Source organism: Euprymna scolopes, chromosome 17 (genome assembly GCF_053919585.1).
Source record: "Euprymna scolopes isolate OS-2025 chromosome 17, ASM5391958v1, whole genome shotgun sequence".
Taxonomy (NCBI): Eukaryota; Metazoa; Mollusca; class Cephalopoda; order Sepiida; family Sepiolidae; genus Euprymna; species Euprymna scolopes.
Genome location: NC_136498.1, coordinates 124,313,003 through 124,385,091, shown reverse-complemented (window position 1 = coordinate 124,385,091; position 72,089 = coordinate 124,313,003). Strand labels below are relative to the sequence as shown.

At 35.6% G+C, this 72,089-nt stretch overlaps 1 protein-coding gene and 1 long non-coding RNA gene across 2 annotated transcripts; both read right to left on the bottom strand.

The window, feature by feature from the left end:
- Positions 1 to 22,502: 22,502 nt before the first annotated feature.
- On the bottom strand, positions 22,503 to 51,631 carry LOC145296958 (guanine nucleotide exchange factor C9orf72-like). Its single transcript, XM_080143181.1, has 8 exons — positions 50,918 to 51,631; positions 49,998 to 50,099; positions 46,675 to 46,803; positions 45,218 to 45,340; positions 41,525 to 41,718; positions 38,967 to 39,027; positions 35,291 to 35,415; positions 22,503 to 22,747 (listed from the first exon to the last, which is right to left on the bottom strand). The coding sequence occupies exons 1-8, from the start codon at positions 51,485 to 51,487 to the stop codon at positions 22,567 to 22,569; spliced, it is 1,485 nt and encodes a 494-aa protein (XP_079999307.1). The 5' UTR covers positions 51,488 to 51,631; the 3' UTR covers positions 22,503 to 22,566.
- A 696-nt stretch (positions 51,632 to 52,327) lies between these two features.
- Positions 52,328 to 60,484, bottom strand: LOC145296959 (uncharacterized). Its single transcript, XR_013870085.1, has 2 exons — positions 60,362 to 60,484; positions 52,328 to 52,423 (listed from the first exon to the last, which is right to left on the bottom strand). It is a non-coding gene; the product is annotated as an uncharacterized LOC145296959 (long non-coding RNA).
- Between the last annotated feature and the right edge of the window lie 11,605 nt (positions 60,485 to 72,089).

Sequence of the window (72,089 nt, the reverse complement as noted above, 5' to 3'; positions counted from 1 at the left end):
TGAATAGCAAAATAAATTACTTAAAACGTGTTATATCTTTCTCTATTCTCTTTCTTCCCCCCTCTCTCTCTCTCTCTCTCTCTATATATATATATATATATATATATATATATATATATATATTTATATATATATATATTTATATATATATATATAGAGAGAGAGAGAGATATAGATATAGATATATAATTTTAAAAAAAGAGGATAGGTGAGGTCCTACCCAATTGATTACATAAATCTCTTAATATTCTATTTTCTCAAGCAGTTATAATATTGCTAACCTGAATAAATACCTATACAATAGTAAATCTGAACCAAACGGGCAATAAAAAGTTAGGCGAACCTCAAAATAATGTATGCATGTAGATGTGGATGTGTGTATATGTATATGTTCTGTATATATATATATATATATATATATATATATATATTATGTGTATATAAGCAGATAATGGAATTAAAAAAGATAAGTACTACAATATATAAACCTTTCTATTCCGTTTGTATAGCCTAAATGTTCTGAATTTGTTGTTAGATATTGTTATATATCTGTATAAACCTCGAGGGAGTAGTTGTTTGATCTGAGGATAGACGTATGGACTTCAATGTGCATTCACTATCAGTTTTTTATGTAGTAAAAAAACGTACAACTTGCGAAAAATAACAAGCAGGTGAGGGGGTGTAGCGTGAGTCCCCGTTATATATGCCCCCAATATGTATCCTGACTATTCAGCATCTACGTTGATTTGATGCTGAATTGGAGATTTTGCTGTGAAAGCTGCTAAATTTATGGAGAATGTTCATACTACAGGCTCCATGGCCAGTGACGCTGCCGCTAAACAACGAATGACTATAATTCATTTCACACCATATTAAATACAGTTAAAAATGTCTTTGGTGTTTATTAACTGTATTTATTTTAATCTAGGTTAGAAATAATGATCCATTGTTTTTGAAAAGTTTGTGAAAGATGAAGGTTTTGTGCTTTCTCTTTGTTGTTCGAAAACAGTCGTTACTATATTCATCGTTGTGGAATATTTCCGGGAGTGTCGAGTTTTAGCCAATGGCGTGTTTTTGTTGACAAATATGGCAGTTGTTAGCTGGCACACTGCGACAATATTTTTTTTTTTTTTTTTACACAGTCATCACCACTTATCAAGGCCCGGAAGCCACTCAGGGATAAGGGTTATTGCAAGTACATTACGTTAGTGTGGAGATTTGATGAAGTGTTTACTTAAGGGGGCGGTTCATTAGGAATTTGTTAACGTTGGATTTGAAGACATCCAAGTTGTAGTCAGGTGGGAAGCAGGCAGACGGAACAGAGTTCCACAGGCATGCAGTTCTAAGAAAGAAGCTTCGTTCATGGAATCCACGTTTTGATTTAGGCACAGATAAAGAGTGGGGGAAATTTTTCACAGTGGATTCAGCTAGATGGGTGTTTTTCGTGAAAGATTGGCGAGGGGGGACCAGAGATTGGAGTTCAGACGAGCACCTGCCATGGAAACACACATGGATAAAACAAGGATAGGCTCGCAACGTCTTTTCTGTGGGAGAGAGGTTGCAGGGTAGAGAAAAGGGCATCCCCCACTAAGCCACAAAGTCTATTTTGTACTCTGTCAAGGCAGGATAGGCTGTTTTTAGCAGCTCCTGCCCAGATATGGCAACAGTATTCCCTTCTATATAACAAATAAGTGTTACTAAAAGGCAAGAGAAGTTACTTTCATACGTAGCTGGATAGCGTTTTTTTACTTATTTATTCAGTTAGAAAAACAAATAGTGTCGAGCGTTACACGAAAACAAGAAAAATGGTCACGATGTATCTCTTAGATGTTTGAAGCTATATTAATTTATTTTTATTTCGGACTATTAGTCTCATCTTTATTAGTTGTTGTTTTTCATCTTTTTTTATTGGATTGTTTATTCACAACGTTTCGGCCAACTAATTCCTCTGGCCTTCGTCAGGTGGTAACCGCGACGGATAGGAACTTTGAATCTCCTAACTGCATTCTCAGCCATCACTGCCATCCGTAGTTGTTGTCGTCTCACCACATTTTTGGCCAATTAACCTCTGGCACGCTTTGGGTGGGATTGAAACCGCTATCTTCAGACAATGCTAATCTGGAACCGTAGAGATTCAACGTCTCTATCAACTGCGCCACAGGCCCCGAAGATGAAAAGATGAAAAACAACAACTAATAAAGATGAGACTAATAGTCCGAAATAAAAATAAAAATTAACATATAATGCTCATCTCAAAAATGAATTCCAATTAAGGAATAATATATATATGTTTGAAGCTGTTACAAGGAGTTAAAACATAAAACAAAATAGTGATAGAAACCACGACCCTCTGTAAACAAAAAAAGGCTGATGAACTACAGTCATGTAACCTGCTGACGTCATTGGATTTGGTCTATAGAATCTGGTCACATATCTCAAGAAATAACCGGAAGTAGATAACATCTAATGACAAAACTGTTTGCAGAGATTTAACAGAGAAGCCAACAAACGGAAAGAAAAGGGTCAAGACCGCAAATATATAACAAATGAATGTTACAAAAAGCAAGATAAATTACTCTTTTAACAACCTGGATATGTTGTATTATAGGGAGGTGGTTTACTAAAAATGGATATGTTGTATTATAGAGAGGTGGTGTACTAAAAAAAAGGCTATGTTGTATTATAGAGAGGTGGTGCACTAAAAAAAAGTATGTTGTATTATAGAGAGGTGGGGTACAAACAAAAAAGTGTGTTGTATTATAGAGAGGTGGTGTACTAAAAAAAAAATATGTTGTATTATAGAGAGGTGGTGTACTAAAAAAAAGTATGTTGTATTATAGAGAGGTGGTGTACTAAAAAAAGGCTATGTTGTATAATAGAGAGGTTGTGTACTAAAAAAAGGCTATGTTGTATTATAGAGAGGTTGTGTACTAAAAAAAGGCTATGTTGTATTATAGAGAGGTGGTGTACTAAAAAAAGGCTATGTTGTATTATAGAGAGGTGGTGTACTAAAAAAAGGCTATGTTGTATTATAGAGAGGTGGTGTACTAAAAAAAGGCTATGTTGTATTATAGAGAGGTGGTGTACTAAAAAAAAGTATGTTGTATTATAGAGAGGTGGTGTACTAAAAAAAGGCTATGTTGTATAATAGAGAGGTTGTGTACTAAAAAAAGGCTATGTTGTATTATAGAGAGGTTGTGTACTAAAAAAAGGCTATGTTGTATTATAGAGAGGTGGTGTACTAAAAAAAGGCTATGTTGTATTATAGAGAGGTGGTGTACTAAAAAAAAGTATGTTGTATTATAGAGAGGTGGTGTACTAAAAAAAGGCTATGTTGTATTATAGAGAGGTGGTGTACTAAAAAAAGGCTATGTTGTATTATAGAGAGGTGGTGTACTAAAAAAAAGGCTATGTTGTATTATAGAGAGGTGGTGTACTAAAAAAAGGCTGTGTTGTATTATAGAGAGGTGGTGTACTAAAAAAAGGCTATGTTGTATTATAGAGAGGTGGTGTACTAAAAAAAGGCTATGTTGTATTATAGAGAGGTGGTGTACTAAAAAAAAGGCTATGTTGTATTATAAAGAGGTGGTGTACTAAAAAAAGGCTGTGTTGTATTATAGAGAGGTGGTGTACTAAAAAAAGGCTATGTTGTATTATAGAGAGGTGGTGTACTAAAAAAAAGGCTATGTTGTATTATAGAGAGGTGGTGTACTAACAAAAAAGTGTGTTGTATTATAGAGAGGTGGTGTACTAAAAAAAAAAGGGTATGTTGTATTATAGAGAGGTGGTGTACTAAAAAAAAGGCTATGTTGTATTATAGAGAGGTGGTGTACTAAAAAATGGATATGTTGTATTATAGAGAGGTGGTGTACTAAAAAAAAAGGCTATGTTGTATTATAGAGAGGTGGTGTACTAAAAAAAAGTGATGTTGTATTATAGAGAGGTAGTGTACTAAAAAATGGATATGTTGTATTATAGAGAAGTGGTGTACTAAAAAAAGGCTATGTTGTATTATAGAGAGGTGGTGTACTAAAAAAGGCTATGTTGTATTATAGAGAGGTCGTGTACTAAAAAAGGGTATGTTGTATTATAGAGAGGTGGTGCACTAAAAAAAGGTATGTTGTATTATAGAGAGGTGGTGTACTAAAAAAGGCTATGTTGTATTATAGAGAGGTCGTGTACTAAAAAAGGGTATGTTGTATTATAGAGATGTGGTGCACTAAAAAAAGGTATGTTGTATTATAGAGAGGTGTTGTACTAAAAAAAGGTATGTTGTATTATGGAGAGGTGGTGTACTAAAAAAAGGGGATGTTGTATTATAGAAAGGTGGTGTACTAAAAAAAGGTATGTTGTATTATAGAGAGGTTGTGTACTAAAAAATGGGAATGTTGTATTATAGAGAGGTGGTGTACTAAAAAAAAGGGTATGTTGTATGATAAAGAGGTGGTGTACTAAAAAAAGGCTGTGTTGTATTATAGAGAGGTGGTGTACTTAAAAATGGATGTGTTGTATTATAGAGAGGTTGTGTACTAAAAAATGGATATGTTGTATTATAGAGAGGTGGTGTACTAAAAAAAAGGCTATGTTGTATTATAGAGAGGTGGTGTACTAAAAAAACGGGTATGTTGTATTATAGAGAGGTTGTGTACTAAAAAAAGGGTATGTTGTATTATAGAGAGGTGGTGTACTAAAAAAAGGCTGTGTTGTATTATAGAGAGGTTGTGTACTAAAAAAGGGTATGTTGTATTATAGAGAGGTGGTGTACTAAAAAAAACGGGTATGTTGTATTATAGAGAGGTTGTGTACTAAAAAAAAGGGTATGTTGTATGATAAAAAGGTGGTGTACTAAAAAAGGGTATGTTGCATTATAGAGAGGTGGTGTACTAAAAAAGGCTAAGTTGTATTAAAGAGAGGTGGTGTGCTAAAAATAGGGTATGTTGTATTATAGAGAGGTGGTGTACTAAAAAAGGGTATGTTGTATTATAGAGAGGTGGTGCACTAAAAAAAAAGTATGTGGTATTATAGAGAGGAGAGGTGGTGTACTAAAAAAGGCTATGTTGTATTATAGAGAGGTGGTGTACTAAAAAAAAGTATGTTGTATTATAGAGAGGTGGTGTACTAACAAAAAAGTGTGTTGTATTATAGAGAGGTGGTGTACTAAAAAAAGGTATGTTGTATTATAGAGAGGTGGTGTACTAAAAAATGGATATATCTTGTATTATAGAGAGGTGTTGTACGAAAAAAAGGTATGTTGTATTATGGAGAGGTGGTGTACTAAAAAAAGGGGATGTTGTATTATAGAGAGGTGGTGTACTAAAAAAAAGGCTATGTTGTATTATAGAGAGGTGGTGTACTAAAAAAAGGCTATGTTGTATTATAGAGAGGTGGTGTACTAAAAAAAGGCTATGTTGTATTATAGAGAGGTTGTGTACTAAAAAAAAAGGTATGTTGTATGATAAAGAGGTGGTGTACTAAAAAAGGGTATGTTGTATTATAGAGAGGTGGTGTACTAAAAAAAAGGCTATGTTGTATTATAGAGAGGTGGTGTACTAAAAAAGGCTATGTTGTATTATAGAGAGGTGGTGTACTAAAAAAAAAGGCTATGTTGTATTAAAGAGAGGTGGTGTGCTAAAAAAAGGCTATGTTATATTATAGAGAGGTGTTGTACTAAGAAAAAAGGCTATGTTGTATTATAGAAAGGTGGTGTGCTAAAAATAGGGTATGTTGTATTATAGAGAGGTGGTGTACTAAAAAAAGGGTATGTTGTATTATAGAGAGGTGGTGTACTAAAAATAGGGTATGTTGTATTATGGAGAGGTGGTGTACTAAAAAAAGGCTATGGTGTATTATAGAGAGGTGGTGTACTAAAAAAAAGGCTATGTTGTATTATGGAGAGGTGGTGTACTAAAAAAAAGGCTATGTTGTATTATAGAGAGGAGAGGTGGTGTACTAAAAAAAGGCTATGTTGTATTATAGAGAGGTGGTGCACTAAAAAAAAGGTATGTTGAATTATAGAGAGGTGGTGTACTAACAAAAAAGTGTGTTGTATTATAGAGAGGTGGTGTACTAAAAAAAGGTATGTTGTATTATGGAGAGGTGGTGTACTAAACAAAGTATGTTGTATTATAGAGAGGTGGTGTACTAAAAAAAGGGGATGTTGTATTATAGAGAGGTGGTGTACTAAAAAATGGATATGTTGTATTATAAAGAGGGTTGTGTACTAAAAAAAGGCTGTGTTGTATTATAAAGAGGTGGTGTACTAAAAAAAGGGTATGTTGAATTATAGAGAGTTGGTGTACTAAAAAAGGGTATGTTGTATTATAGAGAGGTGGTGTACTAAAAAAAGGCTATGTTGTATTATAGAGAGGTGGTGTACTAAAAAAAGGCTATGTTGTATTATAAAGAGGTTGTGTACTAAAAAAGGGTATGTTGTATTATAGAGAGGTGGTGTACTAAAAAAGGCTTTGTTGTATTATAGAGAGGTGGTGTACTAAAAAAAGGCTGTGTTGTATTATAGAGAGGTGGTGTACTAAAAAATGGGAATGTTGTATTATAGAGAGGTGGTGTACTAAAAAAGGCTATGTTGTATTATAAAGAGGTGGTGTACTAAAAAAAGGCTATGTTGTATTATAGAGAGGTGGTCTACTAAAAAAGGCTATGTTGTATTATAGAGAGGTGGGGCACTAAAAAAGGTATGTTGTATTATAGAGAGGTGGTGTACTAAAAAAAAGGCTATGTTGTATTATAGAGAGGTGGCGTACTAAAAAAAAGGGTATGTTGTATTATAGAGAGGTGGTGTACTAAAAAAAGGGTATGTTCTATTATAGAGAGGTGGTGTACTAAAAAAAGGCTGTGTTGTATTATAGAGAGGTGGTGTACTAAAAAAACGGGTATGTTGTATTATAGAGAGGTTGTGTACTAAAAAAAGGGTATGTTGTATGATAAAGAGGTGGTGTACTAAAAAAAGGCTGTGTTGTATTATAGAGAGGTTGTGTACTAAAAAAGGGTATGTTGTATTATAGAGAGGTGGTGTACTAAAAAAAGGCTATGTTGTATTATAAAGAGGGTTGTGTACTAAAAAAAGGCTGTGTTGTATTATAAAGAGGTGGTGTACTAAAAAAAGGGTATGTTGAATTATAGAGAGTTGGTGTACTAAAAAAGGGTATGTTGTATTATAGAGAGGTGGTGTACTAAAAAAAGGCTATGTTGTATTATAGAGAGGTGGTGTACTAAAAAAAGGCTATGTTGTATTATAAAGAGGTTGTGTACTAAAAAAGGGTATGTTGTATTATGGAGAGGTGGTGTGCTAAAAAAAGGCTATGTTGTATTATAGAGAGGTGGTGTACTAAAAAAGGGCTATGTTGTATTATGGAGAGGTGGTGTGCTAAAAAAAGGCTATGTTGTATTATAGAGAGGTGGTGTACTAAAAAAAAAAGGGTACGTTGTATTATGACGTAATAAAAAGGGGGGGCCTGTCGTGTAATTATGTATCATAGTACCATATGTCGATATGTGTACTTGGGACAAAAGGTTTATCCTGATATGTATACATGTCACTAAATGTCTGTTGTTGGTGATTCTTCACTATTTGAACCCAAGAATTAAGTTGTTTCTGTTTACTTATGATATATTCATATCTAATTGTTCATATGTGATGTGTGTGTGTGTGTGTGTGCGTGCGATACATGTATTTTGGACATACCTTTATGCGTCAGTAATCTTGTCCACCTGGACTTCATCTTGTTCTTGGAGGGGGAGGCTGAAACCTGTTTGGACGAATATTCAATCACTTCTAAGAACGCTGATTGGTTTTATATTGTTTTTATTCACTTTTCTGGTGTCGATCGCGAAAGAATGGAAAGTGAATATCCTTGCTTGCATGGTTAATTATAGCTCTCCATTCTGAGATACGTCAGCCTTCTCCTCAATGAATGGGGGGGGGCGACCTGTTAGATCATCCGCTTTGCTCAACGTTCAAATTCCAACTCCAATGTTATATCCAGCTAACCTGATCACGTGGTAACATACACGTAGATCCGATCAGCTGATCAGATACTTCCGGTAAACTTGTCTATGACATGATTTGATTATATTTTGACAGTTTCTATCAACATTCTTCATATTCATCTCTTGTTTATCTCTCCAGTTAGATAGATAGATAGATAGATAGATAGATAGATCGAGATGGGTAGATACAGAAACAGAAAGGTAGCCAGATCGAGAGATACATCGATAATATATATATAGATAAACAGATAGATCAACAGACAGATTAATAACTAACAAATGCTTTCTTGTGTCCGACCTATTACATAACATAAGTTTTATGTGTTTTATTGGAAGCTAAAGTTTTTATTCGGTTCAAAAAAAGAATTAAAGTCGAGTTGCTAAGGTTAACAGGCAATCAAGATGTGTTTGGAGCATCAAAAATGGTTCAAAATTTGAAATTTTTAAAAATAAAAACGAAACATTGATAGAAAGCCACCCAATAAATGTCAGGAAATGTTACAGTGACAATTATTGGGTAGATTTCTATCAGAGTTTTTTTTTTTTCTTCGAATTTTGAACCATTTTTGATGCACTGAAGAAAGTGTGTTTTCGTCAACCATTACATTTGGATTCAAAGTAAAATTTATTTATTATATATTTGTTCTTTTAACCATTTGTTTTCTTTTTTGAATCTATGTGGATTGTAAAACAAACTCGAATTTTGTAAATGTTTTAATATTTAATGAGAGAAATATTTTTGCACTAATAATTTTGTTTATATTAACATTATTTGTTGGAATTTAATTTGTTTTTATTTTTGTTAATTTATCGTGTTTGTTTGTTTTTTTTAGAAATTTATCGTCTGTTTTCATTTTTAAAATTATTTATTGTTCATTTTGACTTTTTTTTCTAATGTTAATGGTTTTGATTTTTTTTAAATATATATATTGTTGTTCGTTTTGATATATATATATATATATATATATATATATATTCTTAACTTTACTGTTTGCTATCAGATCATTCAGGAGAATGCGACTAGTAACATGTAAACCAGTACCACCTGTCCATGGTCGGATTTTTGGCGACTAAACCAGCACCTCTCATCAAGCAAGCTTGATGAGGAGGGTGGCTTGATACCCAGCAGGACTAAAAACAACCTATTTAAGGGCAGATTAGCACCAAGTGCCAACGGCCATTTAGCAAACTCCTCCAAGTATGGGTTAAATACCCTCGCCAACCCACAGGCCAAGCGAGGCAAGTATGGCAAACCCCCGGGACTATGACATACAAGAATAAGAAACAGCCATCAATTCCCAGCAGTTCTCGAGCCACCATTTCCAGCAGCAAGCGGCACAACAACAGAACACAAGGTGCTAAAAATCTCTGGATTTGAACAGGCTGCCATTGGAAATTGAACATTGGAATGTACAACACGAGTTCACTGTCTACTGATGTTAGAGTTACTGAATTAGAGGATGAAGTACAGAAGATCAAATTTGATGTTATAGGAATGTGTGAAACCAGACGCAAGTGGGAAGGATGTCTCATCCTTTACAACAGCGAACACTACTTATACTATAAGGGTGGGAACACCTCCTACAATGGGGTCGGTTTTGTTGTCAACAGGTATACTGCAGAAAACATCACAAACTTCAATGGTGTTTGAGACTAAGTGGCACAGATCACCATCAGGATCAACAAGGGATACCTCATTAATGTCATCCAGGTTTACCTTTTAACAACAGGCCATACTGATGAAGAGGTGAAGATGGTCTATGAAGATGTCGATAAACTTCTTTTTACCAGCAAAGCCAGTCACACCATCCTAATGGTGGATTTCAATGCCAAGGTTGGAATAGGAAATACATTTGAATCAAGTACTGGTCCATACAGTTATGGAACAAGGAACAGCAGAGGTGACACCCTTGTTAACTTTGCGGAACACCACCAGTTAAAGATAATGAACATGTTCTTCAAGAAAAAAAACAAACAGACGCTGGACTTGGATATCCCCTAATGGCATCACAAAGAATGAAATTGATATCTTCCTTACCCACAGGCCACACACTGTGACTAATGTTTCTGCCAAACACAGGGAGTGACCACCAAATGATCAGAATGTCTCTTACCATAGACACCAAGCTAGAGAGGGCAAAGCATATAAAGCAACACAAAATAAACAAACATCCAGGGTCTAGCCGACAAGTCACCACCGTTCCAGCTTCTACTATCCAACAGATTTGAGGCGCTAGCAACATCAGAAGATCCAAATGCTGACTACAACAAAGTGATATCAGAGATCAGCCGGGCCGCACAGCAAACAGCTGGTCAATACAAATCACAGAAACCAGACAAACTGTCTACAATCACAAAACAGCTTAGAGGAAACGACAACAAATGAAAAGAGGTCGTACAAATGTACAGCATATCGAGTATATTGAGATATGCAAGACTCTGAGACACAGAATGGCAAAAGAGATTTCAAACTTCATTGAACAACAAATATTACAAGCCCTTGAAGTAAACAAAGATATTAAGTCCATCAAAAAAAGGCAGCATCTTGGCAGAAACAGCAACATCACCTATCTCAAAGACGACGGTGGCACTCTCATCCATGACCTAGACAAAATTGTTTCAAGATGCAAAAAGTTCTATGCTAACTTCTACGCCACGAGACAACCAGGACACACTCCAACTCTTCATGCACTAAACAAATCTGAGGAACATCCTCCCATCGAAAGTGATATTATTGTTGATGGAAAGACCATTGAGGAAGTTGAAAGCTACAACTACTTGGGAAAGAAAATTCCAAAAGATGGAGATCTCCTCCCTGAGATAAAGAGAAGGATAACATTGGGATGGGCAGCTTTTGGGAAAGTGGAGCAAGGGAAGATCTTCAATAAATATATACGACCTGTGATGATCTGCAGTACTAAAACGTGGGCCCTGACAACTCACTAAAGTGAAATTTTGGCAGTGGCACAAACGAAGATGTTAGACATCACTTTACAAGACAGAAAGACAAACATCTGGATCTGCCAACAAACAAGAGTTATTGACATCAATACTTCCATCAAAACATACAAACACAGATGGACAGGGCACATAGCCAGACAACACGACAACAGACGATCCATCAGGACAACGGAATTCATACCTCGTGAATATAAGAGGCCACAGGGAAGAACAAGAACGAGTGGAAAGACGACCTGATATAACACATGGGTCCCACATGGCAGTGGATAGCTTGGAACAGAGATAAATGGCTAAAGTCCAGAAGGAAGATCCTCATTGAGTGATGAAACCCTTGTTGATATTGATATTTGTTCGTTTTGATCAAAAAGAAATATTTATAGTTGTTCGTTTTGATTTTTAAAAATATTTGTTTAATTTTAAGTTGAATTTTTGTTTTATACTTGTTTCGGGTTTTTTTGGGGGGGGGACGGGGGGGGTTGTTTATTGCCTAAATTCATATTTCACGTTTTGCAACATTTGTTCGTCTTTTGCTTCAAACATACGTAATTTTAATTAATTTTACTTTTAACGCATAAACACACAACTTTTCAGTTTTTAATTTTCTTTTTAATATTGGATGAGTTTCAATCATAGTAACGTCTGTATTTTTGAGATGAGGTGTTTTCATTGATTGAGATTATCGGACTGACTTCCTCATCTTGGTTGTTATAGTCACAACGTTTCGGCCGTTTTGCCCTTCGGCCTTCATCAGGTGTTTTGTATCGACCTGGGGAGCAGTTTGTTAGGAGTCTCGAACCCAACCCTTCATTATTGTTACAGGGGTACCATGTTCGGACTCCAGCTAGGCTCTCGGACATAGTTACTGATTCTCTGTTTTGAATGTTCTGGTGAAGGCCGGAGGGCAAAACGTCCGAAACGTTGTGACTATAACAACCAAGATGAGGAAGTCAGTCCGATAATCTCAATCAAGAGTTTCAATCATGTTCCTTATTTTTCTCTTTTTAATGCAAGTTTTCTAAGTGACTATTCGACAGATCTTTCTTTTTAAGACCTCAGCTATGACGTCAGTTTTTTTTAGCTCAATGGCCTTAATGGTATATTACAAAGGTTGTGTACAAACTCAACCAATAAATGCTATATATACATAGGGTGAATATCATTTTGTTTTATTTTTAATTCATTGTCGAGACTTCAAACATCTAAGAGATTCATTGTAGCCATTTTTCTTATTCTCGACTTTACTTGTTTTTCTAGTCTAATAAACGTTTTAAAATAAGTAAACACTAAAAACTTAACCAACTAGATAGGAAAGTAATTTCTCTGGCTTTTCATAATATTTATAGTAATAGTTATTTGTAATATTTATAGTAATAGTTATTTGTAATATTTATAGTAATTTGTAGTTAGTAATAGTTATTTGTAGTTAATAATAGTTATTTGTAGTTATATATTGTTTGTTTTTTACCACTTTTCTTTAATTTTCTTTTTTTTTTTCTTTTTTTTTTTTACACAGGCATCACCACTTATCAAGGTCAAGAGGCCATTCGAGGATAAGGGTTAAAGAGTGTACAGTAGAAATTGGACAATATAGTAACCGTTAGTAATGGAAATTCGGTAAATTTGTTAACTTATATGGAACGGCTCATCGAATACTTGTTTACGTTAGACTTGAACACAACCATATTGTAGTCAGCCAGAAAGCAGGAAAACGGAAGACAATTTCATAGGCGTGCAGTTCTAAAAAAGAAGCTTTGCTCATGGAATCTACATTTAGGTTTAGGTTTAGGCACAGATAAAGAGTGGGGGGAACTAGTGATAGTGTTTTCTGCTAGACGAGTGTTTCTTGTGAAAGTTTGGCGAGGGGGGATCATAGAATGGAGTTCATCCGAGCACTTGCCATGAAAATAACGATAAAGCAGAGACAAACTTGCAACATCTCTTCTGTGAGAAAGAGGTTGCAGGGAAGAGAAAAGGACATTCCCTACGAGGCTACGAAGTCTATTTTGAACTCTATCAAGGCAAGATAAGTATTTTCTAGCAGCTCCTGTCCAGATGTGACAACAGTACTCCATCCTTAGACGTACCTGGCTCTTATATAGATTGAGAATTGGGTGCTACTGCACTTACTGATCCACGCTGTTTTTTAAATCGTATTTCCAAGTTTAATTAAAGTTTTGTTTTTTATTCAATTGTAAGGTTAAAGTATAGAATAGATACAAAACACCTTCCCCTCCCCCTGTTAAGAATGGCTTTTTAAATAATAACGTTATTATTTCAGCACGGATCAATAAATGCACTAGTATCGAGAATTGCATCAGCAGTGAGATATCTACTGGATCGATAGAAGGATCCCACCATCCTCCCAGCAGCCTTGGCAACAGATTTAATGTATGTGTTCCATTTAAGATTAGGAGTAAAGGTCAAGCCAAGAAGCTTGTCAAAACACGAGGCCTCCCCAAGACGAGAGCCATTCATTTCAATTGATGCCCGATGAGGATCAGAGCGTTGATGATGTAAAGATAAAATCTCTGTGAATTGTGATAAAACAAACCTGTTTCTGAAGTTGCCGAAGTAGTTTACGAAAAAGAAACAAGTTAAATTAAAATACGTCCCGAAAATTGACGAAACAATTCACGAAAAATATGTCATTTCACTTTACACAAGATTGTTTCGTTGCTTTTTCATGTAAACAAACACAGAAAATATGTATTTATAGTATGAACCTAAGCTATGTTCATGTTCCATTCTTTCTCCTCTAGGATCCTCCGACCACTCCGTCGTATCAGTTAAGATAAAAATGAAATGTAATAAGTCCCCAGACGTACCCCTCCACCATACTGTATACCGATACTCCATGGCTGACTGGGATAGCTTCCATACATTTATATCTGATCTACCTCTGCATTCCATGTTTAAAAAGGATGTGTCCTCTATAGTATCAGACCTGACCGAATGGTTAATTGTAGGCATAGACCGATTCATACCATCTAAAAAATTCCAACAAAAACCTACCAGCCAGCCATGGTTCTTCCCAGAATGTGCTGCTGCCATCGCGCACAGAAATCACTTTTTCTATAGCTACCAACGTAATAGATGCACTGAGACTAAAGCTGCTTTCAGGAACGCCAGCAACCACTGTAAAAGAGTAATAAAAAATGCAAGAAAGCTATATGCCCAGTCTGTTAAATCCAAAGTAGCTGACCAGTGGCTTGGTTCCCACCAGTTTTGGCAAATAACAAATAGGATCCTGAACAGAAGTGTGCATTCTATCTCAACCATTATTAACAGACCAGAGGTCTTCTCGTCAGCTTCAGACAAGGCCAGACTATTTGCCAAGAACTAATTCTACCCTATGCGACGAAGGACATCAACTCCCCATATTTCCTCCTACAACACAGAACACGCCAGGTAACATACAAATATCTGTGCATGAAGTCGCCAAGCTAATCAAGAACCTTGATTCCAGTAAAGCTACTGGCCCTGACGGCATCCCAATTATAGTGTTAAAAAAGCTTCAACCAGAACTTGCTCCCATACTTACAAAACTCTTTAAACGTTGCCTTAAGGAGAAGTTCTTTCCGACTCCCTGGAAAACCTCATCAGTATGCTCTGTATTTAAGAATTCAGGTGATAAGTCATCTCCCTCTCAGTACAGACCAATAAGTCTCCTGTGTGTCATGAGTAAGTTGCTGGAATCCATATAAAATATAGAAATAGTCAACCACCTCAGCAGAAATAACCTTCTTAGTGACACGCAATATGGTTTACGTTCTGCAAGATCTACCACAGATGTGCTAACGGTTATATCACACAGGATTAGTGAATCTCTTGACAAAGGCTTCCTTTCCAGGGCAATTGCTCGACATATCAAAGGCCTTCGACAAGGTATGGCATAAAGGCCTACTTCACAAGATCTCCAGCTACGGTATAACTGGAAATATTCTCTCTATCATTAAATCATTTCTCTCTGATAGGCTCATAAGAGTAGTGGTTGATGGACAAAAATCAGAGGCCTGCAGTATTAATGCTGGAGTCCCTCAAGGGTCCATCCTGGGCCCAACTCTCTTCCTGATCTACATCAATGATCTCCCTAAACACATACTTAAATCATTCGTTGACATCTATGCTGATGACACGACCATTTACGGCAACACATCAAAGGCTGTAAATGACAAAGCTCTCTCTGATTCTCTCTCCTCTTATCTCGAACGAGTGGTTCAGTGGGGGAAGACGTGGCTGGTTACCTTTAATGCATCTAAAATCAAACTCCTATCTTTACATCATCAACACTCTGATCCCCATCTGACATCAATTGAAATGGATGGCTCTCGTCTAGGAGAAGCCCCATGTTTTGACAAGCTTCTGGGCTTGACCTTCACTCCTGATCTGAAATGGAACACATGCATCAAGTCTGTTGCCAAGGTCGCTGGAAAGATGGTGGGATCCTTCTACCGCTCCAGAAGATATCTCACTACTGATGCAATTCTCTATCTATATAAAAGCCAAGTACGTCCAAGGATGGAATACTGTGACTTCCGGGCCTTGATAAGTGGTGACCACCTTGTAAAAAAAAAAAAAAAAAAAAAAAAAGTATTCTCCAAGAACGCAATAATTTGATATTTAAAAAAAAAAAAACATACTAAGTAATATTTGTCAGATTTAACTGAAGTTATCTCCCTTGGATCATAAAATAATTTATGATGAGTTCTCTCCCTTGCGCGAATTGACCACTGTAACAGCGTTTTAAGAGACTAAAATGTCTAAAAAGCATACTCTTTCTCGGCGTTGTTTTACAATTTGTCACTGTGTAAAAGGGAGACAACGCGTTTACTAAGAGATTCGTTCACTTTTTTTTTTTTTTCATCTCATAATTTAGGACGCGATATATCAAACAACTTTAATAAAACAAAGATGAAAATATGGTGCGGCGCCTTTTTTCTTTTTTTTACTGAACAAAGTTTATAATATTAATAACATCTAGTTTTTAGCATAAATAAATTGCAGTTTTTTTTTTTTTTTTGCTGTTTTTTTATCTACAACTATAATCGCATTTTCATTTTTTGTAATGTTAAAAACGAGGTGTTGGTGTTATTAATATTGTAAGCTTTGTTACAGTAAAAAAAATTTTTTTTAAATAAATAAAAAAAAGAGTCGCCGCAGCTTTAAAAGTTTCATTCTTGGTATTTTTAGAGTTAATAACCTTACCATTACATTCATATTTTATTTAAGTAAAAAAAAAAAAAAGTTACTTTTTTAACGTTTTCATCTCATGAAAATAACGTGAGTTCATTTGTTTTCTCTTAATAGTTGCGTAATGACTCATATATATATATATATATATATATATATATGCGATATTGTTTTTTTTTTTTTTTTTAATCAAAACATAAAAACAAAGCTGCGACGAATTTTCTTTTAATGTAAAAGTTGATAACGTTAATAATACAAATATTAACGTTATCAACTTTTACATTAAAAGAAAAAACGTCGCAGCTTTTTTTTTGTTTTGATTTAAAAAAAAAAAAAATATCTTATGAAAAAAGTGAACGAATTTCTTAGTAAACGAGAGTTGTCTCCCTTTGCACAGTGCCAAATTGTAAAACAGCGGCTTTTTTTCTCCCAGCCCTGAACCTACATTACTTTTATAACGTGTTGGGAATGTTTTTGTTTTTTTTTCGTCATTTATTTACACCAAAATCAACACAGAGACCTAATTTTTTTTTTTAAATAGTCATCACCACTTAGCAAGGTCAAGAGGCTATTCGAGGATAAAGGTTAAAGAGTAAACAGTAGTCAATTGGACAGTATAGTAATCATTATTAATGGAAATTCGGTAAATTTGTTAACTTATCTGGAACAGCTCATCAAATACTTGTTTACGTTGGACTTGAAGACAACCATATTATAGACAGCTGGAAAGCAGGAAAACAGAAGACAATTCCATAGGCGTGCAGTTCTAAGAAAGAAGCTTTGTTCATGGAATCTACTTTAGGTTTGGCCACAGATAAAGAGTGGGGTAAATTAGTGATAGTGTTTTCTGCTAGACGTGTGTTTCTTGTGAAAGTTTGGCAAGGGGGGATCATAGAATGGAGCTCATCCGAGCACTTGCCATGAAAATAACGATACAGCAGAGACAAACTTGCAACATCTCTTCTGTGAGATAGAGTGTGCAGGGAAGAGGAAAGGGCATCTCCTACGAGGCTACGAAGTCTATTTTGAACTCTATCAAGGCAGGATAAGTCCTTTCTAGCAGCTCCTGCCCAAATGTGGCAACAGTACTCCATCCTTGGACATACCTGGCTTTTATATAGATAGAGAATTGCATCAGCGAGATATTTACTGGATTGAAAGGATCCCACCATTTTTCCAGCGGCCTTGGCAACGGATTTAATGTTTGCGTTCCATTTAAGATCAGGAGTAATGGTCAAGCCCAGCAGCTTGTCAAAACATGAGGCCTCCCCAAGACGAGAGTCATTCATTTCAATTGATGCCCGATGAGGATCAGAACGTTGATGATGTAAAGATAAAAGCTTGGTTTTAGATGCATTAAAAGTAACAAGCCACCTCTTTCCCCATTGTACCACTTGCTCAAGATCAGAGGAGAGAGAATCAGAGAGAACTTGGTCATTTACGGTCTTAGATGTGCTACCATAGATGGTAGTGTCATCAACATAAATGTCTACGAATGATGTAAGGATGTGATTTGGATGATTATTGATGCAGATCAGGAAGAAGAGTTAGGCCCAGGACGGACCCCGAGGGATTCCAGCATTAATACTGCTGGTCTCTGATTTCTGCCCATCAACCACTACTCTTATGAATCTATCAGAGAGAAATGATTTAATAATTGAAAAGACATTTCCAGCTATACTGTAGCTGGAGATTTTGTGAAGTAAACTTTTATGCCATACTCTATCAAAGTCCTATTTTTTTTCCACTGATGTTTCAATAACGGCAAGGGAAACAACCCTATAATTTTATGGTAAAAGGGAGATTTAACATGAATTTCAGTCAAGATAAAAAGTCATAAAAGGATCTTTAATTGTTCTAAATCATTTGTAATTTGTAATTATCTGATCTAGTCAACCATCTTTGTCTACTAATTGTCTATTTCTCTCACGCTCTCATTCCATTTTGATTTAACCATCTATAATACAAATCTCACCTGTCTGTTTAAATGTGTTTGTATGTCTGCCTAAAACTTTCAACAGAAGCAACGGATTTTCACGAGATCAGTATCATTTTGAAGCTCAACCCTTCGGATGACAAATATTGAAAAATTGGCCAAAAAACATTAATTCCTTCACCTTCAACTGGGCACTTTCTACAAGGAGGGGTGGCTTTTTTCACTGATATTTTCAAAAGTCGTCCCCTCTTTTTGATTGACTGGCCTTAATTTTAACCTTCGCCACTTCCAGTTTGGTGATGCGCGCAACAGCAAAGACATAATTTTTTTTCCCCCACTTTCTTTTCCTCCTTCGCCGTACGGGTTCAAGCCTACCTGCCTTCTACCACTTTTTGTTTTTTTGTTGCTCAACACACACCTCCAAACTCTCGGGCAACGCCGGGCACCCAGGCTAGTTCTCTAATATTTCTAAATGTGAGCATTAAAAGAAAAGGTTGCTAATAATTTACCTATGTGTTTATACACACCATGAACATATGTGTAAATTAAATGGCAAAATAATAAGTCTCCATACTTCTATCTGTATTTGTGACCCATGCGATCAAAACCACCACTATATATTAATATCTATTATGTACTAGGAACTGTGTGTATGTGTGTGCAACTTGGTTCCCTATGAATTCAAAAACAACTGTGCCAATTTTTAAATTTCACACTAACATACTTTATGAGCCTGACAGTGTTCTTAGATGGATTTTGTATCCGAATATCTTTGACAAGTATCGATAATCAAAATAATATCTTTGACAAGTATCGATAATCAAAATAATATCTTTGACAAGTATCGATAATCAAAATAATATCTTTGACAAGTATCGATAATCAAAATAATATCTTTGACAAGTATCGATAATCAAAATAATATCTTTGACAAGTATCGATAATCAAAATAATATCTTTGACAAGTATCGATAATCAAAATAATATCTTTGACAAGTATCGATAATCAAAATAATATCTTTGACAAGTATCGATAATCAAAATAATATCTTTGACAAGTATCGATAATCAAAATAATATCTTTGACAAGTATCGATAATCAAAATAATATCTTTGACAAATATCGATAATCGAAATAATATCTTTGACAAATATCGATAATCGAAATAATATCTTTGACAAATATCGATAATCGAAATAATATCTTTGACAAATATCGATAATCAAAATAATATCCTTGACAAATATCGATAATCAAAATAATATCCTTGATAAATATCGATAATCAAAATAATATCTTTGACAAATATCGATAATCGAAATATCTTTGACAAATATCGATAATCGAAATAATATCTTTGACAAATATCGATAATCAAAATAATATCTTTGACAAATATCGATAATCAAAATAATATCCTTGATAAATATCGATAATCAAAATAATATCTTTGACAAATATCGATAATCGAAATAATATCTTTGACAAATATCGATAATCGAAATAATATCTTTGACAAATATCGATAATCGAAATAATATCTTTGACAAATATCGATAATCGAAATAATATCTTTGACAAATATCGATAATCAAAATAATATCTTTGACAAATATCGATAATCAAAATAATATCTTTGACAAATATCGATAATCAAAATAATATCTTTGACAAATATCGATAATCAAAATAATATCTTTGACAAATATCGATAATCAAAATAATATCTTTGACAAATATCGATAATCAAAATAATATCTTTGACAAATATCGATAATCAAAATAATATCTTTGACAAATATCGATAATCAAAATAATATCCTTGATAAATATCGATAATCAAAATAATATCTTTGACAAATATCGATAATCAAAATAATATCCTTGATAAATATCGATAATCGAAATAATATCTTTGACAAATATCGATAATCAAAATAATATCTTTGACAAGTATCGATAATCGAAATAATATCTTTGACAAATATCGATAATCAAAATAATATCTTTGACAAATATCGATAATCAAAATAATATCCTTGATAAATATCGATAATCGAAATAATATCTTTGACAAATTTCGATAATCGAAATAATATCTTTGACAAGTATCGATAATCGAAATAATCTGATGAAAGAAGACAATTTTGACCAATTCTACACAGCTTAACATCACAAGTGCATTTGAGAAGTTTTAATACCATACAAGCCAAAAGACCTAACATAAAATCACCAGTGGGTTCTTTGATGTGACAGGGGTGCGTTTGAAATGAATGTTTCTGTTTGGAGCAAAATTGAAGTATGGTACTTGACTTTTGCATTTTAAACTTTAATACAAACCTATCATTCGCTCATATAATTTTTCTTCATGCAACGCATGTCCTCAAGTTTTACTTTCATACATCATCACACTGTATCCATGCCGGATACATCTTTCCCTTTGTCGATAGTGGCAAGATTTTGCAGGTTAGTAATCGCAGGAGTTCCCTGAACATACTTTGTCCACACATAATTCTTGAAATCACACGAACACCTACCTCGCCTCATGTTCCAAGGTTATCAGTAAGTTAAAAAAAACTTTTTGACAACCGCAATAGCTTTGCCATCCAAATATATTTTATACCAGCAGTGCAGCCAGGCTTTACTCGAGCGCTATGTACTGTTCATAACTTTATGTGAATATATATATATATTACAAAGTTTGAATCATGTCTAGGTAATAGACATTTAAAATTTCAAGTGTTTAGACCCAAAATTGGCAGAGGAGTTTGGTAAAGTCTGCAAAGGTCAACTCTTTCAACTTTGACCTCTTGGCAGCCAAATTTTCGCCCAAAAACTGATTAAAAAGCTTGCTGCATTTCTGAATATCCTTTATGTAAAATTTCCAATGTTTAGACCCAAAATTGGCTGAATAGTTTGCTAGAGACCATAAAGGTAAAATCTTTTGAACTTTGACCTTTTGGCAGCCATATTTTCAGCCAAAAACCGATTACAAAATTTGCCCTATGTCTGAATACACTTTATGTAAAATTTCAAATGCTTAGACCAAAAATTGGCTGAGTAATTTAGTAGAGACCGCAGAGGTCAAATTTTTTTTTTAACTTTGACCCCAATTTTGACCCCTTAACATTTATTGTTTCGGAATCAAATCAAAAAGTTTCATCCATGTCCAAGTAACCTACATCTAAAAGTTCAAGTGTTCAAACCCCAAATTGGAGTTTGGTAGAGTTTTCAAAGGTCAAATCGTTGAACTTTAACTCCTTGACAGCCAAATTTCTGTCCGAAAAACAATTAAAAAGATTTCCCCAAATCTCAATACCCCTTATGTCAAATCTCGAGTCTGTAGACTGAAGATTGACAGAGTAGTTTGGTAGGGAAATATATGTAGACACACATACAATTTCTTTTTTAGATATATAGATAGGGAAATAATTATTCACTAGCAGGCCACCTGGCGATACCCAGTCATAAATATGCATAAATATATTTTATTTCCTGCAGATTTCTTATTAAAGAGCCATCCAATATATAGTTATGATTTCAAAAGTTATAAAATAATGACTTCGGTATCGTCCGCTAGAATTGAAACCAGAACGTTTAGCGGTTTTGCCTTAGTCATTATTTATCTCTCCAACGTCGTTACCATCTGAATTACCAATAGTTTATACAAAAAGTTTATAATTAAGTGACTTTGAACGATGTTTGATTTTGCGCATGTGCAAAAGTAACAGCTGGAGAAACATTTTATTAGATTACTCTGCCATGGTCAACCGTTTTGTTTTTAATTTTGATCCCTTAGCAGCAATTTTTGCCAACTAAAAATCAAATCGAAAGTGTGCTACAGATCCAAATACCCTATATATCAAGTTTCAACTATGTAGACAAAATATTAAGAGAGTAGTTTGGTTGACACTTTTCACACACAAGTTCACTTGAATATATATTTCTATGTCCTAGAACGTTTTAATCTTAAATTCTACGCAATTATGCAGAATGTAGAAACTATGCAAAAATAGAATTAAATGCAATAATGAAATGAAACCAATTATCTAATAAGAAACCATAAAAATGAATAAATAATGAACGTTTGTTTTTCGACGGAATATGCAAATTAGTTAACCTTCATGTAGTCGCTCGTATATCCCTGACTGAGTATATTAAGTTCATTTTAATTTTTAAATACAAAAAGTAGGCTATTTAATATCAATGTCAGAACGAAAAAAAAAAAAAAAAGCACTAAAATTTATAGATATATAGATTATTCTTATAAAGAAATGAAGCTTATTTTACCATCTTATTTACATGTGTGTTTGTGGTATACACACATATGTAAATTATATAACAATGCTGAACATCAAATCATAAAAAATGTGATAAGAAAAACTAATGCACAAACATTCAAACAAATTGTCTCTGCATATATATATATATATCTTTTTTTATTTTATTCGTGTTTTCTTTCTTTTATGAGTCATTCTATTAATTGTCCCTGTTCATTAAGTCGATATTTGTCAGACATGACAAAGGCATAAATTCCAGGCTTAAGTTTCTCAGCAACAGCCAGAACCATACGAAGGTCCCCCTCCAATCTTAGCTCATGGTCCAGGCAGAGTTTCTGGAGGCCATTCTTTAAAGGTCGACTTCCTTTGTTTCTGAAAAATGAAAGATGATGCACAAAACTGAATAAAATAAACAACGAATTATAAATTGAAACAAACGTCTAAAAGTGCAAATTTCGCTGGTCCTGACTGAGGCAATTTGACCAGAGACTTCTTTACATGCAAAATGGAGCACTCGATAGAGATTATCTTGTACAGATAAGACAACGAAAGGATAGTTCAGTGTTCATGCACACTTGTATTTATAGTAAGTCGGGAAAAGAGTTTCTGACGAGAAAGACTGAGAAAAGTGTTCACGTGTATACGTGTTGTAGGAATGTGTATACGTGTAGAGAAAGATACAAAATAGAAAGGTATGCGAACAAAAACCAAAAAATGTAAAACCAACACCAAAATCTTTCTAGCTGACAAAGTCCTGGTCAGCAAAAGAAACAAAACAAGTTGCCTTACCGTACAACCCTAAACAAAATAGTTAAACAAAAAAGGACAGCATAATATACGTGCAGAGAGGAAGCTACCGAGCCACCAGAAATTTTATGATTTTTACTGCAAAACAAGATGTTGACAGGAGATATGAATTAAATCTTAAATAAATTGATTTATAATAATTACTTTATATTAGACTAGCGGGGGTACCCGGCGTTGCCCGAGTGTTTGTTTCCGGGACGGGGGGGGGGGGTCTATGGGGGGGGTTTAAAAAATGTTATGGTAGGTAAGTAGGAAGGATCAAACCCGGAGTCATGAGTAAAAGTAGGAAAATAAAGTGTGAAAAAAAAAAAAAGAAAAAAAAAAAAGAAAAAAAAAAAAGAAAAAAAAAAAGAAAAAAAAAGAAGAAAAAAAAGAAAAAAAAAGAAGAAAAAAAAGAAAAAAAAAAAAAAAAACATCTGCAACGTTAACAGTTCGGCCACCAAGAAAAGTCCATTCCAGTTGTTTAGGAAAAAAAAAAAAAAAAAAAAAAAACACTATGGTAGGTCGGCGCGAACGTGAAAATGTAATGTGAATTGTCCAGCACCCTAACCACTACGCCACAGAGCAATGCAGCTTAGTTTTGTGATTTTAAATAACTTAACATGATAGAACTACGAAGCCAAACCGGTGTTCTCTTCTCAACTGTTCCTTGTGAACGATCTCCAAACGGTGTTAAGTGGTGGCAGGGGGAGGAGGAATTTTAAAGAGAGAAAATATTTTACCACTTCCATTGATCTTAACCGATTTTGGCCGTGACTTCTCAGCAGAAAAAGTATAGAAATCTAAGATTATCGAGGAATTTGAGAACTAATAAGCCTATAACAAACCTCAGATATTGTTCTGCCGTTTGTGCATAATGTATTTGCATGAAATATGTTGATTTTTAATCCTATTAAGGTCAAAATCCCACGGGAAAAAATGAGTTCATTTTATTTATATAGAAGATAAGAATTGCTGGCAAATATTTTTATGTATCACTGATTCTTTTAATTCAGTTTAGAAAATAATGTTTGAACAGGTAAAAGATAAAATTAAGTGAAGGATTCGACCTTCAAAACTAGTGCAGAGATGAACACAACGTAAGTAAAGTTCATTCTAACATTTAAAAGCAACTTCATCTTCGTTAGTAACGATATATAAGAGTATATGTAAATAGCTGAAAGTGTTCTTCTTTGGAAACATAGATTGGATATTAGAAAAGCTTGTTGAAAGATAGAATAGTTCAGTGTTTTTCACATTTTATTTATAGTCGTGAAGAGTTTCTGATGCGGATATGTAGATTAGACAGGCCGGATTAATAAGAAAGACTGAGAAAAATGGTCATGTGTATACATGTAGAAGCATGCGTCCGTGTATAGACAGAGGCAAAGGATCAGAGAGTACATGTATCGCACGTGGAAGCAAGTCGGTGTTTGAAAACAGCCATGTTGGCTTGTATATACTCACACTAGCCTAGGTTTGGTTTGGTTTTACGGCATATCAACCTTTTTTTTTTTGATTATTTAATGCAGAGTTCCAATTTTTAGATGTGCTTTTTTGGGGGTGGGGTGTAAAGTTGGATTGAATTAAAGTTATATTCTTTTATATAGATTTACTTTTTTCAGAAATGTTAATATTTTGTTGGAATTTATTTTTTTTAAATAGTTCTTTCATATTGTTGACATTGTAATAATTTTGCCGGATATGCGGGAGATCGCCACAATCCAAAAGAAAGTGTTTTACAGTAAAAGGTTCTTGGCATGCAAAACATTCTGGAGGGTCTTCTTTTTTTAGCAGGAAGGAGTGGGTTATGTGCATGTGTCCTATGCGAATACGGGACAAAATGACTTCTGATCTTCTGGCATCTGGTAATAGGTCTTTGATTGTGGGTTTGATCTTGAAACTTTTTTATTTGGACAGTTATTCCATCTTTCTTGCCATTTCTTCATAATGAGATTATTTATTTGTTGTTTGTAGTCAGAATGTGGAATTTTTATATTGCTTTTAAGGAGTTTTAAAGCGTTTTTGACAGCTTTTTCATTGCCTTGAATTCCAGAATGACTGGGGATCCAGCAGAATTTGATACTTTTGTTTTGTGAAAGAGTGTGTATTTTTTGTAGCAGTTTGATGAGTATTGGGTTATTTAAATTTTTATTCTTTAAGGATTCGAGTACCGATAGGGAGTCTGAAAAAATTATAAATTTGTTGTGGGTAAGGTCAGTGATGAGATCTAGTGCCATATCTAAGGCTGTGGCTTCGGCACTAAAAATTGAGGCATGGTCTGGTAGTCGCTTCTGTAAGGTAATGTTAGTGGATACGACTCCGCATCCGGTTTGTTGCTGTCTTTGGACCCATCTGTGTATATGTGCTGATGGTTTGAGTATTTTTCCTGAATGATAAGGAGTTTTTCTTGATAGGTTAGTGGATGGGTTTGATATTTTGGGAGGTTATTTAATTCAAGGATGATTTCAGGGTGTTTTAGTAGCCAGGGTGGAAGGCTTAGTTGGTTGACATTATGGATATTGGTGATTGTGATACCTGCATCTTCTACTAGTGGTTTTGTATGGAGAACAAAAGGTTTTATAGCTTTTACTTTTTGGTCATATAGATTTTGGTAATTTTGATTGAAGGTACAGTTACGGGCTGGATTTGTTGGTTGTGATTTTTCCTATCATAGAGCAAGTAATCTAGTGAATTTGCAATGCAGTCGTAAGCAGGATTGTCTGGGCAAGAGAGAATTTTGGTCAAGTATTGTAAGGCTAGTTTGTCGCGTCGAATTGATAATGGGGGTTCATTGGCTTCTACATAGAGACTATCGATGGGAGAAGTTCGGAAGGCTCCCAGCGCAAGCCTGAGGCCCTGATGTTGAACGGTGTCCAATATCTTTATATACGACTTTCTGGTGGCACCGTAAATGAAGCTGCCATAGTCTAGTTTCGGTCGCACTAATGATCTATATAACTTTAATAGGGTTTGTCTGTCCACTCCCCAATCTGTATGGGCAATGACCCATATTAGCTGGAGGGTTTTTACATTTATTTTTAAGGTGTTTTATGTGAGGGATGAATGCAAGTTTTTTGTCTAGTATTAACCCTAAGAATTTATGTTCATTTACAACAGGAATCGGAATATCATTTAGTTTTAAAAGAGGATCTGAGTGCAGTTTTCTTAGTTGACAAAAGCGCATACATTTTGTTTTGTTAATGGAAAATTTGAAGCCATTCTTAGTTGTCCATTTTTTGTATTTTGTCAATGCATTGTTGAAGTTGACGCTCAATTAGATGGATATGTTTCGAGCTGTATGCAATTAAAAAATCAACATATAGAGAGCAATCCACGCCTTGGTTTATGCATCCAACAATATTGTTAATTTTTAGGCTGAATAATGTTACCGACAAAATACTTCCCTGTGGAACTCCCGTTTCCTGTTCCTTGATGTCCGATAGGCACGTTCCTACACGGACATTGAATAGTCTATTATTAATGAAGTTTTTGATGAAGATGGGTAGTCTTCCTTTCACTTCAGCTTCTTTGAGATCTTTCATGATGCCATACCTCCATGTGGTATTGTACGCCTTTTCAAGATCAAAGAAAATAGCAGTCATATGCTTTTTTTTTGTATAAATGAATTTCTGATGAAAGTTTCTAAACGAATTAAATGGTCTGTTGTACTACGATGTTTTCGGAAGCCACATTGAAAATTAGTTATTTTGTTTCCAGAAACCAAATTAATCTGGTGTTGACCATTCTCTCCATGATCTTACACACACAGCTTGTTAGAGCTATGGGGCGATAATTGGAGGGGTCAGATGCATCCTTTCCTGGTTTTGGTATAGGAATGACTGTGGCTTGTTTCCATATGGTTGGAAGATTGCCATTGAGCCACATAGAAAGTAAATACTTTAATGGTTCATCTGGTAGTTGTTTTAGAAATTGATACGTTATTTTATCAGGTCCCTCAGCCGTGTTGTTGGCTTTTTTTAATGAATCCTTTAGTTCATGGATGGTAAAAGGTTTGTTGCATTCTTCCTCATTATTACTTTTAAAGTTCAGTTTGTTTTTTTCTGATTCCTGTTTAATGATCTGGAATTTTTTATCGTAATTTTTAAAAGATGAATTATTTGCAATAGTATCTGCAAGCAGGTTTGCCATGTCCTCTTTTTTAATTATTTTATTATTGTTTTTACAGAGGTGGTTGACAGGAGGACTGGTGTTTTTTTCTGATATTTTCTGAATCATATTCCATACAGTTTTGTCTTTGGTGGTGTTGTTGATTTTAGACACAAAATTCTGCCATGATTCCCTTTTCGTTTCGTTTATTGTTCGGCGTGCTTTAACCCTGCATATTTTAAAGTTGTTTAAATTCTGAGTAGTTGGTCGATTGTTGAATTTTCTTAATGCAGCACATGTTAAAGAGCATCTCTCCTCTTTCTCTCTCTGGCTCTTTCATACTCTCTCTATTTTCTCTCTCTGTGTCTCTATTAGATAGTAGATCGAGAGAGAGAGGGAGAGGGTGGGAGGAGGTCAGAGAGATATTTTTGTAGTAAATCCACGTTGTAGGAAGTGACGTTTCATCTAACCGGATGGCATGTGATGCTACGTGGCAAGGTTGGTGAAACGTTGAGTCTCTCAGAAAATGCCAAGCCGAGCAGAAGTCTAAAATGGTTCTCTCCTAAGTAAGGGGGGAGATGCGCGCCCCAGACGTGGGACGTGGTAGGTACCCACAGTGGAGACCATCGATGGCGACATCTGCAGATCATGCCTGGGAGAATAAAACGTTGAAAACCCAACATCTGTCTTCATCTTGTGTATTCCGGCAAAAACAACAAGAGAGCTCCACCCAGATGAAGACTCTCCCAGAGCAGCAAAACCAGGTATGAACTTCTATATATAAACACATACATCCACAAGTGTCCTAACCACCAGACAAATGGTTTAAGGGATCTTGGGTCCCGTTCTCTCGTCTCTTAACACTTGTAATATCTCTCTCTCATCGTCGTAAACTTTTTCTCTTCATTAGTAAAATGGACACGTCATCACCAGGGTACCAGTATCCCTCAAGTAAAGTGTCCAAAGTCCAAATCCGTTTCTTCTCCCTCCCTTATGTAACATATATGTTATTTGGTGCCGTTGACCTTCTTGCCCCCGCATGGGGCATATATATCGAAACCTGGATTGCCACGGACATAACGAGAAAAAGAGATAACGAGGAAAAATAAAGACAAGAAGAGAAATTGAGGAAAAAGGAGGGAGAAAAAAACGGAGAAGAGACAGTGGAATAAAAAAGAAAGAATAGTGAAAATGAAGAGAAAAAGAGAATAAATGAAGAACAGTGAAAAACGGGTAGAGAGAGAGAGAGAAAGATAGAGAGAGAGGAAGGAAGAAGAAGAAAAAATGATTCAGTTATGTGTTGAAAAAGATAGCAAAGGCATGAAGAATACCATACGCATTTAGAAGAAAATTAAACTCCAAAATTAAAAATATGCTGTGAATTTTGAAAACGACTGAAAAACAAAAGAGAAAAGAAAATTAATTTACCATATTAAAAATAAAATTGAAAAACACAGAGAAAGAAAAAAAAACGTATATATATATATATATATATTTAAATAGACAAGACAACCCAAACGAACATTTGTTGAGGCAAAGTGACATCGATGTTGTCCACAGTTTATAAACCTTTCAGTCATTTGACATTGTTGAATTTAGCAAAGCGTTACAAAAATAAGGGACAGTGAACTTTTAAATGCATTCGGAATAGCAAGATGTCATTTTAGATTTGAAAAAAAAAGAAGAAATTACACTATTGTCGAAAGTATTAGGTGAAATAAAAATGAGGTTGGTGATGTGGCATCCCTCCGGATTAATTTTAAGTAAATTATAATTATATGAATAGAATAGAAGCGGAACTTTTTTAATTTAATTCTGTGGTTAATTGTAAAAGAATAATGATTTTGTTTTAGTTTCAGAAAACCCTTGAACTTTGCTTACGTGGACAATTTGATCTGTGATAATTTTGTTGAACTTTGCTGAAAGTTGTTAGTTATAAGTGAATTAATTAAGTATATATTAATTAAGTATTATTGAATATTGTTAAGTATTGTTGAGTTGCCATGTGTATTTTTCTGTATTTCTTTTTCTGTACTTTTGTTATCTTGTATTTGTATAGCAGATGGGGGCATCGATGGTCTTGCCACGTGGTGTCAATGTAATTTATTTTTTTTAAAATAAGATGATGACAGGATAGAGGTATATCAATTATCAATAATAATTTTTGAGATAACGGGATTATGCAAGGAAAACATAAATGAGAATTTTTAAAATGGGATGATGTCGGAAGACAAAAGAATAAGGAATAAGGATTTTTTTTTATAATCAAAATACAGTAGTTGGACATGCAGACGGTTTGCTGGATTATGAGTAATGAGGTCAGGAAGTCAGTCGGTATTTATTTTAGTTTCGAGGTGGTCATGTATACATATTTTTTTTGTTTGTTGTTTTGTTCTTGTAGTTTTGACAGATTTTTTTTGTTCCGGATGCGTAAGTCGGTGGAGGGCGGTACAGAACGTCCTCGTAATAAATTTAAAAAAAAAAAATCCATATTTTGGTAGGTGCTCAGGGAAGCACGAGATAGTTAGAGAAATGGGCGATCTCTATAACTAATATGGAGAGTCGGAGGACATGTCCATTGTGTGTTGACCACACGGGGGGTAAATGGGGTAGAATAAATAAAACCGACTTGATTACTCTTGGACCAATTAAGTATAGTCATAGAGGAGGTAAATTAATTAAGAACATTTGATGTGAAATGGTGAAGGTTTGGGATGGGATTTGTTTTTTGTTTTTGTGCTACCTAGGAGTAAAGAAGATTGTCCGTAAATCCTGAGATGTAAGTAGGAGGCAGATGGACCTCGATTTTGTGTTTTATTGTTGTTCGGCTAGGAGCCGTGAAATTATCGACCACGAGTAGTGTCGACCGGGAGCAAAGGATGCTCTGGAAATCCCGAGATGGGTACGAAGAAGCCATGGGGTCATAAAGGAGTTTGACCTTGAAGAGCGCAGGGTAGCGCTACATGGCAATTTTATTGTTGTATTTATTTAATTTTGAGTTTATCGATTTATCGTAGGACAGTCTTCTTGCCAGCGGGTAGCGTATGTATTCCCTCCTTAGTTTAGTTAGTTAGTTATTAAAAATGTATGGCTTTGCCATACATTTTGATAAAAAAGGGGTGGAGGAAGAATTTTAGAAGTAAAATGTTACCCTATTGTGAATTAAAGGTACCAAATTTAAAAAAAAAAAACCATGCTGGGTGAATTTAATTGGTATTATTAAATTAAATTATTTTGGAATAGATTTGGTTGGTTTAGTTATATTTTAGGGACGTTTAGCGCATAGTTGCATTTTTTTTCATGAGAATTACAAGGCGATTAGGCTGTAGAAAGCAGTTTTTTCTGTTGTTTTATTTCTTTTATAAGCCAGGTATTGTCACAAATTAGAAAATTTGGCAGGGGAAATACTATTTTAGAGTAATGAGTACCCTGTTAAAACAATACTAGTGGTTCCAGTGAGTTGGAAGATGCCACGTAGGCCCAAGCAACAGCAATAAGTCTTGTCCAACAAAAGTCTGGCGTGCGAGGTCGCGATAATTCCTCAGGGTACGGAGCGACTGGACAGTCGGTACCAAGCCTAATCACGGGGAGATAGAAGAAAGGGAAAGATGCAGATTACGTAAGGGACAAGATAGAGCCTTATTATTTTTTTTATTTTTTTAGAGGAATGTGTGAGGAATATCTGGGTTGGAATCTTGGGACTTGCTGGGAATACGGAAAAATCACAAAGGGAAAGCTACTTAGTTAGAAATCGATGCGCAAGTAAGCTTTGGCGCATTAGTTAGGGAGTGATGATTCCGTATCTTGTCGGGTTCCAGGAACTCAAACAGGGTCCGAGTGAATCAGTGTGAAGGCATATCTTGGCTTAGACCAACCAAGGGAGTTAGTAGAAGAGCTTTGTGAAGTCCCGAAGTGGTAGATTGAATAGAACAAAGCTCCAGTAATAGGACCACTCAAAGAAAGACGTCAGGGCATTACAGTAAAAAAAAAAAAAACTGGGACTGAGGCCTATGCTGAAAGTCGAGAACGTGAGTGGGATGGTTGGGTTGGTAGAGCATCAGACTTTTAATCTGAGGGTCTGGGGTTCGAGTCCCCATGCGATAAAGCTACCACCAACATGGAGCATCCGACGTTCTGGTCGTAATTGCGATATGCTGGCCCCATTTCGAAAAAGTGATCGAAAATGGAGTCTCCATTTGTTTGGCCACGTGGTCCAAATAAAGAGCAGAGTCAGTGGAAAATATCCAACAATGCGACCGCCTAGACAAGATGTATATCTGCAAAGCTGTATCTTTGTCTAACTTGGAAGCAAGTTAATGTCGAGGAGGGACTTTCGAGAAGCAGCAGAAGGGTTGATAGTGTTGTAGAAGAGTACTGGTGCCTGATCTTTCTTGGAAAAGGGGTGAGTCCGGAAAGTGAAAGAATAAAGATGTACTTCGGACATAATTATTTTTTTTAGTTAGTTAGTTATTAAAAATGTATGGCTTGCCATACATTTTGATAAAAAAGGGGTGGAGGAATGTTAAAGAGCATCTCTCCTCTTTCTCTCTCTGGCTCTTTCATACTCTCTCTATTTTCTCTCTCTGTGTCTCTATTAGATAGTAGATCGAGAGAGAGAGGGAGAGGGTGGGAGGAGGTCAGAGAGATATTTTTGTAGTAAATCCACGTTGTAGGAAGTGACGTTTCATCTAACCGGATGGCATGTGATGCTACGTGGCAAGGTTGGTGAAACGTTGAGTCTCTCAGAAAATGCCAAGCCGAGCAGAAGTCTAAAATGGTTCTCTCCTAAGTAAGGGGGGAGATGCGCGCCCCAGACGTGGGACGTGGTAGGTACCCACAGTGGAGACCATCGATGGCGACATCTGCAGATCATGCCTGGGAGAATAAAACGTTGAAAACCCAACATCTGTCTTCATCTTGTGTATTCCGGCAAAAACAACAAGAGAGCTCCACCCAGATGAAGACTCTCCCAGAGCAGCAAAACCAGGTATGAACTTCTATATATAAACACATACATCCACAAGTGTCCTAACCACCAGACAAATGGTTTAAGGGATCTTGGGTCCCGTTCTCTCGTCTCTTAACACTTGTAATATCTCTCTCTCATCGTCGTAAACTTTTTCTCTTCATTAGTAAAATGGACACGTCATCACCAGGGTACCAGTATCCCTCAAGTAAAGTGTCCAAAGTCCAAATCCGTTTCTTCTCCCTCCCTTATGTAACACACATCGTAGCCTGATAACCTTTTTACAGTCATTATTAAACCAGGGACGATTATACTTGGTTGATGATTTTGTTTTAGGAATACATTCTTCTGCTATTGAGATAATGGTATCTGTAAAGTGAGTGATCGGGTCTTTCTCATGTTTTCCAGGTAGGAGTTTGTGTTTGCATTGTAATTTGAATTTATTCCAGTTAGCTTTTTTAAGGTTCCAGCGAGGAATTTTTGAGGTTATTTCAGGACCAAAGTGTTCTAATGTTATTGGGAAGTGGTCACTTCCACAGGTATCCATATGCACTGTCCAATTGTAATCTATAAAGATACTAGGATCACTTATAGAGAGGTCAATTGCCAAGAACGAGTTTGTAGCGGAGTGAATAAAGGTTGTTTTTTTTGTTGTTATATATGCATAGGTTGTTGTTGTTGATAATATTTTCTATAGTAATTCCTTTTCTGTCTGTGTTTGAGCATCCCCAAGTAACATTATGACTATTAAAGTTGTCTAATAATAAGGAGTGAGCGAGTTGGTTGATGAGTTTTTCTATTTCAGTTTCATCTATGGGGTCATTTGGAGGCAGGTAAATGAAGCAAATTGTGACCGTTCTATGTAGGGTGGCTATGACAGCAATTGTCTGTAAGTTAGTTTGTAGATTTATTTGGTTTTGTGCTGCGTTTTTGTTAATGAGAATGGATGTTCCTTCAGAAGCTCTATTTGGGTTATTTGTTGTGTAGTTGTATTCAGTAAAACTTTGGAGATTGATATTTTCAGATGGTTTTAAAAAGGTTTCTTGTAGGCATATTCTTGTGGGACATAGATCGGATATTAGTAGAAGTAATTCATTCCGGTTGGCTTTTATACCTCTGCAATTCCATTGGATTATTTTGTTGGCCATAGTTTAGATTTTATGTATTTGATTTCCCTTTTGTCTTGGGAATAGGGGTGTTTTCTTTTTTATGGGGGTTTAGAAGTTTTGTCTTCTATTTCCATTGTTTCCAAGGAGGTTTTAAATTTATTTTGGTCTGTAGTTCTTGTATTTGAATCATTGGACTGTTTCATGTGCATTTGAGCATTTGTGAGCTTTTTATCATTGGTAAATTCGGTTTCCATTTCCATGGCTTCTGGTTCTTTGTGTTCAATTTGTTTGTTAGCTTTTATGCTTGATTTATCTCTGCTTTTAGATGTTGAGCGAGATCGTGGTTTGGTTTTTGTGGGGGGCTGGTTTTCTTCAAGGAATTTTTCCCATTTATTGTTCTTGTCTGTTGGGATGTTTTTGGAGAATCTTTATTTTTTTGCTTGTTGTTATCTGTTTTTATATTAGAACTCTTGTGGGGGATTAAGGAACTCTGCTTATTGTTGGTATTCTGCTCCTCAGAGTTCTCGATCTTAAGTTTGGTTCTGGTTTGTTTTTTTTGTTTTGTTTCTGATCTATTGGGTGTGGCGTTTGGATTTTTGGTTTCAGTGAGGTTTTTTTCATTTCTTCAATTGTATTTATCAATATTTTGATTTGGTTGGTGAGGTGAGATTTTAAAAGCGAACATACATACATACATACATTTTCGCTTTTATATATATATATATATATATATATATATATATATATATAGATATAGATGTAAAGGATTGAAATTATAACCAACAAAATTGTAACAATTTGTGCCCATAATTCAAATGAAAGAATGATTATTTGGAAGATGTGTACACTTAATTTGTGCAGTTAACAATGAAATTGCAATTTCAAACTAATCACAGACATGGAGAATGCATTCTAGAAATGCGTATAAACGTTAAACTAAATGAAAATATATGGAAGCATCTAAAATAATGAAAATGACAGAGCAAAAAAAATATTATTTCAAACTTCAGTGTGACAGAGCAAAAAAAAAATGTTATTTCAAACTTCAGTATGACAGAGCAGAAAAAATAATGAAAATTCTATTTCAAACTTCAGTGTGACAGAGCAAAAAATAAATGCTATTTCAAACTTCAGTGTGACAGAGCCAAAAAATGCTATTTCAAACTACAGTGTGACAGAGCCAAAAAATGCTATTTCAAACTACAGTGTGACAAAGCAAAAAAAAATGCTATTTAAAACTAGTGTGACAGAGCAAAAAACAAAATGCTATTTAAAACTAGTGTGACAGAGAAAAAGAAAATGTTATTTCAAACTTCAGTATGACAGAGCAGAAAAAATAATGAAAATTCTATTTCAAACTTCAGTGTGACAGAGCAAAAAAAAATGCTATTTCAAACTACAGTGTAACAGAGCAGAAAAAATGTTATTTCAAACTTCAGTGTGACAGAGCAGAAAAAAATGCTATTTCAAACTTCAGTGTGACAGCAAAAAAAAAAAAAAAAAAAATGCTATTTCAAACTACAGTGTGACAAAGCAAAAAATAAAATGCTATTTAAAACTAGTGTGACAGAGCAGAAAAAATGCTATTTCAAACTTCAGTGTGACAGAGCAGAAAAAAAATGCTATTTCAAACTTCAGTGTGACAGAGCAGAAAAAAAATGTTATTTCAAACTTCAGTGTGACAGAGCAAAAAAAAAAAAAAAAAAAATGCTATTTCAAACTACAGTGTGACAGAGCAAAAAAAAAAAAATGCTATTTCAAACTTCAGTGTGACAGAGCAAAACAAAAAAAAAAAATGCTATTTCAAACTACAGTGTGACAAAGCAAAAAAAAAAATGCTATTTAAAACTAGTATGACAGAGCAAAAAAAATTCTAATCCAAACATTAGCATGTCAGTCGTATAGAGAAGAGCCAACTCCTCCAAAAGTCCAACAGATACTCACGTTTCATTTTCAATATATTCAATAAGACAAATTGCTTTTCTTTGAAGGTAACGCATGAAATTCGTAATGTGGGCTTCCCATACTCCATCAAGATTTCCAGATGATATTGGGGGCAATTGACGAAGCTGGAAAATAGAAATGAACAAACACACACGATATTTTAAAAGTTCATGACTCAAACATATTCATAAATAAACATATTCATAAATAAACAACATATTCATAAATAAACAACATATTCATAAATAAACAACATATTCATAAATAAACAACATATTCATAAATAAACAACATATTCATACAACAAACATATTCATAAATAAACAACATATTCATATAATAAACAACATATTCATAAATAAACAACATATTCATAAATAAACAACATATTCATAAATAAACAACATATTCATACAACAAACAACATATTCATACAACAAACAACATATTCATACAACAAACATATTCATAAATAAACAACATATTCATAAATAAACAACATATTCATAAATAAACAACATATTCATACAACAAACATATTCATACAACAAACATATTCATACAACAAACATATTCATACAACAAACATATTCATACAACAAACATATTCATACAACAAACATTCATACAACAAACATTCATACAACAAACATTCATACAACAAACATATTCATACAACAAACATATTCATATAACAAACATATTCATAAATAAACAACATAAGGTCTTATATAATTGAGATCTTAAAAAAGGAGCCAGAAGAAACTCCCTGGTAAGGCGGAGGGAGAATGTGTCTATAGCATTCACCTTTGGCAGGTTGAAATGGCTTCTCTCAAAGGAGGAAGTTTCATGGGAATGTCAAATTCACAAGCAGCTCCTAGTCGCATGTATATCCTTGTCAAAAAAAGATGACAACATTAGGTTTTTGCAGTTCTTGTAGGGAAGTGTCACAGTCCTCCCACATACAGGACTTGGTATTCCCAAATGTTCAACTATGACACTATATGGTGTCATGAATGCATGCAGCAAGGTGCATATTGCAGTGGGAGGGGAGGTGACCGGACGGGATGGTGTGAGGGAGTGCAGAGAGAAAATAGGACCAGCCGCCGATGTGTCATTGTAAGCTTGTTAGACGCAAAGCAGATGTTGTGTTGCCTCAAAAAGGGAGACAGATTTGGAATTATCTACACGTCAAAAGAGATGGTCTTGTTTTTCAAATAGAGGAAGAGAGAGCAGAAGAGTGGGGGTGTTGATGTCTGATTGGGACAGGGCAGAAATGTCTATGGGATTTTGACAAGAAAAGAGAAAAAAAAAACAAAGAATAATTGTTTTTCTCATTGTCGTTATATATCTGTTAATATGAAAGGTTGTTTTTAAGGCTTCTGTTGAGGGATATGAAGATATCTAGAGCTGATTAAAGCTGACAACTTAGAATGGGGATCAAGGGTAGAGATCGCCGCCAAGCATTGTTTGACCTAGAATGACTAATCACTCCTAATTGATAATAAGTAGAAACACCTCAGTGCAAATGGGGGTTGAGGTTTGGTAGAGATAAGCTCTAAGAGGAAGAAAGGGTGTTTGTAACCACTCTCTGAAGGAGAGGTGGGGAAAAGGGGTTGGATTTAGAAAAGGGAATTCTAAAAAGAGAAGAGTCGTAGCCAGCAAACTGAATGGCTGGGCTGATCAAGCGCTCCCGATTTGGGAGCCCTTAGGGCCTGATGTTATGATGTTAACTAGCCTGTGTTAATGGGAAATCTGTGACTTCACTAGTCGGGTCTTACATCATTTCACTGCTATAGTCAGTCATTTTAATTTAGACAGTAGCTGTTATGAAGTAATGAAAACAAATAGTTTGTTATTGTTATAAACTGGAGTTCTGTTTGTTTGTGGTGAGGACTCTTCATTTTGCAGCAAGCCGCAAGGACCAGCGGAGTGGTTGATGTACCCGGAGACTACCTACACAGGGTAGGAGACGGTTCGATTGAGAGGCAAGCGCCCCTTCATGAAAACACAGTGGGTAAGGACGATCAACAGGCCAACTTGTAACGAGACAAGGTACGATCAAAGGACACCTGCCACATCGGGTGGAATCCGACGAGGTTAAGGACACCCGGTGTGGTATCGGTACAAGCGTTATACAACTATCTGTATCTGGTTACTGGCCAAGCTCACTCAATGTTGCTTAAATTCGGTGATCCAATAAGAACCGATGGAAAAACAAGGAAAAACAAACAAAATCAATTGATTTTGTTTGTTTTTCCTTTTTGAAACAGATTCATAATTTACAATTATTGATCTTTATAATCAACATTAATATAGCTCTAGGATAAATATACCTATTGAGCTTATTTTATCTACAGTACTATGGGCACTGTTCTTTTAAAAGTATTAATACATTTATTAATACATTCAAATAAACTCTGCTCTTTAGGCTCCAGGTCTAATTCCCTCTATAAAATAAATAAATATATATATATATCCAGGTCTAATTCCCTCTATAAAATAAATAAATATATATATATATATATAATATAAAGCTGAACGTCTGTGTGTGTGTGTGTCTGGTCACGAATAGGCTCCTATATGGTTGACTATTATAGAAAACTGATCACATATAATGATAGATGTATCAAGACAGGAATGGGTATGATGATTCATTAAAATTGTGGGGTCTGCGTATGCGCCAAAGTATGGAAATAAAAAATTAAAAAATTAAAAAAAACGTTTACAAGTGTTTTTGATATAGATGTACATAATACTTTGATGAGTATGTTTTAACTTAAATAGGGATGGTATAATAAAATTGTGGGGTCTGCGTTCGCGCCTGGCCTCCATAGAATGGAAATAGGCACAAACTTTAATAAAAACTTTTCATATCTATCTGCGTAAGTATACTTTGATAATTATGTTTCAGCTTGAAGAAATATGATATAATAAAATTATGGGGTGTTCGTTCGCGTCTGACCTCCATAGAACTGAAATATGTCACAAAGTTTAACAAGGTTTTTTAATATAGATCCACAGAATATTGTGATAAGTGTTTCAGTGTGAACAGGTATGGTATAATAAATTATGGTGTTTATCTATTTTATTTTTACTTTCATCATATTTTGCTTTGGTTTTGATACCCCCAAATTCGAAGCTATCTCTTTACAACCCTTCCTTTTCATAACCTATCATACTTTCATAAATCAGTCCATTTTCTGTAGGCTATTTTTGAACCTAGTCAACGACGGGTACTTCTGCTAGTATATATATATATATATATATATATATATATATATATATATATACACACACACACACACACATTTTTTTTTATATAGTTATTGTTTACTTATTATTATATTTATTATATATTATTTATAACTAACAGTTTCCATATCATATTAAATTCTATAAAAGGTCTACTTAGTAATTGCTGCTTATTTGAGTCGTCTTACTCTCCACCAATCTCTTGTTTATTGGTTTCTATTTCCCCCTCAAGATATGGTCAGCCATACTCGACTTTTTTATGTCTCCACATATTACAGCTTTTTGATGTTCTAACGTTACTTTTAGTGGACGAAACAATTCACTTCTGTACATTCTTCCACATGGAATCTCATATAGACAGGTGTTAGTCAAGTTCACCAAACCCGCATAAGAATTCAACAGAGACGGAATCTTTACTCACCTCTTTGAGTAAATTTCTCACAAAAGATTCTCGATAATCTGTGGCAGGAATAAAATTGTTGCTGAAAGAAATAAAAGTTACATTTCAAAACTTGTGCAGAGCATAAGATTATGTACATGTGTGTGCGTGCGCGTGTGTGTGCGTGCGTGTGTATTAAATGGTACACATCTGAAAGGATTCAAAAACAAGGCTATATATATATATATATATATATATTATTTGGATTATTCAAACTACAATTCTCATTCTTGGCTTTTATTTGCACAATGACCTCCGACCTTCGAATGCATCTTTTTGAACTTAGGAAACTAAGTCATAAATCTTAAAGAATTTAGAACTACAGGGTGGTCAAAAAGTCAGGTAACATGTTAAAGGTAGAAAAAACAATATGATCCATTATATTTGTGTGATTTTTGTGTGATGTCTTTCGGCGGTCAGAGCCCTCCAAGGTCACTGCGGCAAGCGGCCTCCAGTTGGGACGGTATAAGCGGCGTCGAATCAATAGACCGCTGCACCGTTTCGCTGTCCCTCTTTACACAGACAAGCATGTGGCGTAAGCTATTGGATTCACTGCGTCTCATAGCGGTATAACCGGGGATCTGAGGTTCGTCTGGTACAGACTTCAGCCAGGTATCCAGCGCCGACTTGAACGATTCTGTTTTGCAGTTCGTGATCTCTCTGATGTTACGTGGCAGGCAATTGAAGAGCGTAGGACCCCGGGAATTTAAACTCTATTCCCTGAGCCGTCGGATCCAGTTGTCCCTGGCACTGGTTAGGGGTGGTACCACACACCTTCTGCCACGTTTTGAGATATGGTGCTGTATACCAGCGTTGGGCACCTGGTTCTCCATCATACGCCAGGTTTAGATGATTGAATATCTTTCTTGCCTGCGTTGAATCGATTTGATATTCAACGTATCCAGCAGTTGCCAATAATTCAATTGACTATAACCAGTTATCTTTCTTAGAAACGACTTCTGGATGGCCTCTAATGCTTGAATATGACCTTTTCTGTCCGGAGTCCACAGCTGACAACAGTAATCAATGTGCGGCAACACCAGCGACTTCCAGAGTGTCAGCATTAGGTTTTTTTGTCTCGTTTTGAAAGTGCGTAGAATCCAACTGGAAAGGCTCCGTGCAGTTGAACAAACTTTGTCGATCTGGGAGGTGAATGTACCATCAGAATCCAACGTTACTCCCAGATCGCGCACAGTATCTTTGGTTTTAATTAGCTTCCCGTCTTGGGTCGAGTACTTAGATGCTTCTCTCAGGTCCTTCCTTCTACCGTATTTGATACACTCGAATTTCCCGGAGTTAAACTGCATATTGTTGTCATCCGCCCATTGGTAGATAGCGTCTAGATCATCTTGGAGAGCCTGTACATCAGAAGAATCTTTTATTTGTTTAAATATTTGAGTGTAATATATAAACTTACCCCTCCTGATTTCTGGCTTTGGGGCTATGTAAAGGATAGCGTTTATGGCAAGAAGCCTGATACAATAGCGTCTTTAAAGTTATTTATTGAAGAGGAGATTGCGCGGATATCAGCTGCCATGATTACACAATCAGTGGTTAATCACTTCCAGCGATTGATAGAGAGAAATGGACGACAATTAACAAAATAAACATATTTCATGTTTGTTTCATTTTATATTTCAATGTATGGTACTTAAATATACGTGTATTGCTAATATCGTTTTTCTTTAAAATGTTACCTGACTTTTTGACCACCCTGTAGTTAAGATGATGCCAATGGTAGATTAGAGTGGCGGTCATAGTGTTAAATCTAAACATTGATCGTCGTTAAGTGCTAGGACATAAAAGTCAAAAGATATATTAAAAAAAAAAAAAAAGGCAGTAAGCTTAGTGAGTAACAACAGGATTTATCAATAGACAACAGATAAGAATTAATTAACATAGATAAAAAAAAAAAAGCCAAAGGTAGGGTTTAAATTAGGGTGCGAGGAACAACAGTACCAAAAGGGACAGAACAATGGATAGAGATATATTTAGATTTGGTTTGTGGGCATTTTAAAATTAGCAAAGAGTTTTATGACGCTGAGGATTAGCAAGGGGTTTTACACCAGTAGCAAGTAATGACAGTACACTTGACAGGAGTTCAGTTGGGTGCTTGGACCATGAGGAGTTCAGTTGAGAGCTAGATGCAGAAGAAATCAAATTGTGGTTTGGGCCATGTCCAGAAAGGTTTTGGAAATCGAGATGCACTGATGGCAACTGACTGACATGACCTCGACTGAATGTACATGTGGACTAATGTGTAGAGGGCTGATGGGAACATACACATCCAACCGATAAATGTGTAAAGCATCAGAGTGTTCTTTTTTGTTTTTCCTATATTAAACATTTCATTTTCTAACAAAATAGTCATTTAGAGACGTTAGAACTGGCATAATCAGAAGGCTAGAAGGTGAATTTCAGTTGAAATTGAGTAACCCACCAAAGATCTGGAACCACAAGTGTCGGAAAATTAGTGGTGCACGTGTAATAAGAAAACATAGATGTGATATAAGATGGAATTAGATTGAATACATCTTTACCTGATGGAAGTGTCATGGGGATGGTCGTAATGAAGACAGATGAGTTCATTCTTAAGAACCTCGTATCTATACGTCTGGTGGTCATTGTGGTGCGGAGATTGCAAGACTTTCTGCATACCCAAGTCAATCACCGTACTTGGGTACTGACAACTTAATATCTCCTTCATCAAACTATTAATGCGGCTACCAGGATCCTGAAAAAGAAAAAAGTCAGTAAGAACCTGTAATCTTGTAATACAGGGTGACCCAAAAAAAACAAAAAAAAAACATAGAAAGTATATCTAGAACATATGCTGTAGAATAGAGAAAAAAAAGGCCAAAGACTCTAGCGTTTTGATGTGATGTTTTGAATATAATAAACTAGTTATGACCAAAGTTTCATTTCATTCGGACAAAACACTAAGAAACGGGGCTTGATTAGAGTTGGGGCCCGTTTTCTTTGGGTCACCCTGTAATAGTAGGAATGTTTTTAGCATTAACAAGTGAAGCATGCATGATCCCCAGTGAGCGCACAGTGAACGAGGCTTGAAAAAAAAAAAAAAAAAAAAGACTAAATTCAGTATTTGCTCTCCGCCTTTGTCCCCAAGGCCCTAACATATTTAAATTTGAGTTCAGTCATCCCAAAAATGGAGTGCTTTTATTAGCCCTAAAAGAACCCCTGGGCACACCCAAGAGTCATCGCGAAATATAGACAAACACAATTATATAGAAATCAGTTACAACTTTTCAGAAAGTTTTATAAAAATCCAAGGCATCAATTTTTTTTAATAAGCATAAAAGTGTCAATTTTAGCCATTTTAACCTGAAAGGGACCTCTAGGGGGGCAACCAGAGTTTTCTCAGAAAATCCATTGTTACTTTTCTTACTCATATCATGTTTAATGTTTGTGCAAAATTTTTTTAAATTCCAAGGCATAGTTATTAAGAAAAGTGCAGACGGACAAGGGTGAATTTACAGGTCCACACTCCTTTTGTCGGGGAAGGGAGGGGGGGGGGGGGTGATGGACCAAAACTAATTGACATCTCATAGACAACTGCATTTTTTTTTTTTATAGGCATCACCACTTATCAAGGCCGATAGGCTACTCAAGGATAAGGGTTAAAGAGTAGTCAAAAGAACAATATAGTAATCGATAGTAATGGAAGTTCGGTAAATTTGTTAACTTAAGTGGAACGGCTCATCAGAAACTTGTTCACGTTGGACTTGAAGACAACCATATTATAGACAGCTGGAAAGCAGGAAAATGGAAGACAATTCCACATGCGTGCAGTTCTAAGAAAGAAGCTTTGATCATGGAATCTATGTTTAGGTTTAGGCCATGATAAAGAGTGGGGAAAATTATTGATAATGTTTTCAGCTAGTCTAGTGTTTCTTGTGAAAGTTTGGCGAGGGGGGACCATAGATTGAAGCTCAGTTGAACACTTTCCATGAAAATAACGATAAAGCAGAGACAAACTCGCAACATCTCTTCTGTGAGATAGAGGTTGCAGCGAAGAGAAAAGGACATCTCCCACCAGGCCACGAAGTCTATTTTGAACCCTATCAAGGCAGGACAAGTCTTTTCTAGCAGCTCCTGCCCATATGTGGTAACAGTATTCCATCTTTGGACGTATCTGGCTCTTATATAGATAGAGAATTGCATCAGCAGTGAGATATCTACTGGATCGATAGAAGGATCCGACCATTTTTCCAGCGGCCTTGGCAACAGATTTGATGTACGTATTCCATTTAAGATCAGGAGTAAAGGTCAAGCCCAGAAGCCTGTCAAAACTTGAGGCCTCCCCTATTTTCTTATCAGATAGTAGTTAGATAGCAGGATCCATATAAACGCGTGTACATTATATCTAAATTCATCTTTTGCTTTGTTTTATAAAATGTTCTTCTAATGAATGAGTGTACACAGAATGTAAATACTTTTGCATATACGTGTGACCGTCATCTATATGACGCGTGTGTATACGTATTCGTCTATGACCATCTAGCATTGTGATCGTCTAATCTAGAGTTCGTCTAGCGTCTACCGTACATTTAATTACAGTTCATGATGGGACAAGAATATACATAAATACCTTTACAACACAAAGGACAAAAAAAATTGTTTGGGGTGGGGGTCAACATCTGGCAAATTGATAACATATCTGGTCCGTCTTTTGTCTTGTTCGACGGAAAGCTGCAATAGAAATTCTTCCTCAGAAAATGACAGAACCTCAAGTTTTATTTTCGGAAACTTTATTCCCCAATTTCTTTTTTCCCCTCTAATTGGAGCCATCTTTATCTGAGGACCATCTCTGTCCCTGTCTCCTCCAACTGACTGTTTTTATATATTCAAATTAATCCTTGCCATGACGTAATTCAACTCACATTTTTTTAACATGTGACTTCAAATCACGTTTTTCTGTTTGTTAGAAACATTTTTAATCACCGGATTATTTCCTTGATTGTTCTAAGTTAACCAAAATATTTTACGAAACATTGCTTCTTTCAAAACATTCTCTTTGCACACATTATATAACATTTTACTTTTTAATAATAAGTCGCTTTTGAAAAATAAGCAAGACATCCTAATGCCACCTGCATAATCTAACAGTACCAGAGTTCTAAAAAAAAAAAAAAAAAAAAAAAGTAACTGACACATGGACAGATTATGCAGCACTAACTGCAGGAATTTAAAAAAAAAAAAATCAGCAGCATTTTGTAGACAGCTGTGTTTTCTTATTACACAATAGTCGCTCAATTAGTTGTAAAATCTTGGTGTTGTCAACAGAAGCATAGCTGCTCTCTTTCGGTAGTAACTGTTGATCATATAACAAGTCTTTACTTTTATATTATTCTTTCTTATCTATATATATAAAAGGCAAAATGTGTGTGACCATTTCGTGTATGTCTCGCAAAGGCTTCTTTCGCACACGCTCCCGGGGTCGTTACGATTACTTACAACTGTTTATATAGGTCCTATATAATAATATCTAGGATTTAGGAAAGCGTGTAGCGTATAGATTTATTTACATCGACTTTTACAAAATTATTGCTATCGTGTGTTGATTGGGCTTTTTCGTATAAAAAGCGAAACTAATTCAAAGTGAACAACGTTCTCGGCATCGCGCCGGGAAATGTCCAGAAGCAATCAGATTTGATCAATGTGGGGACAAAGTCCTCTTATATCAGACAGTAGCTAATCAGTCTGGAAAATGGGGAGCTGGTTTCCCCCTCCCCAACACATGTTGGGGAAAAAAACAGTCAAACCCAAGTTAACTGTTCTATTTGACCTAAATAATTAGGTCAAATAGAAGCAGCAGAGTTAACTTTTATTGCTACCACCTGTCAATAGTTAAATAAATAAATTCAAACGTGTTTCTTTGTATGTCGCGGTGGCCCAGTGGTTAGCGTTGCACTTTTTTTTTTTTTTAACACTTTAATTTCCAACTTTGCCTCAAGGGTTCGATCCTCAGACTCACCTACCAAAACTTTATTTTTATTTTACCCCCCCCCCCCCCGGGGAGTTTGGATTTACCCAAAACCCCACACACCTTAAAATACCCGGGCATCGCCGGGTACCCCCCGCTAGTCCTTATATAAAAGTAAAGAGACTTATAATTTTTCCATAATAGTGACTGAAATAGTTGATCTTATATAAAAACAAAAATACTCGATGCATGGGCGAATTGTGGCTCAATAAAGATATAGGATACCTACCATAACAAGACCCTGTAAAAAGAGGTCATGATGATAAGGCCACATTTTCCCGGATTCATCCAAGACTCTTCGAGAACAGAGCCGTTCCTCATCAGAGTTGAAAAGTGACAATGCATTGATCACCTGAAAGAATAACAAAGGAAGTTTAATTATCTTGGATAGCACTAGAAATGTCACTGTATCAAATTTTAATTTAATGCAATCATTATATCATTATATTCAGTTTAACATTTATTTTATATAGCATGTGTTGTATGGCTTTTAAAAATTGACTTTCTAACTAAACTGTCTCTGACCAGATTAGTATTTGTCAGAAAATATTTTTTTCTGAGAAGAGAAGACATCCTCTTTTCTAAATTATCATTAGAAAAAAAAAAAATATTGATGCGGATTAAGTATGTAATCGATAAAATTGATTGGAATTTTTTTCAAGATTGCCAATTTGGTCCATTTTTTTTTATGTCGAAAAAAAGTAAAAATTAAGTTTGTATTCATTAGTCTATAACGCACAACAAAAAAAAAGGTTTGTTACATAGAAAGGACCCTATGTCAGTAAGGATTAAACGTGTGTGAATTTTAACAAGGATCACATTAGTACATGTCAAGATGACCCTTATCTGCAAATATGAATCATACTCAAAAATAGGTGATGTAAGGACAAGATAGGAGCAACAGAGGTCAAAACATTGTAGACAAAACAAAGACGAACGATGAGAAATGGCGTCACGTTTTCAAGGAGAGAAAATTAAAATTTTCAAAAGTTCTCTCTGGGAAGCCATGTGAATAAAAAGCAGCCAAATGATACAGAAAACAATGTCTGTTTTCAAGTTATAAAGTTTAAGTAAATATTTAGTCTCTTGCTTCTTAGTTCTTTTCAAATAAAAGCATTTATGAAAACTCAGCAAAATCTCCTTGTATCTTTCATGCAGCAACGAGAATAAAAAAAAGACCTATATAAGCATGAGAATGTATGTATAAAAAATTGTTTGGCTTATTAATTGCTCATTAATGAAAACTTAACAGACTGGCTCTACTTTATATACTAGGTAAGTATAGTCTTTTATTTTAAATCTATATGCAGAAACATTCTTCGTGGAAAGAGATACAGAAAACAAGCGTATGCCTCAACCGTATGGATGGACAAAAGCTGCTAACACACATTCATCATCTCTTCTGTTCTCACCTGTCTGGTTCAATCTTCCCATCATATCACCACTTATTATGATATTCTACTTTCTACACATATCTGGCATGATAATTACTGGTTTAAAAATCAGCCGTTTCTTCCACAACTCACATGGATCAAATCTTAACTTTGCCTAAAAGGCACTTGATATCCAAAACAACCTAATCTGGTATCAAATCATTATTTTACACAGGTTATTAAAATAATTTGTCAGTGGAATGCCACGTTTCACCTCTTACCAAAAATTTGTTTACGTTCAAACCAAACTTACCATATTGATCCTCTTGACATGTTTACCAATCACAACGCTTCGCCCGAACGTCATCAGATGGGAAGCAATAGCCGTTCTCAAAAAGTCTTCTTCGATATTGTGTGATGGACTCAAGATACCATCACATACCTGGATTATAAGTTTTAAAAATAATTTAATCAGTATGCAGAACAAAGCAGACCCTTATTAAAAAAAAATTTTAAAAAAAAAAAAAAAAAAAAAAAAAATTGGTTATTGTTACATTTTATTTCTAATAGTGGCTATGCTGCATCGGCACACACAATGCCGAGTCAAACAGTCAAACACAAAATCGAGTACACTCAACATCAATTACACTCAACATCGTCTTACCATCAACACTTACCCTGTGAACTCGGCATATGGGAAATTCCCATATGCACAAAACAAAATCACCAAAAAAAACAAAAATACCCTAAGAGTAAGGATAATGAGTAAACGTTGGATAAAATGATGGTTAAAATTATAACGAACTTGCCAGGATTCGAACCTGGAATCCTCTGATACGTAGTCAGACGCGTTATCCATTGCATCACAAATCCTGTCCGTAGATGTTACTGCGACTGTATATAGACAGTGCTAAATTCTGTTGACATGAGCAGCTAACTTTTTCGACAATTGCATGAAATGGCCCAAAAACCCTTATTTCGGGCTTTTGTGTGACGCTGCATTGTTCGTTATGAACCATATATAGGTAAGGACAATCTAGGGGCTCGCACCGTTCAAAGGGGAAAAAAATGATTTTTCAATTCAGTGCATCTGTTCAAAAGTTTTATTGGTATATATATATATATATATATATATATATACACAAAATTTAGAATTTTATTAATAGTATAGATGACTTAACTTTTATATATTACTTTTGTTTTTAGAATCCTTTGAGATGACGCCTTTACCATTTGCGTATTCATTATTTTTGCGGACAGACATCCTCATCTTCATGTGGTGAAACAACAACAATGAAGATGAGTCCGCAAAAAAAATGAATACGCAGACTTTACTTTTCTTTCTAGCAATATTTAGAGGCAAGTGTAACAAGGCCGATAGCCATTAGTCGCGTGCTCTCGTGTAATAAATGAATGCGTGAATGTAGGATTGACATGAAATTCCTAAAGATAAACTAAAATGACCGAAAAATGGGCTGAAATGACTTAAATAAATAAAAAGTAAATGACTTAGAATGACTTTAATGAACTTAAAGATGAATTGAATGACCTTAAGAATGACTTGAATGCTTAAAAAATAACTGGAATCCTTCAAAAACAACTTGAATGATCTGGAGAATGACTTGAATGGCTTTGAGACTGACTCGTAAAGTGGGCGATCATTTTACATTAAATTAATACAGAAAAGTGATCCCCCACTTTATATCACAAAAATTATTTGATTTAGGGAATTTGAAACGTTATATTACCTATGTGGCCAAGGAAAAGTTACAAACATAAGTACAGCATGTAGTAAGAACAGATATTACACTTTGATCTTGCTTATATAGTTTATTTCCGTAATGAAAAAATTTTACAATTAAATAATGAGAAATTCAAAAAATAAAAGCAAAAAAATTAACATTTGTAAACAAACTTAGGCACAAGGCCATACAAGAAGTGGGATGGGGAGTGTTGCAGGGTCTTTGTTACTAAAGTGAAAATGGAGTCTTCGGCGACTTTACTCTTGACTGGCAACAAGAACAGCATCTATTAACAACAGACCTTTGATCTTAACCAAAAAGGCCAAGCACAAAAGTGTTACGGACAGACCGACCGATCGACTGATGGAGTGACCTATAGAGTCGCTTGCACGCGGCTAAAAATAACGTTAGAATTGGAAATCTTCCACGGAAGTTCAGATGGAAATGATAGTTCCCTGGTAAGTCTAAACATAAGTGTGGCTGACTGTTGTATGGGATAAGTCAGCTTCAGATCTCTCAGCAAAGGAACCTGTATCGCAAAAGATGATGGAGATGCTAACTATGTGCGGAACAAATGTGCGACAACATTTAAATACGAGTGTGCAAAAAAAAAAAATTCAGAAATAGAAACCTCTCAACAGGGGCTTCATTTCTAGAGCAATAGCTCTTGATATATCAAAGGTTTAGGATAGAGTATGGCATAAAAGTCTATTTCACAAGATCACCAGCTATGGAATAGCTGGAAATGTCCTCTCAATTATTAAATCCTTTCTCTCTAAGAGGCTTATAAGAGAAGTCGCTGATGGGCAGAAATTAACACTGGTGTCCCTCAAGGTTCCATCCTGGGCCCAACTCTTTTCTTGATCTTCATCAATGATCTCCCAAATCACATTCTTAGATCATTCGTAGACATTTATGCAAACAATACCGCAATCTAGGGCAAGACTCCAAATGCCGGCAATGACCAAGATCTTTCTGATTCTCTCTTTTCTGATCTTGAGAACGTGGTGCAATGGGGAAAAAGGTGGCTGGTTAATTTTAATGCATCAAAAATTAAGCTTTTCTCTTTTTTTTTTCTCTCTATTTATAATCGCTCTGACACCCATAACGCCCCAATTGAAACAAATGGCTCTAGTCTTTGGGAAGTTTCTGAGACTGATCTTCACTCCAGATCTTAAAAGGAACACATACATCAAATCTGTTTCCAAGATTGCTGGATTTTATCTTCTATCTGTATAAGAGCCAGGTGTGCCCTAAAATCAAGTACTGTTGTCACATCTGGGCAAGAACTCCTCAGCGTGCTTTATCCTGCTTTGCTAGTGTTTAAAACCTAGTAGATGATGCCTTTTTCTCTTCCCTGCAACATCTTTCTCACAGAAAAGATGTTGTGAGTCTGTCTCAGCTCTATTGGTATTTTCATGGCAAGTGCTCGACTGAACTCTAATCTATGATTCCCCCTTGCCAAACTTTCACAAAAAGCACTTAACTAGCTACAACCACTTTATACGATTTCCCCTAGTCTATTTGTGCCTAAATCTAAACGTTGATTCCATAAACAAAGCTTCTTTCCCAAAACTGCTGGCCTACTTCCCAGTTGAATACAACATGGTAGCCTTCAAATCCAATGTAAACAAATTCTTGTTGAGCCGTCCCCATAAATAATCAAATTTTACCCAATTTACAACATTAACGATTACTACACTACCACCTTACATTCATTAACCCTTATCCTCGAGTGGCCTTCAGGCCTTGATTCGTGGCGACTCTCAAATTAAAAAAAAAAATTAATTTTCGACGTAATCAGGCAGAAAATGGAAAATTAAAAGTTAGAGTAACATATACAGGAAGTTGTGTAGTGAAAAAAAAAATGTGTATATCTGTAAGAGTTACCTACCCTGACTGTCAACGCCAACTTTGCTTCCCGCAAGGAGAGAAGCATTTCTGTAAATTGACACAAATATGACGTAAAAGCGGACAAAGCTTCACTGTCTGTATCCTGTGGAAAACAAAAAATAATAAATATTTAACTTTATTCATAAAATGATTTACATTCAAGTTAACCAATTTGGCAATTTGTTTAAAAAAAAAAATAAAAAAAAAAAATCGCCCTCTATTAGAAAAAAATATGATTGCGCAACAGATTTAATTTTCAAAAGTGGCCTTGCCAAATCAACGACCTGTACTCTAAGAGATAATTTTAAAAATGTGCTCAGTATTTAGAAATATCGTTTATTATTTTGACGGGCTCAATTAAGTCATTAATCATTCCGTCACAGAATAGGTGGGCCAGCATTAAATACCAATTACAGTTAATCTTGACAAAAGGTCGAACTAAGTACAAACTGAAGTGACACAAAGCTTATAAAATAAACCAGTTCCCCCATGAAAGATAATAGGAACAGACGACCTTAAGTTTAGGAAAGATTCAATGAGTCAAAGAGAATAAAAACATTACAATTCCTTTTATTCGTTCAATCATTTTCCTACTTTTGCTATTGTATCACATTTTCCAGTTTTGAGAGTAGCTCCAAAAGTTATGCTTCCTATTTTTTTTAATTCAAAACGTTGAAGAGCTACGAAGATAGTATATTACGAAGATAGACTAGAATTCTTAAGTTTAACAACAAGGAGCGTTCAAAAAGTAATGCCTCCTATTTTTTATTCCACCCGAATGGATCAAAAGGGATTGTAAATTGCATTGTTTAAGGGCATCGAGCGTTGCAAATTTTCTCCTTAATACTGAGCAACCTACACTCGCGCACAAGTAAACTCGTCTCCATCATTTATCAAAAGGTGTAGAATCTTATTACTCACCTTTTCTAAGAGCACTCTCAGCTTTCCGATCATCCGATAAATCCAGCTATGGATCAGTTCCGACAGGTGGAGGAAATACTGCAGGCGTTCTAGTTGAATGATGAGCGTGAGGCTGTGTAAAGACAGTTCGTTCGACCCGGTGGCACTAAACACAAACACAACCGCCACAAGACCCTTGTCCGGAATGGTATGTATCCGCCAGTCTGTCGTGCTGTTGGTCAAATCCCGACAGAGTTCGCTAGCCAACCCTTGCTTACAAATCTGTAAAAGTGTGGACGAGTCTAGTTGGAGATCCTCCCCATTGTACCAGACGTGTTTGATCCGAGGTCCAAGGATGTTGTCCCAGTAGTTGAAAATAAATGTACTGACCAATGGGTGTTCACAGTCAACAAGTTGGGACGCATTATACTTCGAGCTTGGACTCAATAAGACCATGGTAGGGTCACTTGAGTTTTGAGGGTATGGCAGATCATGAGGGTAGACAGGATTGAAAGCTGCTGTAATGGGTTTAATTTTGAAATTGGGATGGTAACGTTGGTCAACTTCTGATGTGTTTGCTCGTCTTTCCATGACTTAGATTTTTATGCTAACATATGTATGTGTATATGCATGTCTTTATATATAATTAAAAATTTTATTTATAACTATATATGTACATTATATATTATATGTTTATAAAACAAAATATTCAGATCTTCAAGCAATTTAACTATTTTTATAGATAAGTTGGATTTAATACCAAAACACCAAAAATCTATATAATAATTAGAGAATTTTTTTTTTTTACATTATTTTAAAAAGAAAAAAAACGCAAACTTATTTATTTAGAATAATGTCCAAGTTTTCAAATTCTTAAAATTAATAGTACCAATTCTTCAAATATCACTGGCATAATAGTACTTTGAACATGAAAGAATATTCCACATCGTCCAAAATTGTGTTGCAAAAAATAAAGGTTCAAAAGTTCAAGTGACTATGATATTCAAAAATTTCAGCTTTTTTTTTTTTTTAATATTGACCTTAAAAAATTATTAAAAGCTTTTAAAAAGATTTTTTAAATTAAAAATGTGGATAGACTTTCCAAATAATTTTCTCGTCGTGTCAAGATTGAAAATATAAAGTCGGCAGTTCATTACGGACATGCATAACTTGAACAATGTAACTGGCCATAAACATGTTTGCCATCACAAAAATGGCTGCCAGCATGGTGAGCGAGGCAATCCAGTTGGTGCTGGGAGAGACGTCTTGGGTCAAGTAGAGCAGAAACAAAGTGAAGCTGACAACAATTACGGAGAAGAAAGCGTAGTTGATGAGAAGCAGGATTATCTTGTCCCGGCTGACCACCTGTGTTATCCAATCTGCCCTCATTGGGGCGAGTCACAAACTAACATTAAAAAAAAATGTTAATAAAAAGTTTTGTTCTGGAAAGCAGTTATTTGTTTATATGTTTAAAGTTTTGTGCCAATAGCCATGACGAAAACTAGGTTATAAATCCAATGATACCACCTGAAAGAAAGAAAAATAATCATTAGAACAGTAAGACTAAATCTATATATATAAAAGCGAAAATGTATGTGTGTATGTTTGTGTGTCTGCTAAAAACTTTCGACACACGCGACGCAAATTCACAAACTCAGTATCATATCGAAGCCCCATCATTCGTTTGAAAAATATCGAAAAATTGGCCAAAAACGTTAACTTTTTCAACCCGAAATCGACAATTTTTCACGGGCGGGGGGGGGGTCGTCAACAAAAACGGGTTTCTCGTAACGATGCCCGATTCTACGCATGCGTCAGATGACGTCATGCCCTGATTTACTTTAAATAGTTGAAAAACCAAACACATTTCATCTCCGTCGCTTTAGCGCAGTTGGTTAGCCTGTTTTGGGTTCGAATCGTGGTGCGAGATGTTTTTTTTGTTTTTTTTCGATTTTTTAAATTTAAACATTGAACCCTGTATTATTTAAGCCATTTTTCACGTGTTCGTTTGTTTTACGTTAGATTTTTTTCTGTTTTTTTTATGTTTTGATTAACCTCCCCCCCCCCTGCTTAATTAAAACATTTTCTTTTCTTACTTCACTTATAACAATGCTTACATCGTCGTCGTAACGCTCGACGACTTTCAAACATCTTTCACTAACTCATTCTGGTTGTCCGATTTTATTTTCAAACTTCGCCTCAGGGCTTCGGGTTCCATCCTACTCCACCCCTGGTTTCTTTTTTTATTTAACACCACACACACCTACAAACACCCGGGCAACGCCGGGTACCCCTGCTAGTCATCTATAAATATAAAAGCGAAAATGTATGTATGTGTGTTCGCTTTTTTTGTATGTCTACAAAAGGCTTTTTTCAGAGAAGCGGTCGGTCGGTTCACAACTTTTTGAAACTTTTTATATCACATACAAATCGTAATATCTCACAGTTAACAACGAAGCTCGCCTGTCTATTTAATTTGGTCGATTTCGGGAAGATGAATATTCAATATTTGTCGCTCGCCGCATGTGGGTTAGTCTTTTTCCTATAACATCTTCGGGGGAAAAAAAAAGCGTTCAGCAGTAAATGAATACTATCCCGCAGTCAAAACTTGACCTCATTTAAAACGGGCACCTGCTAAATCCAACTAATTAAATAAATTCAAACGTGTTTCCATTAGCATCTCGCGGTGGGGCAATGGTTAACATCGCACATTTTTTGTTTTTTTTCACACTTTTATTTACAACTTTGCCTGAAGGGTTCGGGTTCGATCCTCATACTTACTTCCCCTCCCCAGGGTAGCATGCTCTTGTTCTGTCAGCCATGACTGAATAGAGGTCCTAAGTAATTCGCAATTGTATTTTTTGGTCGCCAAGAACCCGTGGTTAGAGTACTTAGAAAAGTCATATTCTCCATAAGTTTGAAAGTTTACTCCTCAGTGTGGCCGACCGAAAAATACATTTGCGAATTACTTAGGTTCTTTATCCAGTCATGGTTGACGGAACAAGAGCATGCTACTCCCGTGAAGTAAATAAAGGGTTCCACTCAAAATTCCGTCCAAATTCCCCGAGTTCAACAGAAATATTCCAGAGTTCGACAAGATACACCTGAAGAAAATCAGAGGTTATATCGACCGAAACGTTGTGAAAATCACACTCAAGATGAATAATACATTAAATCATTTGTTCATCAAATGTTTCTCTCAGTAAATTGATTGTCACGTACTGTGTGGCATGTTGCTCCAACCATCCTGCTTAAATAACATGAATTGCCAAATCTGCAATTAAAGAAAAGTTGAAGTAGTATGGCCAGTTAGCAGGGGAGGACAAGGAAAACATTCGGCATAACATTTACACACCAATTCACATTAAATCACCAAAGTTAAGCAAACTTCATCCTGGTCAGTTCCAGATGGGTAACCATTCAGGAATACCAGGTGCTGTATGCGAGTGGATAACGACACCTTCCTGCAAAGGCTAATGTTAAAATGACCTCCGCTGACCAGGATATATATTTGGGTGAAGGGAGAACCGCTTGTGAATTTTATATCTCGTAGAAGCTCATATGCTCTAACACAGCGCTAATTCTGTGCAAAAATATTTCATTTGGAAAAATAAAAAACATAAGAAAGCAATAAGGATGAATTTGAGAATAAACAGGAATAGATAAAAACTTGACTTTGGCAACATTCACCCAAGATGAGTTGAGCTGACTTCTCTCATAGAATACACAGCATTCCAAATGAAGAATGGTCCGTATCGGTCAAGATAGTTATAGGCAGCTAGTCCTGAGACAAGTGACAAACACTGTAGACTTGTGGACCTGAGGCAGGTTTGATGCCGACTTTGATAGTGCATATCCAAATATTCAGCTTGCCTCCTGAGCATCTTCAGAGTCGTTCTGGAGCTCTTGCTTCATGGATAAAATCCAGTGTTGCAGTATGCAGTGTGACCAAACCAACAAAGTTTCCTCTTTAAAAGAACTTAGTTAAGGGGAATTATCTTTCATTGCATCCAGATTTGTGTATTGGAGACAAAATGGTGCCAGTAGACCTCCAGGACTCAACAGAGGCAGTATAGGTTAAATACTACTGATCTTTTCGTCCCTGAGCTCTCATCAGTCAGGTTTCTCAGCTGCAGAGACTGGTCGTCTGAACAAATGCCAGAGAAATCCGGACTTTCATGTGTATTGAGTCTCAGAACAAGACAACAGACAGGATTGTAGGAGACTGAAAACATGTCAGCCATTGTTGATTCAGACATCAAGGTCATCATATCCCGACCTAGCCAGAGAGAAGTTAGTACGTCAATTTCTAAAAGCCATCTAACATATAGCATATAAAGCAGACGCTATGATGATGTGGTGTTTTATTATATGGTGTTTTTTTTTTTACTCAAATTTCTTGATTAATTTACTGGCTTATTAAACAAATGATTTATTTTGCTATACTCATACTTGTTGTTTAAGCTTATTAATGTATAAGCGTGATTGGGATTCCTGTTGCTGGTTAAGATCTACAGACAATAGCAACAAATAAAATAAAAGATAAAACGACATGCCAGGAATTGTGCAATATCCACAATGGATCCAATAGTCATATGAATTTAAGTCAATAACAGGACAATAACCACTGTGAATACACACATACTCCATCAGAATGTTAGCAAAAAAAACAAAAAAAATTTTTATTTCATTGTGTAGGGAAAAGTTATTTTGTTAGAAAGAAAACATGAACGAATATTAAAACTAGAACAGATATTTGTAGCGTGACAGATCAACAGAAATGCTATTTGAAACTCAAGCATGACAGACCAAAGAAAATGCTTATACAAATTCATAGCTCGAGATGGAGGGACAAGAGTGGCTTTTTTGAAATCTATAGGAATCTGTTTTCAGTGAAATATCCATGTCCAAAATGGGGAGCCCGAACTGGGAGCCAGCAATTTCTGCAGACATGAAAGGGATTCCTTTGAATTTTTTTCTTTGTTTTTTTTTTTTTATTAAAATCAACTCCAGTCAGATTTTATTTCATTCGACGTGTTTGGAGGTGTGTGTAGTGTTAAATAAAAAAGAAACTGGAGCTGGGGAGTTGGTAGGATCAAACCCAAAGCCCTGAGGTGAAGTTTGAAAATAAAATCGGCCAGCCAGAATGAGTAACTGAAAGATGTTTGAATTTATTTAAGTAAGAACCAAATTGGCAGGTGCGTGCACAGAAGTCGTAGAGCAATAGCTATTCAGCAAATGAGGTCAATGACCAGGTTTGTTATTTATAAGCGAAGTAAAAAAAGAAAACAACGTTAAAACTTAAGGGGGGGGTAATCAAAACATCGAGAAAAAAAAAAAAGCACAAAAAAAATTAACGTGAGGCAAACGAACGATGTTAAATGTAAAAATTGAAAAAACAAAAAAGAAATGGCTTAAATAAGCCTGTTTCGATATTAAAATTAAAAAAATCGGTGGGTACCCGGGTGTTTTTGGATGTGTGGTCGGGGGTGGATAAGCGAAGTAAAAAAAAAAAAAAAAAGAAAAACGAACGTTACATGAAAAATGGCATAAATAACACTGGTTCAATATTTAAATTTAAAAAATCAAAAAAAAAAAAAAGACATCTCGCACCACGATTCGAACCCAAAAAGTTTATTTAGATAATGAACCAACGCGCTAACCAACTGACCTAACTCGACATACATGAAATTTAGTCAGTTTTTCAACTATTTAAAGTAAATCAGGTCATGACAGCATCTGACGCATGCGTACAACCGGTCGTTGTCATGAGAGGACCGTTTTTGTTGACCCCCCCCCCCCTGTCGAAAACTGTCGATTTCAGGGTGAAAAAATGAACGTTTTTGGTCAATTTTTCAATATATTTTGAGCGAAGGAAGGAGTTTCAATATGATACCGAGTTTGTGAATTTTTGTTCTGTCTGTCGAAATTTTTAGCGGAAACACAAACACACATACATACATTTTCGCTTTTATATTTATAGATATTTAATAATTTAATATTTAAAAATATTTACTTCGCTTATTCTTATGTTTTGATTACCCCCCCGCCCGAGCACACACACACACCTCTAAACACCCGGGCAACGCCAGTGTCCCCCCCTCCGCTGGTATTAAATAAAGAAGTAGTCAACCACCTCAGCAGAAACAACCTTCTTAGTGACATGCAATATGGTTTCCGCTCCGCAAGATCTACAGCAGATGTGCTAACGGTTATATCTCATAGGATTAGTGAATCTCTTGACAAAAGCTTCCTTTCCAGAGCAATTGCTCTTGACATATCGAAGGCCTTCGATAAGGTATAACATAAGGGCCTACTTCACAAGATTTCCAGCTACGGTATCACTGGTAATGTTTTCTCAATTATTAAATCATTTCTCTCCGACAGGTTCATAAGAGTAGTGGTTGATGGGCAGAAATCAGAGGCCCACAGTATTAATGTTGGAGTCCCTCAGGGGTCCATCCTGGGCCCAACTCTCTTCCTGATCTACATCAATGATCTCCCAAAACACTTAAATCATTCGTAGACATCTATGCTGATGACACAACCATCTATGGCAACACATCAAAGGCCGTAAATGACAAGGTTCTCTCTAATTCTCTCTCTTCTGATCTTCAGCACGTGGTACAGTGGGGGAAGAGGTGGTTGGTTACTTTTAATGCATACAAAACCTGGGGTGTTCTACAAAAACGGTCTCCAGAGCTGCATCAAACGATGGGAGAAATGCATAACTCTGGGTGGTTCCTACGTAGAGAAAGACTAATAACTATGCCAAGTTTCGTTGCCCTACTGCTATGAGAAGTGGGTCAGGGGCATTACTTATTGCACGCCCCCTCATAAACAGCTTTTGTTAAAAGAGAAAAAATGTCGACCCAGATTTTTATGAATTAGTAAAGTGTAACGCCATGTAGCGTAACGTTACAGATACATTGTTTCTATATTCACCGTTTTGTTAGCTATTACTCTCTTCTCTCTTTTTAATAAAATGGCTGACACATTCGATCTAGAAGATGGAGGGCGTCATGTCTATGTATTTAATAGTGTCATCTTTTGTATCCGATGTCATGCATTAATCAGTTAAAGAGCAATTATCCAATGAGAAGACCCATAATTACCAGACAATTTTCCATAAATTTTTGAAAAAACAAAAAAAAAAAAAACCAATTTACATTCTTAAAACTTGTTAAACAATCTTTGTTTCTTAAAACAAAAAAATTATTTTGAGAGGGGGGTACAAAAAAAAAAGATTTTTTTCTTTTTACTCACCTTCACCCCCTCCCCAAATAAGGCATATATCACTACTTGAATATAAGTGGCTATTAATTGGGACTATGCCTCTAAGAAAGATTAAGATGCTGGCTTGCATTGCATTTGAACTTCTGCATATCAGTAGTTTGGAAATGTTCACCGTTACGCCAACTGAAGACGCCTCATTTTCTTAAAAAATAACTTTTATAGGTTTTCGGTTATGCTGAAAATAAATATCGCAGGGAAAAGATGTTGCGAGCCTGTCTTTGTTTTATCGCTATTTCCATGGCAGGTGCTCGTCTGAGCTCCAATCCCTCGTCCCCCCCTCGCCAATCTTTCACGAGAAACACCCGTCTGACTGAAACTACTGTCAACAATTTTCACCACTCTTTATCTGTGCCTAAATCCAAACGTAGATTCCATGAGCAAAGCTTCTTTCTTAGAACTGCATGCCAGCGCCCGCGGAACTCTCTGCCGCTTGCCTGTTTCCCACCTGACTACAACTTGGATGTCTTCAAGTTCAACATAAACAAACTCCTGACAAACCGCCCCCTTAAGTAAGACATTCTATCAAAACCCCCAATACTAATGATTACTACAATACTATCTCATTGATTACTGTACACGCAATAACCCTTATCCCTGAGTGGTCTTCGGGCCTTGATAAGTGGTGATCTCCATGTAAGAAAAAAAAAAATTAGCGCAGACAAAAGGTTTTCGAGTTATAAATACCTGTATTTTGTTCCTTTAAAAAAATAAGTATCCACTGACACGTGTTTCGTCGTCTACGACTCATCAGAGTGGCTGAATCTAGCGATATTCGAAATCGGGACCCCATAGTAATGAGCCTGACCTCTTTATCCGCTGGCCCATCTCGCTGACTGGTAGAATATATCGCGATTTATTTAGATGGTATTTGTTTTTGCGATACGTTTTGAAGGAATTCAATTATTTTACGAAAGTGCATTTTTACCTAAATGCGAGTTGGGAATAATTTTCCCTTTAACCAATTTCTAGTTTTATTTGGCCGCCATCTTTCTTGTTTCACTGAAATGGTATATTTAGCATGCGCCCGCACGCACTGCAGTGAGCAGACGATCTGTGTAGTTAACTCAACGCAATTCCGAAAGCCGTTCTTAACATAAGGAGATGAGGGATTATTCCGAAAGCCGTTCTAAATATGGGGAGGGGGTATTCCGAAAGCCGTTCTAAATATGGGGAGGGTATTCCGAAAGACGTTCTTAACATGGGGATGGGATGTTTATTCCGAAAGCCGTTCTTAACATGGAGAGGTAGAGGGTGTTTATTCCGAAAGAAATGACGTTGAGTAAACGTTTGCATCTCACATGTTCACTATCCCATTTCATAGAAACAACAAAGATGGCGGCCAATTCAAACTACTAGAAATTACGATGCATAACACAGGTATCTGTATCTCGAAAACTATTTGTCCGCGCTAATTTTACCTGCGATATTCGTGTTCAGCATAGCCGAAAACCTTAAAAGTCGTCGATTTATAGAAAAATGTTAAGGCGTCTTCAGTTGGCGTAAACGATGAAATTTGACCATTTTTTTTTTTTTCTTGTTTTGTAACGTTTGTAAGATTTGTTTGGCGACACTCGGCATATTCCGGCAGTTTACGCCCGGTTCAATGCACAAGCACATAAAAACCCTCCCCTCTCATATTAAGAACGGGTTTCTAAATAACATTACGTACCGTGCTGAAATAACGTTAGAAGCTCATAGTTAACATGGGAGAATTTTGTACTTTCATCTAACAACTTTAAAAAATATCGTAAAAATCGATTTTTTTTTTTTTCTTGGAAATACTTACCCTCTCCGCTCCCCTCAAAAAATAGCACGGTACCTTCTCTGCTTAAGTACGTGTTATTATTTCCGCATGGTTCGTAAACTGCATAAGTACAAAATTAATTACAAAATTACATTTTGTATCTCTTAATACCAAAACAAAGTTCTAATTAATTTTAATCGAGAAAAAAATTCAAAGTTGGAAATATACACACTAAAATAAATTTATTAAAATACCAGAAATGCTAAAAAAAGAAAAACATTCAAACTTTATTTAACGAAGAACAAAAATATTATTTAATGTCGAAAAAAAAAAAACGAGTGAGTGTATCACTCAGTTAATATACGATTCAAGAAAGATATGAACGTTTAAAATGAAAATAATAAGTCATATCAACAATTGCTTACCTGTAGCTCAAACATGACAATTCATCGTAAGTCACCATTAAACGGAGTTCTTCTAAATCATATGTGTTGTAGACAAAAAGGAATTTAGTGCAGGATTGCTCTTTTTAATGACGTAACTTCCTGTCATGTCCGGTTTGGGTGAAATGAAACCGGGTCCCCCCCCCCCTTCCTGAAAATGTATCTAAGGGCGGATAATTAACGCCGAGAAAATCGTATTACCTCCCTTGAATATTCTTGACGTTTTCCAGGAATATATTCTTTTCGGATTTACAATTAAACCTATAAAAAAAAAAAAAAAAATCAATTGCAGAAAAAATTTTATGAAATACCTAATCACGGAACGTAGATGTAATATTTCAAAAAATCACCTAAATTTCTGTAGTATTTTTTATATAGAAATTTATTGAGTTTTAGCGATTTTAATAGAAAATTGTAACAATTACAAGTCTAATTTTAATATCGATAGTTCGAATCGAGTTGTCTCCCCCCCCTTATTTATTAAATGTGGCGGATCAATACATTAGGTTTAGTTTCGTCATAAAATTTCATTTTCTTAGTTCAAAATATATACTTAATCAATTTACGTGATTTTTAGAATATGACATTTTCATACCGTGACGGGTGCGTACATCATAATTCGGGGGGTTGTATTACAATCCACAGAGATATGAACAAATGGTGAAAATTTTTTAAATATAATAAATAAATGGGTGCATCTATACTATTAGGACAAAATTTTATAGTCGACAAATGGAGTTTTCCGATAAAAAAAAAAAAAAAAATGGTTTCTTTTGATTTTTTTGATATTTTGTTTTTATCAATTCTAATAAATTACAATAGTAGCTTCCAAATTATGCAGTCGAAATTACTTGAATTTTACTGAATTATTAAACAAAACAAATTTAATCGTGTTAACAAGTGCAAAATTGCCGTCATCTTGTTTAAATCAAAACAGAAAATTACCTCTCTTTTGAACTCTCCTGTGTCTTACGATCATTTTCATCGAATTCTATTTTATTTAATTAAATACAGGAATTTAAAAAAAAAATGATTTTTAGCAATTTAGATCTTTGTTTATTGAATCACTTCTGAGTAATTTTATAAATAAAATAAGAAACAAATGAAGATAATTAGAAATGATAATAATGAAACCGTATTAAAATTGACAATAGAAGAAACCATATTCTTTTTTTTTATTTTGCAAACAAATAAAGATATTTAGAAACATTAATGAAACGATATTGAAACTGACAATAGTAAACAGTTTTTTTGGTTTTTTACAACGTGCCCCAGCGTATCATAAACACCCTCAACCACCCCATGTTAAGAATAGCTTTCAGGATAATGTAAGAAATTCTGCAGAAATAAGCAAGCTTTTTATTGGACGGTCTCTCCGTCCACGGAATTATTTTAACCAATCAAATTGCATGTTATAACTAACTGCTGAGAATGTTCTCGGCACCAAATTCCCTTTTCAGATCAGAATCAAAAAAGACGCAGGGAGGAACAGACTGGATTTCTCACTCGAATCGAGGCAGCGAGGATAGTTTGCTGCTTCGAGGCGTTTCAAATGCCCAAATGTGGAGCAGAACTTTATCATGACAATTACCAATGCCCTTAAGTAGGGCAAATTTATATTTGCACGCTAGTGCAACAATTTAATGTCTGTCAAGACGAAATTAAGGTCTACTATTTGACCTGTCATTTGTCCGCCATTGGACAGATTCTACAAGGACTCCTCATGTATGCCCAGCTAGCAGCCCAACTTGGAAGTCACCTCAACATATCCAACCTTCAATTTAATGTCTGTCAAGACGAAATTAAGGTCTACGGTTTGACTTGCTTTGTCTGCCATCAGATTGATTCTACAAGGACTTCTCATGTATGCCCAGCTAGCAGCATCCATTTTGGAAGTCACCTCAACAACTCCAACATGCGCACTACTTCATCAGCGGGAATTCTACCCAGCCTTTATCGAAGACGAACTATTATTACCTTCGGGAATGTTACCCCTCCATAGTGGGAGATAGATGAAGATGACGCATCTTTTGCAGCATGGACCTTTTTTACGTTAATAAAATTTACGTTAAAGTTTTAAGGTGAGCTTGTTGTACTTCCATTCTGCCGAGGGCAAAAATCTTGCGAGAAAAATCTCACATCGTTTTTTTGCAATTAAGGATTCCGCCATATTGATTTCTTAACCTAGTACTTAACAGACTAAATTTAATTTCTGTAATTCCATACTTAATTATTGTTGAAGGGGAAAATGTTAGAATAAATTGGTTTGACTCTTCCGGAAATAAAGGATCGTAGTTATTCCCCTTGGCCGGAATTAAGGATTCCACCATGATTTCTTGAAAACATGTGTATACTTTTAAGTTGATAAAACCTTTATGAAAGGCATTCCTGTTTACTCTTTTTTTTATCTCTACTTATCAGTTCAGTCTTTAAAACAAATATTTCGTTAGATTTCATTTCTGGGGAGTTGTGCAATTCTCCAAATAAACATTTTTTTTTTTTTACTTTTATTATCTTGTTTTTCTTTTTGCTTTTTTAATTATAAATGTGTCTAATTGATTATTCTGCTCTTTTATATTTTAAGTCTTAAAGTAACCATAACTCTTGTTTGACTATTTAAATAAAGGGAGATAACTGAAGGATAACACTTTCTGCTGCAACTTCACTAGAATAGCGAAATTCGAAATTTGTAATATTGAATTTCAAGACAAACCAATAGCCTCCACTAAACTGTCATGTTACAGTAATGAATATATCCATAAATTATCTGTAACCCCTTGGCGTATGAATAAAAACAATATAAGGCACTCCATATTGACTTACATATGCGCTTCTATCCTCATATATATATATATATATATATATATATATATATATATATATATATATATATTTATCTGTGCCTAAACCTAAATATGATCAAAGCTTCTTTTTTAGAACTGCACGCCTGTGGAATTGTCTTCCGTTTTCCTGCTTTCCAGCTGTCTATAATATGGTTGTCTTCAAGTCCAACGTGAACAAGTTTCTGATGAGCCGTTCAACTTAAGTTAACAAATTTACCGGACTTCCATTACTATCGATTACTATATTGTCCTTTTGACTACTGTACACTCTTTAACCCTTATCCTTGAGTGGCCTATCGGCCTTGATAAGTGGTGATGCCTATATAAAAAAAAAAAAAAATATATATATATATATATATGTATTAAATTTATTTATACAGACATTAATGGCTACATATGTGCATACATATTTCTGCAATCACTCGCGTTGGGGGATAACGTCTTCAGGCCAAGAATTACCGTCGAGAACTGATATTTCAAACAAAAACATTTTCTTATTTCGTTAACAAAGTTAGAATGTAACCTGAGTGGGAGTTATAAGCGGGGGTGGGGACAAGTGAGGTCTTTGAAGATAATAAACATCTTTTTTATTTCCCTTTCTTTTTATCTATCCCATCTTTTGGTTTTTATGGCATAAGATACTTGAGAATTTAGTATTTTTGTCTTGCAGTCCGTAAATTAAAAACTTCAACCACATACATGTATACACACACACACACACACACACACACACACACACACACACACATAGACAGAGACACATACACACACATGCACACACATACGATATTCACCCCATCAAAATCAACCCATATATATTTATATATACATATACACACACATATATACACACACATGAGCAAATATAAACCGACACCAACTAGAACAGGTGGTTGTTGAACGCTTGCTTAGCGTTATACATAACATATCAATGGCGTCAACGTTAGGATACTCTCTTGTCTTTACAGACCCGGAATACGTAGATACTTGGATGCGTTGCTTTGCTGTTAATGCGAGAAGCAGAAAGTTTAAAGATTTGTTCATGGCTAACGCTGGTTGTGAAGCAATTATGAAAGTTGCTACAATGGTTTACCCTCGAGAACTAGAAGAAATGACTTTAAGCGAGATAAGTCACAAATTAAAGGTCAAATGAAATCACTAACGAAGACGGCCGCTTCGTACACCCTTTGGAATAACAGTATGGAACAACCAAACATGCTTGTTATATAGGATTGTTGGCTTCTCCCCTGGACAACTATTCCTTCGACCTGGTAATAATACCCTGGAAAATATTGAGCTCTTTCCGATAATGGACTGCCCAGGTTGTATGAAATTCCTTTTCCTATAACTATTATTCACCATTCAAATAACATTTTCAATATATGTGCTGAAAAGCAAAATATGTGTTTGTTCACAGCTGAACATTTTGCTAACCGCATTTCATTTCCTCTGATGATGTGAGCCAGTATTGAAAATTCATGGATTAAGGAAATAAACATAACTCCACTCGATATATTCATTGTGTCAAACAATGAATTCTTAACATGAATATGTGTTTATATTTTGATTTACAGAATTTAACTTTAACCACTAAACTTATATATGTATATTTTTTTTTTTTTTACATGGAGGTCACCACTTATCAAGGCCCAGAAGCCACTCGGAGATAAGAATTATTGCATGTACAGTAATCAATGGGATAGTATCGTAGTAATCACTAGTATTGGAGATTTGATAGAGTGTCTTACTTAAGAGGGCGGTTTGTCAGGAATTTGTTAATGGTGGACTTGAAGACATCCAAGTTGTAATCAGGTGGGAAACAGACAAACGAAAGCGAGTTCCACAGTCGTGCTCTTCAAAGAAAGAAGCTCTGCTCATGGAATCTACGTTTGGTTTTAGGCACAGATAAAGAGTGGGGAAAATTAATGACAGTAGTTTCAGCTAGATGGGTGTTTTTCGTGAAAGATTGGTGAGGGAGAACCAGAGATTGGAGCTCAGACGAGCACTTGCCATAGATATAATGATAAAACAAAGACAGGCTCACAACGTCTCTTCTCTGGAGAGAGAGGTTGCAGGGAAGAGAAAAAAGCATCCCTCCCTAAGCCACAAAGTCTATTTTGTACTCTGTCAAGGCAGGATAGGCTGCTTTTAGTAGCTCCTGCCCAGGTGTGGCAGCAGTACTCTATCCTTGGACGTACTTGGCTTTTATATAGATAGAGAATTACATCAGTAGTGAAATATCTTCTGGAGCAGTAGAAGGATCTCACCATTTTCCCAGTGTCCTTGTCCAGAGACCTGATGTATGTGTTCCATTTAAGATCAGGAATAAAGGTCAAACCCAGAAGCTTGTCAAAATATGGTGCCTCCCCAAGACGAGAGCCATCCATTTCAATTGATGCCAGATGGGGATCAGAGCGTTGATGATGTAAAGATAGAAGCTTGGTTTTGGATGCATTAAAAGTGACCAGCCACCTCTTCCCCCACTGTACCATGCGCTCAAGATCAGAGGAGAGAGAATCAGAGAGAACTTTGTCATTTACGGCCTTTGATGTGTTGCCATAGATGGTCGTGTCATCAGCATAGATGTCAACGAATGATTTAAGTATGTGTTTTGGGAGATCATTGATGTAAATCAGGAAGAGAGTTGGGCCCAGGATGGACCCCTAGGGGAAACCCTTCATACCAATTGTCACTATCCAGCTCCCCTACTCCCCGGGAGTTGGTCCCCATTTCCCCTTCACTCCTCACATAAAAAATCGGCCTTGTGCCTAATTTGCTCGGTGGGGGAGCAAATAAATACCTGGCTAAGATCAAAGTGTAGTATCTGTTCTTCAGATGCTGCACTTCCATTTCTTGTTCTCTTTCTGTGGAGGATCAGTCCTTCACAACTGAGACAATTTTTTTATTTTTGTACCTTTTCTCCACGTTAAAAAACGACCCTGGTGTCTAACTCTGTCCCGTGGGGAGGCATAGTAAATAGGAACCATTAATTGTAACAAGGCAGATCACAGTTACGTCCCCTGACCTCATGCTGTTTATTTATGTAAAACTTGAAATTTTCTGCGAAAACTGTTTTCATTAATAATTAATTTTCTACCCCATCGTTTTTCGTAATTCTGGGATATGCTACTAATTTTGACATGGCAATTAAGTAGATACCATTGGTTTTTAACGAAATTCAATATTTCAATTTTCGATTTCTGCTCTAATAATGGAAAAGTATCGAGTTGTCTTTGATGCGTCACCGCCAGTAGAATTCTTGCAAATGACTATCAAAGTTGGCAAATTCACTATATCATGGCGGAAGTTTATTGCGGAAAAAATCAAAATTCAGTGTAGGCATTAATTTTATTTTGTCAAATATTATTATATGAGGAATCTTTCTAATTAAAATCTATTGAAAAATACACACTTTGTATTAAGAAATATGTAAACACTAGAAAAAAATTACAAATCATCCAAAATGGCCATCCATTTGGTCCATATTGGATAATTTCACCTTTATATATTTAAATCGCACAGGTAAGAAATTCATTTTTATAGTATGGAAAGGTTAGTAATTGCAATTAAGAATAGAAAACTGGATCAAATGTTTGAAACATGTCTTCTTCCTAAGATTAAGGGTGGTGGTGTTTGATCAACACTGCTGGGGAGCCATGATGTAATATACTGTTTTGTTTTTAAATCCCCGAAACAGTGTTTCATGGTAAACAACTGATGATCCCTTGAAAAATAAATTATTGGTATTATAGTAAATTCGAGAGCGAGTTGATGCAGTGCAGTGATTGCAGGTGATTAAATGACTTACTGACTAGATGGTTTTCTAACGAATGATAAAAAAATATTTTTTTGTATAGTTTTAAAGGTTAAAAACTTCAAAGACTATATATATATATATATATATATATATATATATATATATATATAATTTAAAGAAGATTAGAACAATAGTCTAAAGAGCTGAGTGTATTTTAATGTAACAGTGATATTACTAGTTTAATTAAAATACAGGAAATAGAAAGTGCTCGTTGTAATTTAGATATATAATAAGCTCGATAGTTAAATTATAAATCACATTACTTAATATATATATATATATATATATATATATATATATATATATATATATATATATATATAAATGTCATCGTATTATTATTTCCAGTATTGCTCATACAAGAGTTACGTCCCTTAATTCATAACTATTTATTAAAAATATAAGTAAATGAAAGTGACTTTTTCTATTGTCAATTTACTAAGTTTTTTGGTTGATTATATCATTGTTTATATATCTAATTTTCTTTTGAAACTTGAATTTTGTCTGAGGAAGGCTTTGAAAAAATCCTTGAAAATGGACATCGAAAATCTTATTCATTCTGCTAAAATAAGCTGAAGACTGTAAATAATCAGATTATTTCCTAAATTTTATCATTTTTAAATCAAATTACGAATCACAATCAGTCATTTCGTTTTTTTTTTTTTTTTTTGTTTTTTTTTTCAAACCTAAAGAAAAAAAAGATGTAAATCCAAGGGATGCAATTCTGCTGAAAAGTCTGGTTATTTCCCTTCATCTTGCTCCAATATATATATATATATATATATATATATATATATATATATATATATATATATATATATATATATATATATATATATAAAGAAAAAGAAAACACTGATTATGTTAAAGTCTAAGAAGAGAAAATCTAAACTGTAAATTTTAGTTTATGATTCGCCAAAATTGTAGGAATTCTATCAAGCTATTCCCAAGTTAGACTGCAATCCATCAATACTATTGTACAGATAAAATAGTTAGCTGCTCCTGATACACAAAGTACCCGGGAAGTTATCTCCCCTGAAAGGAAGTATACAGGGAGCTATCTCCCCTTGATAGATATTTATATAGTGGACAGATTGGGGCAGCTATTTGCTTTCTACGTAGATTTTAGCAACAAGCTGGAGAAGACGTATTTCCCACTTTACAACTATAAAGATTCTTACAGTTCTGAATGGTTGATTGAGATTCTCGGACTGACTTCCTCATCTTGGTTGTTATAGTCACAACGTTTCGGCCGTTTCACCCTCCGGCCTTCATCAGGTGTTTTGTATCGAACTGGGGAACCATTTGTTAGGAGTCTCGAACCCAACCCTTTACTATTATTACAGGGGTACCGTGTTCAGACTCCAGCTAGGCTCTGGGACGTAATAATAATAAAGGGTTGGGTTCGAAACTCCTAACAAATGGTTCCCCAGTTCGATACAAAATACCTGATGTAAGCCGGAGGGCAAAACGGCCGAAACGTTGTGACTATAACAACCAAGATGAGGAAGTCAGTCCAACAATCTCAATCAATGAAAACACCTCATCTCAAAAATACAGACAGTTCTGAATGGGTTCGCTACTGTCCCCAGAACTAGCCAATATATATATGGAACATTTTGAGGAGTTAAGCAATAAGCTCAACACCATTGAAACCAACTATGTGACTACGATATGAGGATGATACATTCATACTCTGGCCCCACCAGGAGGATGTCCAAAGTTTACTAGACCATGTGAACTCCATTCATCCACAACAAAAAACTAGCATTCCTGGGTGTATTAATAACCCGCACGGACCAGAATTTTGTATCTTTCATATATCAAAAATCAACCTTTATGAAAAAATACCCGAATTTCAATTCCCATCATCCATATAACGTAAAAAAAGGAATCGTCCAGTGCTTACAACAATATGTAACGGCAACAACATATACGAGGAGATGGACAAACTAAGAATAACACTTGTGTGAGCCTTTTCTAGTCTCGCACAAAAACATGTGTTCACATCTGAAGCCATTTTTCTTATCTTGTGCACACAAACATACGCGCGCACGTACACACACGTAGATATATTCACGTTCGCGTACATACATTCACATTCACATGCATACACACACACGCTAACGTACACACATGTACGCACACATATGCACACATGTACGCACACATGGGCAACGTCACTTCCCCTTTTAAAGGAAATCCACACATGCACAAAAGACCACCGGAAACAACTATAAAAGCTGTTTCTTTCTTTTCAATTCGGCTTCCGACCTGAGAGGTCGACGGACCAACTGGTTCCTTTCGGGGGCGCGCACCCACGCGCCTCATGTCACCTGCTACTGAATGTGGGGCAAGAGTCAACAGACAGTACGTACACCTTTCATGCTTTCTATCTCCATAGCCTGGATTGACTTTCTTTCTCTCTCTACAACAATAGACTTTCCCTCTTACCAGCTAACAGTGAGAGACGCACACCCAAACTTGACTGAATTTCTCACTCACTCTCTCTCTCTCTCTCTCTCTCACTCTCTCTCTCTCTCTCTCTCTCTCTCTCTCCACAACAATAGACTTTCCCTCTTACCAGCTAACAGCGAGAGACGCACACCCAAACTGGATTGACTTTCTCACTCACTCTCTCTCTCTCTCTCTCTCTACAACAATAGACTTTCCCTCTTACCAGCTAACAGCGAGAGACGCACACCCAAACTGGATTGACTTTCTCACTCACTCTCTCTCTCTCTCTGTCTCTCTCACTCTCTCTCTCTCTCTACAACAATAGACTTTCCTTCTCACCAGCTAACAGTGAGAGACGTACGCCAAACTAAACACGTGCTGTACCCTTTTCTTTCATTTGTTTCTTCACGAAATAAATTCTAGTTCGTTTAATTCATTTAACACGTTGTTCGTTTCTTCCTCAAGACAATTCATTTTTCCTATTTCGTACGACTGGGGGATATGTATAATATATCCACCACACCACAGCACACTCCACTGAAATAACTCCCTAGAGAGCGTTACATTGACTCCAAAAAATCTGGAGCAAACACCAAAGGACAATACCTGAAAACTCACCACAGTTTACACACTATACAACAAGCCTTTACAGTCCCAAATGATTTCGGCCTTAACAGAGCTGAACGGGAAAAGATAACAAAATATCAGGACCTAAAAAAAATGATCTAAAAACGACATGGTCTCTGAAAGAAATAATGAAATGGCCGCTGGAAAAATGGTGGGATCTTTCTATCGATCCGGTAGATATCTCACTGCTGATGCAATTCTCTATCTATATAAGAGCCAAGTACGTCCAAGGATGGAATACTGTTGCCATATCTGGGCAGGAGCTTCTAGAAAGGACTTGTCCTGCCTTGATAGAGTTCAAAATAGACTTCGTAGCCTCGTAGGAGATGTCCTTTTCTCTTCCCTGCAACCTCTATCTCACAGAAGAGATGTTGCGAGTTTGTCTCTGATGTATCGTTATTTTCATGGAAAGTGTTCGACTGAGCTTCAGTCTATGGTCCCCCCTCGCCGAACTTTCATAAGAAACACTCGTCTAGCTGTAAACACTATCAATAATTCCCCCCACTCTTTATCTGTGCCTAAACCTAAATGTAGATTCCATGAACAAAGCTTCTTTCTTAGAACTGCACGCCTGTGGAATTGTCTTCCGTTTTCCTGCTTTCCGGCTGACTACAATATGGTTGTGTTCAAGTCTAAAGTAAATAAGTTCTTGATGAGCCGTTCCATATAAGTTATTAAATTTACCAAATTTTCATTAGTAATGATTACTATATTGTCCAATTTCTACTGTACACTCTTTAACCCTTATCCTTGAGTGGCCTCTTGGCCTTGATAATGTGGTGATGCCTATGTAAAAAAAAAAAGTAAATAAAAAAAAAATAAACATTATACCGGTTGTGATAAGAGCAACTGGCTTAATAAAAAAGAATCTTCATAAATACTTAGAAGCAATCCCTGGAAGACCAAGCTGTAACGAAATACAAATAGCGGCCATAAAGGGAACAGTATCTATTCTTAAAAGAGCCCTCGGATATAAATTTGAATCATAACAGAATCAAGTGTTAGCTCCAGGAGGGAGCCCCTTGATCTCTTAAAACTTACTGAAGTAAAATACATAAAGGGTTTGTCCAGAAAAAGTTTTTAAATATGAATTCCATATGGCATCAGAACAGTTTTCAAGAGTGACTCGACTCTAAAAAAACACCTAGTATGAGTCAAGCCCCCGACAGAAAGTATCACAACAAAAAACTGTGTATATGAAATTTCATGTAGATGCAGAAAACTATACAAAGGTGAGACCGGTCGCCCCCTAAAGGTAAGGCTAAAAGAACACCGTAAAGCCATGACATGGAGGTGAGATCGAAAAGTCAGGACTAGCTGATCCCATATGGCTACACTAACTGAAACGTTACACAAATGATGAGAGAAATTTCCTGATCGAAACAAGTAATACATATAAAGAAATTTCTAATTTTATTTATTCAATCCTATAATCATCTATATCTTTACCCCTCCCCACACAACTCTTGCCCCTTAACAAAGTAAAGCGTTTCGATTGATATTGTATCAATTTACTTAAGTTACTCTCTTCTTGGCAGGTGATGGTTATCTAGTGGTTAACACTATGGACTGACAAACTGGGTGCTCCAAGTTCGAATCCAGTTCATTCCGCAAAAATCACTTTCACTTAGGATGGTGGCAACCTTCATGTGATTCCTCCCTTAAATACCCAATGTCTTTCTAGAAAACCTATCTGGGAAACCAATGCCAGCAATAAAATCCTTTTCTCATTCATAATTTATAAAAGAGTTTAAAAGTATATATCCAATATGTGGTATATTTTAGCAAGAGTGTAGCCAGCTTCCCATGCTTTTTGGATATCCCCTCAGAGAAGTCAACTGAAATTTTTTTTTAAAATAATTTAAAGCACCAGTAGAGCAGCCAGAGATAGGTAGACAGGCAGACAAGCATTTGCCTCATAAATAATTTGCCTGCTAATGGGAGAATTATTTACTGCTTGCAAATC

Excerpts from the sequence above, each read along its gene's own strand:
- LOC145296958 (XM_080143181.1), bottom strand. The coding sequence starts at position 51,487 with ATGGAAAGACGAGCAAACACATCAGAAGTTGACCAACGTTACCATCCC. Across the intron at positions 50,100-50,917 it reads TGAGAGTGCTCTTAGAAAAG|GATACAGACAGTGAAGCTTT; the intron begins GTGAGTAATAAG and ends TGTTTTCCACAG. Across the intron at positions 46,804-49,997 it reads AGTTGGCGTTGACAGTCAGG|GTATGTGATGGTATCTTGAG; the intron begins GTAGGTAACTCT and ends CTTATAATCCAG.